This window comes from Pipra filicauda, unplaced genomic scaffold (genome assembly GCF_003945595.2).
Source record: "Pipra filicauda isolate LSUMZ 115617 unplaced genomic scaffold, ASM394559v2 scaffold938_size83336_pilon, whole genome shotgun sequence".
Classification (NCBI taxonomy): domain Eukaryota; kingdom Metazoa; phylum Chordata; class Aves; order Passeriformes; family Pipridae; genus Pipra; species Pipra filicauda.
Genome location: NW_024105129.1, coordinates 1 through 59,032, shown reverse-complemented (window position 1 = coordinate 59,032; position 59,032 = coordinate 1). Strand labels below are relative to the sequence as shown.

The 59,032-nt window shown below is 58.6% G+C and overlaps 4 protein-coding genes across 7 annotated transcripts in view; 3 read left to right on the top strand and 1 right to left on the bottom strand.

The window, feature by feature from the left end:
• NAGK (N-acetylglucosamine kinase) overlaps positions 1–669 on the top strand; it is a 3,958-nt gene extending 3,289 nt beyond the window's left edge. The window contains exon 11 of the mRNA XM_027714496.2: positions 620–669. Coding sequence (XP_027570297.2) covers positions 620–669 — 50 coding nt within the window. The remainder of the gene's footprint in view (positions 1–619) is intronic.
• Positions 670–1,664: 995 nt separating this feature from the next.
• PAIP2B (poly(A) binding protein interacting protein 2B) lies at positions 1,665–14,860 on the bottom strand. Of its 2 annotated transcripts, none has more exons than XM_027714484.2 (4): positions 14,827–14,860; positions 5,937–6,091; positions 2,724–2,900; positions 1,665–1,880 (listed from the first exon to the last, which is right to left on the bottom strand). In XM_027714484.2, the coding sequence occupies exons 2-4, from the start codon at positions 6,078–6,080 to the stop codon at positions 1,824–1,826; spliced, it is 378 nt and encodes a 125-aa protein (XP_027570285.1). In that variant the 5' UTR covers positions 6,081–6,091; positions 14,827–14,860; the 3' UTR covers positions 1,665–1,823. The 2 variants fall into 2 exon arrangements, with proteins under 2 accessions (XP_027570285.1, XP_039247237.1); XM_039391303.1 differs by lacking the exon at positions 14,827–14,860 and adding an exon at positions 9,875–10,156.
• Positions 14,861–21,722: 6,862 nt separating this feature from the next.
• ZNF638 (zinc finger protein 638) lies at positions 21,723–58,669 on the top strand. 2 transcript variants are annotated; one of them, XM_039391299.1, is made up of 23 exons: positions 21,723–21,845; positions 29,237–30,842; positions 36,115–36,176; positions 37,004–37,042; positions 38,149–38,453; positions 39,173–39,513; positions 39,872–40,018; positions 41,384–41,515; positions 42,771–42,829; positions 42,991–43,034; positions 43,671–43,742; positions 44,139–44,294; positions 45,469–45,521; positions 45,849–45,980; positions 46,125–46,253; positions 46,546–46,587; positions 47,638–47,778; positions 48,183–48,308; positions 51,221–51,270; positions 54,480–55,803; positions 56,360–56,413; positions 57,267–58,194; positions 58,356–58,669. In XM_039391299.1, exons 2-23 carry the CDS (start codon positions 29,439–29,441, stop codon positions 58,574–58,576), a joined length of 5,961 nt encoding a protein of 1,986 aa, XP_039247233.1. In that variant the 5' UTR covers positions 21,723–21,845; positions 29,237–29,438; the 3' UTR covers positions 58,577–58,669. The 2 variants fall into 2 exon arrangements, with proteins under 2 accessions (XP_039247233.1, XP_039247232.1); XM_039391298.1 differs by lacking the exon at positions 21,723–21,845 and having other exon boundaries at positions 29,359–30,842; positions 58,359–58,669.
• On the top strand, positions 21,872–25,906 carry LOC120325325. 2 transcript variants are annotated; one of them, XM_039391301.1, is made up of 2 exons: positions 21,872–24,804; positions 24,835–25,906. In XM_039391301.1, exons 1-2 carry the CDS (start codon positions 23,968–23,970, stop codon positions 24,925–24,927), a joined length of 930 nt encoding a protein of 309 aa, XP_039247235.1. In that variant the 5' UTR covers positions 21,872–23,967; the 3' UTR covers positions 24,928–25,906. The 2 variants fall into 2 exon arrangements, with proteins under 2 accessions (XP_039247235.1, XP_039247234.1); XM_039391300.1 differs by having other exon boundaries at positions 21,872–24,830; positions 24,861–25,906.
• Positions 58,670–59,032: the final 363 nt, after the last annotated feature.

The window sequence follows — 59,032 nt, the reverse complement described above, 5'->3', positions numbered from 1 at the left end:
TCATTGTCCTGGATCGGGAGCTCCTGCTTTCCGTGGATTTATAACCGTGACGAGCTCCCTTCTTCTCTGGACGGGGGGATTTCTGACCCCCAGGAGCTCCCACTTTCTATGGATAGGAATTCCCAACCCCAGAAAGCTCCTGGTTTCTCTGGACAGGGATTTCTGACCCCAGGAAGCTCCCGTTTTCCATGGATAGGGATTTCTGGCCTCAAGGACCTCCCACTTCCCCTGGATCGGGATTTCTGACCCTGGGAGGCTCCTGCTTTCCCCAGACATGGATTTCCAACCCCAGGAGGTTCCTGGTTTCTCTGCATAAGGATCTCTGGCCCCGAGCAGCTCCTGCTTTCTCATGGATTTCTGAGCTGGGAAGCTCTGACTTTCCCTGGATATGGATCTCTGACCTGGAGAAGCTCCTGTTTTCTCATGGATTTCCAACCCCAGGAAGTTCCTGATTTTTCTGGATGAGTATTTCTTGCCCTGGGATGCTCCTGTGTTCCCTGGACAGGGATTGCTGACCCCAAAGAGCTCCCACTTTTCATGGATAGGGATTTCTGACCCTGGGAACTTCCTGCTTTCTCAGGGATTTCTGACCTGGGAAGCTCCCACTTTTCCTGGATAGGGATTCCCTACCCCAAGGAGCTCCTGCTTTCTCTGGACAGGGATTTCTGACCCCCAGGAGCTCCCACTTGCCCTGGAAGGGGATTTCCAGCCCTGGCTCTCCGAAGGATCCCGTGAAGCCTATGATTTAGACCCCTGGAAGTGCCCAGGGCCGTGGTTTGGGAGCTGCAGCTCCCCTGGATGGGGAAGGAGGTTCCCAGGAGCTCAGCTGAGGGAGACCCGGATCCTGCTCCAGCAGCTGCTCCAGGGGCTCTGCCCTGAGGCAGCACCAGAGCCTTGGAAAAGGGACCAGCACCAGGCTCTGCCCATCCCCTCCCAAAAACATCCCTCCTGGGGGCTCCTCGGGGCTCAGGCTCATCCCAAAGGAGGCTCCCGCCCCTCCCCCAGGGAAGCTGCTCCACACCCCCCTCCCCTTGTGCCAAGAATGGATTTATATCCCTCCCGCCCCTCCCCCAGGGAAGCTGCTCCACACCCCCCTCCCCTTGTGCCAAGAATGGATTTATATCCCAGAGGAATTAGGATGAGGCTTCAGAGCCACGGCCTGCAGTGCTGGATGAGCTCAAGAGCTGGGGAGGGAATTCCCTCAGGGGGAGTTTGGGAGGAGCTGCCCTTCCCAGGGGTTGATGCCCGGGGGGGTCTGGGCCCCCCCTGAGCACCCCCAGAACTGCTGGAGCAGGAAGGACCCTCCTGCCAGCACGGGAATGTGGGAATGAGGGCTCAGCTTCCATCGTGGAGCCAGGGCAGCTCCTGCCCGGAGGAATTTCGGGATCACAGCCTGGTGCACTTCACCTGGAGTGAAGGAATCCTCTTTAAGGGAATGGGGGAAGGCGGGTGCAGCTCCCAGCCCGGGCTGGCTGCTGGCAGGGGATCCCTAAAAACCCTACTGGAACGAGCACACCCCATTTTCCCGGGATTTTCCCAGGATTTTCCCACTAGCAGGGCTGAAGCACACACAGGGATGGGCCTCTGGAGCAGGGGGAGGCTGGAATCCAGGACAGGCCCAAAGGGCCACACGTCCCAGGAAGCAAAAAACCGCCAAAAAAAGGTGATGGGACGATACAAAGTGTTAAAAAATAATAAAGGAGGAAAAGAACAGGTACTTGAAGCTGGAGCAGATCCCGGCGCCGAGTCCAGCCGGGCTGTCCCCCCTCTATCCCCTGGCATTCCCTGGAGCAGGGATTCAGTCTCTCTCCAGGCCTGGCCTGTCAGTACTTCACACCCGGCACAAACTCCTTGGCATCTGGATTCAAGTTGCTTTTGCTCTGGAAGAGAAGAGGGAACAGGGATCCATCAGTGCCCCGAGGCCGGGATTCCCCAGGGAGCTGCATTCCAGGGAGCTGCATTCCAGGGACCTGCACCCCAAATCCATGCACCCCAAATCCCTGCACCCCAAACCCCTGCACCCCAAGGATGTACCTGCACCCCAAACCCCTGCACCCCAAACCCCTACACCCCAAATCCTTGCACCCCAAGGATGGACCTGCAACCCAAACCCCTGCACTCTAAGGATGGACCTGCACCCCAAACCCCTACACCCCAAACCCCTGCACCCCAAACCCCTGCACCCCAAACCCCTGCACCCCAAATCCCTACACCCCAAATCCCTGCACCCCAAGGATGGACCTGCACCCCAAATCCCTGCACTCTAAGGATGGACCTGCACCCCAAACCCCTGCACCCCAAATCCCCACACCCCAAGGATGGACCTGCACCCCAAACCCCTGCACCCCAAATCCCTGCACCCCAAGGATGGACCTGCACCCCAAACCCCCACACCCCAAACCCCCGCACCCCGAGGATCCCTGGTGGCCCCACAGGCCCAGGATGAGCCGGACCATCCCCCAGCTCCAAGGTGTCTGCTCCCAGGCTGGGTTTTGGGGGAACACAGGGACAATCCGTGGGTTCAGTCTCCCTGTTTGTGCCGTGCATGTGGGAAAGCAGCAGCCCCATCCCGGGGAGCGACTCCACGGAACCACGGGATGGCTGGGGCTGGAAGGGACCTCAGAGCCCACCCAGTCCCAGCCCTGGGACACTTCCCACTGTCCCAGGTGGCTCCAAGCCCCCCCCAGCCTGGCCCTGGATGACCCAGGGGCACATCCCCTCACCAGAATGTCCTCGGAGCCGTGGCCGTCCCCCACCGAGAGCCCGTGGAGCTGCTGCTGCAGCTGCCCCACGCCCTGGGGCAGGTCCCGGGACGGGATGAACCAGTCCTGGTCCTCCTCCTCCAGCATCTCCTGGAAGCAGCGGTCGAGGAATTCCTGCTCCTGCAGCTCCTCCTCCACCTGCCCGGAGAGATTCCTTAGTCCCAGGGGGTGGAAGGGACATCCCGGGGGAAAGGACATCCCAGGGGGTGGAAAGGACATCCCGGGGGGAAAGGACATCCCGGGGTTTTTCCTGGGTTTTTCCATAGGCTGGGCCCACCTGGGGAGGGTCTGCAGTGTCTGCCAGGCTCCGGCACAGCTCATGGGATCATGGAATCACTTCGGATGGAAAAGCCCTCGGAGAGCACGGAGCTCCCCCAGCACTGCAGGGACACCCCCGGCCATGGCCCCGAGTGCCACATCCCCCCTCCCTGGGCAGCTGTGCCAGGGCTGCACAGCCCTTTCCAGGAGGAATTTCCCCAGTATCCAACCTGAGCCTCCCCTGGCTCAGCTGGAGCCGTTCCCTCTCCTCCTGTCCCTTGTTCCCTGGGAACAGAGCCCGACCCCCCCCAGCTCCACCCTCCTTCCATTTAGGGATTTTAGGGATCCAGAAGGTCCCCCCTAAGCCTCCTTTTCTCCAGGATTTCTCCCTTTCCTTGCTCCAAACTGGATGGCTGATGCCATCCCAGCTGGATTACTGGGCAGATCCTCTCTGCTCTGGAGCAATCCCAGAGCTCTCCCAGCCTTTCCTGCTCCCTGCAGCTTTGTCACACCTGCAGGTGGTGACAGAGGGTGGCACTTGGCTCCCACGAGGGCTCCAGGGATGACACCGCAGGAAACCTCCTCCTGAGGATCAGGAAAGCCCCTGGAGCTCCTGGAGGAGCAGGGGTGTGGGAGCAGAGGGAGCAGAGGGAGGCAGGAGAGGGGCAGGATGGGGCTGGGGGTCCGTCCTTCCTGAACCATCAGCGGGTCACACAGACCAGCCAATCCCATCTCCCAGGCTGGTTTTCTCTGGATTCTCATGGAGTCCAAGAGGGCTGAGTGAATCCATGATCCACAAAGTGCTCTGGAAAGCTCAAACCCTTCCATGTTCCAGGGCAGCAGGGCAGGGGGGGATTGTGCCCCTCTGCCCCTGTCTGAGGGGAGACCCCCCTGCAGAGCTGCTCCAGCCCTGGGAACAACAGCACAGGGACGTGGAGCTGCTGGAGAGAGTCCAGAGGAGGCCCCGGAGCTGCTGCCAGGGCTGGAGCCCCTCTGCTCTGGAGCCAGGCTGGGAGAGCTGGGGGGGTTCCCCTGGAGAAGAGAAGGCTCCAGGGAGAGCTGAGAGCCCCTGGCAGGGCCTGAAGGGGCTCCAGGAGAGCTGGAGAGGGACTGGGGACAAGGCAGGGAGGGACAGGCCAAGGAGGGGTGGTTTCCCCTTGGAAAAGTGGAGATTCAGATGGAATATTGGGAAGGAATTCCTGAAACTCCTCCCTGGCAGGAGCAGGTGCCATGAGGACACTGAACAGTGAGGAGCCCAGCAGTGCTGGCTCATCCCACAGGGACAAGGCCAGCGCCTGGCCCGGGATCTGCCCTTCCACGGCACAGACAGAGCCAGCCCAGGGCCGGGTGCCTCTCCCAGCCCTGCAGTCCAGGTGGATATTCCCTGTGCTCCCACCTGCCTCTGACACCTCTGCCTGCCCCAGCTCCCTGCTGTCAGCAGCTCCTGCTCCCACCCCTCCCTGTCTGCCCTCAGGACGCGGTTCCATGGGAAAGGAATGTCGGTGGCACAGGTTCGGGAGGAACGTGCCAGGCTGGGGGAGCACCTGGAGCTGCTGCCTGTGCCCTGCCTGGGGCCTGCACGGCCCAAAGCCCTGGGAGGAGGCAGGGAAGCCACGTGGCTCCAGAGAGCTCAGGGAGAGGGGAGAGCAAGGGATCCAGAGGGAGATCCAGCCCCAGATCCCAATCCCAGAGCAGCCCCAGAGCACTGGAATGTGAGGGTGGCAGAAGCACCATCACCACTGGCAGAGAGAGTTTCTCTGAGGACACCAGGAATGCTGATGGAATCTTCCTCTGGAGAGCAGGGGGTGGGAATTCCCTCTGCCCAGCCTGCCCACAGCTCCAGAGGGTCCTTCCCGGACACCCCGGGGGTGGGAATCGCGCTGGGCCACAGTCACAGGGACATTCCAGGGAGGGGACAAGTGTCCAGGAGCTCAGCTGGAGGGACAAGCTCCCTCCTCTCCCAGTCCAAGGTGTCCAAGTTCTCTCCAGCTGCTGGGATGGTGGCAGGAGAATCCCAGGAGCCTCCAGAGAGCCCTTCCCGCTGCCTCGGGCTGCCCTGGGATTCGGATGAGGACGAGGAGGACACTCTGGAGCTGCTCCCAGGTCGTTATTCCACAACCAAGAGCTGTTTGAGTCCTCCAGGAGCTCTCAGGAGCTTCGCTGTCCCTTATGGACACAACATCCCAAGGCTCCAGCTCCGGCTGCTCCAAGTGCCTCCGGGATGATTTCACTGAAATAAAGAGATTTCTCCCCAAACCGAGGCTGCAGGATCTCCCCGCTGGGATAACCAGGATGGGAACATTCCAAGGGCTCAGCAGGATGCTGGTCCTGTGCCTCCAGCTGAGCACGTGGCCAGGGAAGGCCTGGATCCCAAAAGCTTGGGAGCAGTGATGTCCCCAAGGGGATCAAAGGCACCGTGAGGGCTCCTTCCCAGCTCCATCCATCCCACGTCCTTCCAGGCAGGTCCAACACAAACAGGATGACTCTTCCCTGAGCCACCCTTCCCGGGCAGGGCTGGGACTGCCACAGGGCCACCAAAGGGCAGACACTCCATGTTCCCTGTGGATACACAGGGCTGGGAACTCCCCCACGTCTCACCTGCCTGGTGAAACCTTCCTCGTCCTCCATCCCCACATCCCTGTGTGTCCCTGGGGCTGGGAGTCTCACCTGCCTGTTGAAGTCCTCCATCCCCACATCCCTGTGTGTCCCTGGGGCTGGGAGTCTCACCTGCCTGTTGAAGTCCTCCATCCCCACATCCCTGTGTGTCCCTGGGGCTGGGAGTCTCACCTGCCTGTTGAAACCTTCCTCGTCCTCCATCCCCACATCCCTGTGTGTCCCTGGGGCTGGGAGTCTCACCTGCCTGTTGAAGTCCTCCATCCCCACATCCCTGTGTGTCCCTGGGGCTGGGAGTCTCACCTGCCTGTTGAAGTCCTCCTCGTTCTCCATCCACATGTACTCGGCGAAGGGGTTGTTCTCCTTCTCATCGTGCCCGTTCACCACCGGATCCTCCTTGGATTTGGGACTGGATGCCGTGGTGCTGGCGAGCTCGGAGCCATTCATCCTTACGGACTCTGGGGGGGGAAATGTGGGAATGAGGGAGCTGCTGAGGCCCCGTGTCCCCAGATCCACCCCAGCTCCCACAGGGACGCTGCCACCGCCTTCCAGCACAGGAGTGCTTGGGCTGGATGATCCTGGAGGTCTTTTCCAACCCTGATGATTCCATAACTTCAGCAATTTCAGATCCTGCTGCTTCCAGGCTGTCCCAGCAGGGTGCAGTTCCCAGCTCCTCCTCTCTCCCTGGCAGCAGCACCACACCCCCCTGGCAGCAGCATTTGGGGGGGATTTATTTTTTTTCAGCATTTATTTTTCGGGATTTTGAGCCACCAGGGACAGTTTGAATGTATTTGTCTGGGCTTAGACCAAGAGTTGATCCCACCAGGAGCTCCTGGAGATGCTGGGAACAAGGTCTGGGAAGGCACCGGCTCCCCAAATCCCATCCCTCCATCCCTCCAGCTATCCATCCATCCATCCATCCATCCCTCCATCCATCCATCCATCCATCCCTCCATCCCTCCATCCATCCATCCATCCATCCATCCCTCCATCCATCCATCCATCCCTCCATCCATCCATCCCTCCATCCATCCATCCCTCCATCCATCCATCCATCCATCCATCCCTCCATCCTTCCACCCATCCATCCATCCATCCATCCATCCATCCCTCCATCCTTCCACCCATCCATCCATCCATCCATCCATCCATCCCTCCATCCACCCATCCATCCATCCATCCATCCATCCATCCCTCCACCCATGAATCCATCCCTCCATCCCTCCATCCATCCATCCATCCATCCATCCATCCATCCCTCCATCCATGAATCCATCCATCCCTCCATCCATCCATCCATCCATCCATCCATCCATCCATCCATCCCTCCACCCATCCATCCCTCCATCCATCCACCCATCCATCCATCCCTCCATCCACCCATCCATCCATCCATCCCTTCATCCATCCATCCATCCCTCCACCCATCCATCCATCCCTCCATCCACCCATCCATCCATCCAGCCACCCTCCATCCATCATCCCTCCATCCATCCATCCACCCATCCATCCACCCATCCATCCATCCATCCATCCATCCATCCATCCATCCACCCATCCATCCCTCCATCCACCCATCCATCCATCCCTCCATCCACCCATCCCTCCATCCATCCATCCATCCCTCCATCCATCCATCCACCCATCCATCCATCCATCCCTCCATCCATCCATCCATCCACCCATCCATCCCTCCATCCACCCATCCCTCCATCCATCCACCCATCCATCCCTCCATCCCTCCATCCATCCACCCATCCATCCATCCATCCACCCATCCATCCATCCATCCATCCATCCATCCACCCATCCATCCATCCCTCCATCCCTCCATCCCTGGTCTGGGAGCAGGGCCAGGGAAGGACTCTCCCGTCTCGTTCCCCTCCCAGGTTTTTATGGCAGCACCAGGAAGCTCATCCCAGTTCCTGGGGGTTTTCCAGGTGAACAGGGAGCAGCCAAGGGGTCCAAAGCCCCATTCCCAGCAGACCCAGGGAGCCCCAGATCCCTCCTGGAAGCTGCTTCCCTGTGGATATCAGACCCAGTCCCTACCACACTATTCCCACCTCTCGGATTTGAGCCATCCCAAAGCTTCCCAGGCCATCCCCCACCTGCTGGAGCCAGAGCTTTCCAAGTGGGAACGAGGATGCTGGGAGATGCCAGCACGGATCCTGGGGGTCCCATTCCCAGGGGAATATCCCAGTGCTGTGCCGGGAGAAGCAGCGGGAAGGGGAGGCCCCTGATCCCCCTGCCCGGGCATCCCCCGGGAACATCCTGGGGGAAAGCACTCCCTGAACAAGAAAACTGGCCCCCAGATTTTCCAGGCTGGGCAGCCTGGTGGCAGCACAGGAGGGACGGGTGGGATGTGCCAACGGACCCAAACACGGAATCAAATCCCACCAAAGTGGGTTTCATCCCCACTTTTCCCAGCCGGGTCTCCAGGACGCAAAGTCTTGGTTTTCCCCTCTCAGCCAGAGCAGCCCTGGCCACGCAGAGCATTCCTGCCTGGAAAAGCACCTTCCCAGGGAGCGTTTTCCAGGCTCAGTGTCTGTCCTGGGCTCTGTGTTCCCTCTGTGAGTCACCAGAGCTGGACCTGCCAGGCTGGGGATGCTCCAAGGGCTCCCAGGGCTCCGGGAACTGGGGATACGTGACTCCACTCAAAAGCAAATAAATTCAAAACCTGGCTCTTTTATAACGAAGGTTTCTTGGATTTGTTTCTGTTTTCCTATGGAAAATTAAACAGATCAAAAAAAAAAAAAAAAAAAAAAAAAGAGCAGGACTGGTGGAGCTCAGAAAGCACAGCCAGAGCACACCGAGCACCTGGGCCTGCTCCAGAGCACGGAAAATCTCCTTCTTCCCCGACAGGACGGCCTCTGCCACAGAGCGTAGGTCATGAGATTATATGCCGCTGGGAGGTCAAGTGTACCCCTTGCGTTCTCCCATCAATTCCACAACGAGTGCCTCTGTCTTGTTAAATACTAACGATGCCGCTGCTCTTGATGTCCGCCTGTGGAAAATGGAAAAGGGACTGGACACCACGGGCTGGGAACAGAGCTCTGGGGCAGCTTTGGGTGCTGCTTTAGGGTCAGATGGTTCCCAGGATGGATTTCATGGCATCTGATCCCAGCCGGGCCTTCCTGGCGGTCCCGGCTCCTGGGAACAGTGACCGAGAGATCTGGGGGGAAACCCAGCACGTGGGAAGATCCCAAAGCAATTCCAGCATCCCAGAGCCCACGGCACCGGCACTGGGTGCAGGAAGGGCAGGGACTTGGTGATCCCACTCCGTGGGAGGTGGGGAAGGATTCCTGAGAGCAGCACCCAGGCCTGGGGTCAAGGAACCATGGAATGGTTTGGGTTGGAAAAGACCTGAAATCCCACCCAGAGCCCCCCCTGTCCATGGGTAGGGAAACCTTCCCCCAGCTCAGGTTGCTCCAACCTGGCCTTGGACACTTCCAGGGATCCAGGGGCAGCCACAGCTTCTCTGGGCAACCTGGGCCAGGGCCTGCCCACCCTCCCAGCCAGGAATTCCTGCCCAATAACCCACCTAACCCTGCCCTCTGGCAGGGAGGAGAAGGAACACAGGAGAAGAGAATACAGGGGAAGGGAACACAGGGGAAGGGAATACAGGAGAAGGGAATACAGGAGAAGAGAACACAGGGGAAGGGAACACATGAGAAGGGAACCCAGGAGAAGGGAACCCAGGAGAAGGAGCCCAGGAGAAGGAGCCCAGGAGAAGGGAATACAGGAGAAGGGAACCCAGGAGAAGGGAATACAGGAGAAGGGAACCCAGGAGAAGGGAACCCAGGAGAAGCCCAGCTGTGTCCTGGCTCAGGGCAGCACAGATGGTCCCCCTCTCCCTCCCAGGCCGAGGCCGCGATCCCGAGGCAGCGTTCCCGGGTTTGTGCCGGAGAGCCCGGCGGGCCAGGGCTCCCAGGGCTATAAATAGCTTTGGGAATCATTGTGTTTGCAGACAGGCTCGTGGCTCAGCAGGAAAACCCACCCGGGCGACCCAGGCCTGGGGAAAAGCCCACGCCGAGCCCTCCTCCGAGTTTTCCGCGGCTCCCCCTTCCCGACTGCCCTCCAAGGGCTCCGGAGCGAGGGGGGGCAGAGCTGGGGCTGCCCCTCCGAGCTCCTGCACTGCGGGATCGACAGCACCCGGCCTCCAACCCGGAGAGAGCCACAAAGGGAACCCCTTTCTCAGGCCACCCCTGAACTCCCCCGCAGCAGCAATTAGGGAAAAGCACCTCGTCAGCCTCCTCTCCCAAGGGATGGATTCTCCCGTTCCAGCTCTGCTCCACAGGTCCGGCTGGTCCAGCCACTCTCCCAGCGCTCCTTCCCTGACTCCCTGTCCCTCCCACGCCCTGGCATCCCGATCCAATCTCCCTTCTCCAATCTCCCTTCCTAGATAAAGTCTCTGCGCTCCAGAGGCCCAAACTGCACCTCTCATCCCGCTTTATCTCCCGGCCCTGTGGATTTTTCCACCGGCTGGGAGCGCTCCCAGCTGCCCCACACTGCCCTGGGACATTCCCTGCCCCCTGCCCTGGGACATTCCCTGCTCCCGNACATTCCCTGCCCCACACTGCCCTGGGACATTCCCTGCTCCCTGCCCTGAGGACCTTCCCTGACACCCTGCCACCTGAGACATTCAATGCTCCCAGACCTGGACCTTCCCGCCACCAATGCCCTTGTACATTCCTCTTCCCCCTGCCCTTAGACATCCCATGCTCCAGCCCTGGGCACATTCCATTGCCACAACACTGCCCTGGGAAATTCCCTGCCCCTGCCCCCTGGGACATTCCCTGATCCCACACTGCCCTGGGACATTCCCTGCCCCACACTGCCCTGGGACATTCCCTGCCCCACACTGCCCTGGGACATTCCCTGCTCCCAGCCCTGGGACATTCCCTGTTCCCAGCCGGATCCCTCCCGGAACAGCCTCCCTGGTCCTGGCTCTTCCCGCAGGCCGCAGCCCCGGCCCACACTCCACCACTGCCCCCCTGACTCCTCCAAGTACATTTCTTCCCCCTCCAGGCTTCTCCTTCCCATTCCACAGGTTTATTCCCGAGGTTTCATTCCCTGCTCCAGAGCCGAGCTGGGGAGTCCCCCCCTGCCCCCCCCCGAGCAGGGACCGCCGAGTGTCCCGGGATCCTCCGGACGCTCCCGGTGTTCCCTGGCCGGGCTGGGCCGGGCCCTGCCCGCGGCTGTGGAGTCTCCATTCCCAGCTCTCCCAGTTGCCGAGGAACCGCGGCCTACTTCCCTCCCAGCCGGGGGATAATCTCCTCCCGCACTATTTTAATCCACGGCCGCCACAACAACCCCGGCCCTGCTCCGGCTCCGAGCCTCCCCGGAACAGCCGGCGCTGCTCCTGAGCCCAGGCCAAGGAATGCTCAGGAGCCTCATTCCAAATTCAGCCCAAACAGCTCCTCCTCGAGCTGCTTCCAGGATCAGCCACGTCCTGCTCCCGACAGCTCACGGATCCTGCAGCCCTCCAGGATCCACAGCTTCTCCAGGAAACCTGGGCCAGGGCCTGCCCACCCTCCCAGCCAGCAATTCCTCCCCAATACCCCATTTGAATCTCCCCTTTTCCAGTGGGAAGCCATTCCCTGTGTGCTGTCCCTCCAGGCCTTGTCCCCAGTCCCTCTCCAGCTCTCCTGGAGCCCCTTCAGGCCCTGCCAGGGGCTCTCAGCTCTCCCTGGAGCCTTCTCTTCTCCAGGGGAACCCCCCCAGCTCTCCCAGCCTGGCTCCAGAGCAGAGGGGCTCCAGCCCTGGCAGCAGCTCCGGGGCCTCCTCTGGACTCTCTCCAGCAGCTCCCCAGCACAGAAAGGGTTAACCAGAGGACTTTCTTCCCAGTATCCCATCTAACCCTGTCCTCTGCCAGTGGGAAGCTGTTCTCCCTGGTCCTGGCACTCCAGACCCTTGGAAAAGCCCCTCTCTAGGAGAGAGCTGGACATTTTAAGGGACTGGGGCCAGGAGATGCCCTTCCCCCAGGGCAGGGCCAGCATTCCCTGCCTGGCTGCGGGCAGGGAGACAGAAACAGCCAGCAGTGGAATTCCAGGGCTGCACAGTGATCCCTGTGCCAGTGGTGCAATCCCAGTAATCCCTGTGCCAGTGGTGCAATCCCAGTGATCCCTGTGCCAGGGCTCTGGATCCATGGGAGCAGCTTTATCTCTGTGCCGGAGGCCCCGCTGGGACACAGGGACACACCTTCCCAGGGCTGGACACACATTCCCAGGGCTGGACACACCTTCCCAGGGCTGGACACACATTCCCAGGGCTGTACACACCTTCCCGGGGCTGGACACACATTCCCGGGGCTGGACACACATTCCCGGGGCTGGACACACATTCCTGGTCCTGGACACACATTCCTGGTCCTGGACACCTGCATTCCCTGGGAGAAGGGACGGGAAGCCAAGCATGGAGAGGTCACTGGGTGGATCTGATGCTGTCGGAGGTCCTTTCCCACCTGAACAATTCCACGATTCCCTGATCTGCCCCCGGGTTTGGCAGCTCAGCCGTGGCTGTGCCAGGGGGTCACCGACCCCGAATCCCACGGGAATGGGCCCTGTCCCCATGGGAGAGGCCAGGACAGGGCACCGGCTGGAGCCACCCGTCAGCTCCGGGATTTGGGTGCTGACAGCCCCATCCTGCAGGGAATGCTGACAGCCCCGTCCTGCAGGGAATGCTGACAGCCCCATCCTGCAGGGAATGCTGACAGCCCCGTCCTGTTTGGAATTATCACGGGAGGAGCGATGACAGCCACGTTTCCCGGCGGGAATGGGTGACCCGGGATGAGTCCCGAGGGTCTGGGACCATCATCCCAAGGGAAAACAAACAGCTGCTGCATGGACAGGGCCAGTCCTGCTCCTCCCCCAGCTGCTCCTTCCCCAGCCCCAGGGCAGGGAGTGACAGGACAAGGGGCTTTGCGGCAGAGAGGAGGGTTGGAGGGGATACTGGGGAGAAATTTCGGGATGGTTAAACCTCCCTGAGCTCTGGAGGTGCTGGAGAGAGTCCAGAGGAGGCCCCGGAGCTGCTGCCAGGGCTGGAGCCCCTCTGCTCTGGAGCCAGGCTGGGAGAGCTGGGGGGGTTCCCCTGGAGAAGAGAAGGCTCCAGGGAGAGCTGAGCGCCCCTGGCAGGGCCTGAAGGGGCTCCAGGAGAGCTGGAGAGGGACTGGGGACAAGGCAGGGAGGGACAGCACACAGGGAATGGCTTCCCACTGGAGAAGGGGAGATTTGAATGGGATATTGGCAAGGAAGTCTTTCCTTTGATGGTGGCAAGGGACTGGAATGAATTTCCCAGAGAAGCTGTGGCTGCCCCATCCTTGGAAGTGTCCAAGGCCAGGTTGGAGAAACCTGGAATAGTGGAAGGTGTCCCTGCCCATGGCAGGACATGATGGGACTTGCTGGGATATAAATCCCCTTCCCACCCAAACTATTCCATGATTCTGTGGAACACCTGGAATTTCCACAGCTCCCTCTCTCAGACCTTGCATGTCCCCCTGCCCTGGGCTGGGCTTTGTCCCTGTCCCAGTCCTGCAGGGACACTTGTGGATCTCACACACACCCCCTGGCTCTCCCTTTCCCAGCCTGGAAAAGTGCCATTCCCTCAATCCCGAGGGAAAACCCGCCGGATCCCTCGCACAGGGGCAGCACTGGGGGGGGTTCGGGACAATGTTCCAATGCACAATTTTATCCGGAGTTGCTGAGCCCCAAACACAGCCCTGAGGTTCCCTCAGCCTTCCCTGCAGCTCCCACAGCCCGGGATCCCAGGGGGACCTGGATCCAGAGGGACGTGGATCCCAGGGGGATGTGGATCCCAGGGGGATGTGGATCCAGAGGGACATGGATCCAGAGGGACGTGGATCCAGAGGGATGTGGATCCCAGGGAGATGTGGATCCCAGGGGGATGTGAATCCAGAGGGATGTGGATCCCAGGGGGATGTGGATCCAGAGGGATGTGGATCCCAGGGGGATGTGGATCCCAGGGGGATGTGGATCCAGAGGGACATGGATCCCAGGGGGATGTGGATCCAGAGGGACATGGATCCCAGGGGGATGTGGATCCAGAGGGACATGGATCCCAGGGGGATGTGGATCCAGAGGGACATGGATCCAGAGGGACATGGATCCCAGGGATGTGGATCCCAGGGGGATGTGGATCCAGAGGGACATGGATCCAGAGGGATGTGGATCCCAGGGGGATGTGGATCCAGAGGGACATGGATCCCAGGGGGATGTGGATCCTAGAGGGATGTGGATCCAGAGGGACATGGATCCCAGGGGGACATGGATCGCAGGGGGATGTGGATCCCACAGGGATGTGGATCCCAAGCAGCTGCTCCCAAAGGGCCGGAGCCGTGTCTGTCCCATCCCACCCAGGTTTCCCCTCTGGCTCCTGCAGGGATTCCCACCCTGTCCCGGCACGTGGGGCTGGAACCCGAGAGCCAGCAGGGAAAACATGTCCCGGGCAGAGCTGGGCCAGGCTGAGCCCCGGAACGTGTCCCAGAGCCCCCAAATCCCGGCTGCCAGGGACGGCCACCCCCTGTGCCCCCAGATCCCTCCACGGGCCGGGAACATCTGGAGAGCGTGGGAGCTCTGCCCGCCCCGTGGGAAGGGGGATCCCGGCCTGGGAACGGGGATCCCGGCCTGGGAACGGGGATGGTGCCGCGGGAGGGCTGGGAGCAGGGACAGGGGGAGCGGCCGATGTCCCCCCGCCCCACGGGTCCTGTCCCCGCTCCGGGGGTCACCGGGGACGGGGCTCGGCCCCCTCGCCCGGTCCGTACAGAGGGGAGGGGGGGATGTCTGGGGAGCCCGGGGAGGGTTTTGGGAGCCGGAGGAATGTTCTGGGAGCGCCGGGGCTGCTCTGGGGCTGCGGCTCCCGAGGGGCGGCCGGGAGGGCACGAGGGGCAGGGAACGCTCCGCTCCCGCCCGGGATCCAGCTGAGCTGGGCCGGGCCTGCGCCCCCCGGAGAGCCCCCGGTCCCTGGGGCCGTGTCCCCCCGGTCCCTCTGTCCCTGTCCCCCCCCGTGTCCCCCCCGGTCCCTCGGCCCGTGTCCCCCCCAGTTTCCCCGCCGGTCCCTGTGTCCGTGTCACCCCCCTGTGTCCCCCCTTGGCCTCTATGTCCGTGTCACCCCGGTCCCTGTGTCCGTGTCCCCCCATGTGCCCCCCCCCGTGTCCCCCCCGTGTTTCCCCCGTTACCTCGGCCCGGCCGGTCCCGCTCCGCGCCCTCCGCCGCCGCCGCCGCCGCCAGGCCCCGCCCCTCCCGCCGGGGACACGCCCCCCACCCCCATTGGCCGGACCCGCCGCCAGGCCCCGCCCCCCCGCGCCGTGGTTGGGCGGGAGGGGGACTGAGCGCATCGCTATTGGTCCACTACGCTGTCAATCGCGCGCTTAGCCCCGCCCGCCGAGCCGCGCTCCGGATTGGCTGACCCCGGTGGCTCTGATTGGCCGTTCGCACGCGTCCCCCACGTGGGTCAGACGGGCAGGGCGCGGGGGCGGGGCCGGGCGGCGGGGGCGGAGCCAGACGCGATGTAAATAACCACGGGGCCCCGCCCCCGCGCCGCGGGCGGTGATTGGCGGGCCCGACGACCAATGGGGAGAGGCGACACAAGCCGCGCGCGCCGCCCCTCGGGAGCGATGTCAGAGCGGCGCTGATTGGCCGGTTGATGTAAACACAGGGAGGGGGCGGGGCGGTCACGTGGCCGGCGCGGGGTGGAAGGGGGGGGCACCCAAACCTGGATTTTGGGGGGGGGGGGGGCGTTTGGGGAGGAGAAGGGAGCTGGCCCTGCACCCCCAGAACCTGGGGGGCACCCTGGAGGCCCGGCTGGCACCCCCAGTTTGGGGGCACCTCGGGGGGGGTACCGAGCCCCGCACCCCCAGTTTTGGGGGCATCTCGGGGGCGGGGGGGCACCCGGCCCTGCACCCCCATAGCGGAGCACTGGGGGGGCCTCGGAGCCGCACCCCAGGACTGGGGACACCCGGGAGGGCCCATCCTGCGCCCCCAGTTTCGGGGGCACCTCGGGGTGGGGGCTCCCAGCTCTGCACCCCCCTGTTGGAGGCACCGGGGGGGGCACCTGGCCCTGCAGCCCCAGAACGGGGGGATCTCCGGGGGTGCCATCCCCGCACCCACAGTGTTTGGGACACCCGGGGTGGGGGGGCCACCCATCCCTGCACCCCCAGAGCGGGGGCACCCCCGGGGGGAGGACTCAGAGCTGCACCCCAGGGTCGGGGGCACCTCGAGGGGGTGACTCAACCCTGCACCCCCAGAACGAGGGGACCGCCGGGGGGTCCCATCCCCGCACCCTCGTGCTCGGGGCCCCCCCAGCGCCGCCCCCGGGCCCCCCCGCGCCCCCCCCGCGGTGGCGGTGCCGGTGCCGTCCCGGGACAGGCGCCAGCCCCGAGCGGGGCCGCGCCGGGAGCGCCCGCGCCGCGACCCCCGCGATGCCTTCGGGCGGCGGCGGCTCCGCGACCCCCCGAGCGCGGGGCCCCCGGACCCCCCCGGGCCCCCGCCCGCTGCCCCCCGACCCGTTCGGACGGTGAGTGCCCGGCCCGGGGTCCCCGCAGCCCCCCCGGGACCCCGCACGGTTGGCTGGGGGGGGATCTGAGCCTTTGCCGGCCCCGGGTGCCGCCCCCCGACCCGGCTCTGGGGGTTCGGCGGAGCAGCCCCTCCCCCCGGTGTGGGGGTACCGGGGTACTGCGGGGGGGTCCCGCCTGCCCCGGGGGGGCTCTGGCAGGAGGGGGCCCGCGGGAGGGGGGGCACCCCCTTGGGATCCCCAAGGCAGAAAAGGGGGAGCCAAAATCTCCCCCCCCACCCCTCGGCGTGACCCCAAACCCCTTCCCCGCTCCGGGCTGGGATTTTGGGGGTGGGGGGCAGCAGCCTGGGGGGGTCCCCGTGCCCTGGGGGGTCCGCGGAGGCTCCATGGGCGGTTTGGGGGTCACCCGGGGGTGCTGCGGGGTCAGGGACCCCCCGAGCCTGCGGGTTTGACCCCCTCAGTGTGGGGGTCCCGCCGTGCCCGGCCCCCCGGGTTGGGGGGTGGTCCCCCCCGTGTCCCTGCCCGGGTGCCCCTGGGCGTGTCACGGCTTTTCCCAATGGATGGGGGGATTCCCGATGGAGCAAAACGCGCCCGGCGGGGCCGGGGGCGAGGGCGGGGGGGCCGGACCGAGGGCAGAGCCCCCCCTGTCCCCCAGCCCAGCATCTGCTGGTGGCACTGTCGCCAGGGCCCCCCGAGGGGAGCTATTTCCATGCCGTGCCCTCATCCCTCGGGAACCTGCCCCCGCCGGGCTCCCAAACAAGGGGCTGGGGTTGGGGGCACCGGCAGCACGAGGTGTCCCCGGGAGGCCAGCGGGGCGTCCCCAGGGCCGTGACGGGAGCAGGTGGCTCCGCGGAGGTGACAATCCCCTCCCCGGGTCGCTTGTGCCGCCCGTGGCACCTCGGGGACAAATGACCTGCCGGGCGGCTCCTTGTATGGCCGGGACGGGGGGGCACCGGACGGGACGGGAATAGCCCGGGGCGAAGGGGCTGAGCCCGGGAAACGTCGGGATGCCCCCCGGCTGCCGGGGGTCTGGGGGTGCCGGGGGGTCTGGGGGTGCCGCCGGCACGGGGGGCTCGGCAGTGCCGGGGATGGCCCTGGAGGGGCGGCCCGGGGTGTCCCCAGGGCTGGGGACGTTTGTCCTCGTGGCGGGGCCCTCCCGCGGCTCTCGGGTGGTTTGGGGGTACGAGAGGCCCCGGGCACGGTCAGGGCTGTGCCCCAAATCCATCCCAAATCCGGGGGGGGACGGGGCTGCGACGGGCCGGGGCAGCCCCGCAAGGTCACCCGGTCAGTCCGGGAATGTCACCGACACCCGGGCCCGGCCCGGCCCGGCCCCAGCGCCACCGGGAATGTCACCCAAGCACCGGGAATGTGAGACACAGACCGGGAATGTCACACACGGGCTCGCTTGGCACCGCGTGTGCTCCCGGCCACGGGGACAGAGGGACACGGGGCTGGGTGTCCCCTGCTCTGTCCCCAACAGGGACACGGGGCTCCCAGTACCACGGCTCCCAGTCCTCCCAGTACCACGGCTCCCAGTCCTCCCAGTGCCTCAGCTGGGGCTCCATCCCTGCTCCCTGCACAGCCGGGGGCTGTGGGGGGCGGCTCTTGGGGTCTGGGGGGGCTCTTGGGGCCCGGGGGGACCGTCGGGGTCTGTCCCCGCCCCGGCGCCGCTGTCACGCAGCCCCAGCCCCGCGGGGACCCCCGGGCTGGTGGCCCCATCTGGAGCCGGGGGGTGTCCCACTCTGGTGACAGCGGTGAGAGCAGAGACCCCCGGGGCCGCCCCAGGGTCACCTCAGGCTGATGAGTTAATGAGTTAATGAGTTAATTGGGGACAGCAGCTGCCAAGAGCCCCCTGGAGCATCCAGTGCCACCATTAACCCAGGGCCACCACATGTCCCCAAGTGCCACATCCACAGGGTGTTAAATCCCCCCGGGGATGGGGACTCCCCCCTGCCCTGGGCAGCTGTGCCAGGGTTGCACAGCCCTTTCCAGGGGGAATTTCCCCAATATCCAACCTGACCCTCCCCTGGCACAGCTGGAGGCCGTTCCCTCTCCTCCTGTCCCTTGTTCCCTGGGAGCAGAGCCCGACCCCCCCCGGCTCCCCCCTCCTGTCAGGGGGTTGCAGAGCCAGAAGGTCCCCCCTGAGCCTCCTTTTCTCCAGGCTGAGCCCCCCCAGCTCCCTCAGCTGCTCCAGCTGCTCCAGCCCCTTCCCAGCTCCTGCCCTGGACTCTCTCCAGCCCTTCAGTGTCCCTTCCCTCCTCCATTCCTGCCCCTCCGAGCCACCCTCCTGTTCCAGCAGCCCCGGGGCTCCTCCCTGTGCTCAGCCCCTCGTGGAGCCCACCCCCGTCTCCCCAGGCCTCGCCCCCTTCCCCACTGCCTGAACGGAGCTTTAAACGTCCCTCCCGAGATTTTTGGGAGCTCAGCGTCCCGAGGGCAGCAGGAGACGGGGGAGGGCAGAGCTGGGTCTGCAGGGGGGGCGTGCAGGGACTGCAGAGGGGCTGCAGGAGGGACATGTCCCATGTCCCCTGATCCCCCTGGGACGTGGCCCAGGGAACGTGGATCCAACGGCTCCCAGGGAGCACAGGCTCCTCTCCTGGGAAGCCCGGAATGTGGATAAGGAGGAAATGGTGGGATCGGGGCAGGTGTCATCCCACACTCAGCTCAAGGAGCCAGGGGGGATCCAGAGCTCCTGCACCCCCCCCCCCCCCCAGCTGTCCCGGGGGTCCCCCAGGGATGCACCTGCCATTCCAGGTGCTGGGATGGCCGGAGCACACCTGGGGGACTTGTGGTGGCAAAGCTCCCAAATTCATGGAGCTGTGACACAACCTCTGTCTGGGCTCTGCTCCCACCCCTCCACCCCCAGCCCGGGCTCCCACCCCTTTTTTGGGATAGGACACACCTTTCCTACAGGTGTAATCCCAAATCCCTCGCCCAGGACGTTTCAGGAGCTGCCCAAGTCCTTCACTGGTGCTGCATCAGCCCCATCCCGACTCCAGAACCCACATCCAGCCCCATCCCGACTCCAGAACCCACATCCAGACCCATCCCAGCTCCAGGATTCACATCCAGCCCCATCCCAACTCCAGAACCCACATCCAGCCCCATCCTGACTCCAGAACCCACATCCAGCCCCATCCTGACTCCAGGACTCACATCCCGCTCCTCAGCTTTGACTGTCTTGGCCTGGGGGTTTGGGAATCACCTGGAAGTGGATCCCAGATCCCAAAAATCCCCCCTTCTCACTTTCTGGCTGCACCCCCACCTCCCAGCTCCCCCAGATCCCTGGGGGATACAGCGGGATTTGGGGGCAGCCCCAGGGCTGGGGCAGAGCTGAGCCCTCGGGGGTCTCCTGGAGCTGTTCTGGCAGCAGCTTTGGGATTTGCTCTCCTGTCCAGCTCTTTTGGGACCTTGGTTTGACCCAGCACATCCCAGGACCCAAACGGGTCCTGCGGGGGCCCAACCCCATCCCGGCATCCCTGGGATCCTGTGGGACACCAGGACACCTGGAACAGCTCAGGGATCCCGTGGGACACCAGGACACCTGGAACAGCTCAGGTTGCACAGGCAGCCCCAGTATTGGCATTCCCAAGGGGCTCAGAGCTCCAACGGTCCCATTTCCCAGAGCCTCACCCCAAAGGCTGCTCCCAAAAGTGGCGAAACAGCCACAATTCCTGGAATTTGGTGAGAATTGGATTCTGAAGTGTAGGGAACACGGGTTCCCGCTCCAGAAGGATCCTTCCTGCCCCTCGCTGGGCGTGGGGGGAGTGAGGAATGTCTGATGTTTGCACCGCTTTGGATATTTTCAGGAATTAATGTGGAAGTTTTAAAGGTGTTTGGCGCCTGCTTTGGGGATTTTCAGGAATTAACGTGGAAGTTTTAGAGGTGTTTTCTGTCTCCTTGGAGCCTGTGACTCCCAAGGTGCTCTGTGGGACAGAGCATGAGGGAATCTGGAGGGACAGGAGCTCCTGAGGGGGCAGAGGGGTTTGGTCCAGGTCAGGTGCAGCCCCACAGGCTGTGGAAAGGCTGGATTTGGGACCCCTGACTCAGTGTATCCCCAGGAGAACAACTCCTTGGAGGTACCAGGTGCTCCTGCTGCTGCTCCAGAGCAAATCCCAGCCTGGTTTGGGTGGGGAGGGACCTTGAATCCCACCCAGTGCCACAGGCAGGGACACCTTCCACTATCCCAGGTTGCTCCCAGCCCCGTCCAGCGTGGCCTGGGACGCTCCCAGGGATGGGCAGGTCCATCCCAAGCACCTCACCAGTCCCGGGCTGGTTTTCCCTGGAAAAACTGGGGCTCCCCCTGTGTCTCCCGAAGCCCAGGACACCCCGAAGGGGATCCACGTGTGGGTGAGGCTGGAGAAGCACCAGGTGGGAACCACCTGAGAGGAACATTCCAGAAGCTGCCGGTGGTGCCGAGGGGGGCTCAGGGGATGGGAAAGAGCTGGGTCCCTCCCGCCCCTGGTTCCCAGGCAGTGCCACTGCTGTGCCAGCCGTGGGATCCGCTCCCTGGAGTGCAGCAGGCCAGCAATGACACTGGAGACAGGCCCGGAGCCTTTATTTCAGAGCTGGAACCCCACAGATCAACCCCCAGCTACCAAACCTTCCACGATTCATCCATTTCAGCGAGCAAAGGAACAAGTGGTCATCGGCCACAAGTTACACAGTTCTCTCATTAATTAGTGTTCCATCTGCTGTCAGTCAACGACCCTCTCGCTCCCCGTGGTAATTAGTGCTGGGCTCAATCTTCCCCTTCTTTTGGGTTTGTGGGTTTTTGGTTGGGGGTCAGGATCTGCCCCTGCCAGAATTACCTTCTTTACCCTTTTGGAGCTGATTTCAGCACAACTGCTGAGTTCTTTAATAATTTCTTCCTGATCTTGGGAGTTCTGCCAGATGTCCCATAAACCAAATTCTTTGCATCCTCTATCCATGAGCATCCTTTTTCCCCCCAAGCCTTGTTAACCTCCCCCGAGATCCAAGATCACCAAGCCCTAAACTTTAACAAGTAATTTGTATTTTTAACACCTGGGCATCCCTTAGAGCTTGTTGGCTGCTCTGCGATTCACGGATTAAATCTCCCTTCTTGTTCATTAGGCTTGAAAGTTACAAAGACCGTCTTTTCTTAAGAAGACTTTTACGCATTCCACGTTTTGCAGCCATCAGGCAGGACCCGGTTTCGTGACCCCCGGTCTCGTTCCCTGTAACCGTCGGGGCAAATTGTTCTTATTTTTGACTCTTGAGATGTCGCCATCGGGACCGCGAGCAGCAGGATGAGCGACTGAGGAGATAAAAACGCGGAGGGCTTTAGGAATTACTGCAGCGGGACCGCGAAAGAGCGGCAATAGGCAATAAAATCGCTCTAACACAGCGGCCGCGGCCGCCCCACTGAGGGGCCGCTGCCGCCCGCGCCGCTTATATAGGGCGGGCCGGCTCCCAGCGTGCCCCGCGGCGAGAGTAGCCCCGCCCCTCTGCGCACGGCGCGCACGCGCAGTCCCTCCCGCTGAAGCCGGGGGGGCGGGGCGCGCCCCCTCCGCGCCGCGCGCAGCCGCAGTACGCAGAGCGCGCCGTGTCCCTCCGCGCGCCGCCCCCGGCGCCGCTCCCGGCGCCTTTAACGCCCTTCCCGCCGCTCTTTCCCGGTGTCCCGGCGGCGGGGGACACGGAGCGAGCCGCGGCTGCGCCCGGGACGAGGTAGGAGGCGGGCGCCGGCTGCCCCCCCACCCCCCGGCGCGGCGGGGCCGGAGGGGGACGCGCGTAATGGCGGCCGGGGCGGGGGGGGGCGAGGGGCCCTCACGGGGGACCCCGGGCGGGGGGGGTTATCCTTCGTCTTTTATCCTCTATCCGTCAACTTTTATCCTTCATCCCTCAGCCTTTATCTTCATCCCTTATCCTTTCCGTCCATCCCTCATCTCCATCCCTGAGGGATGATCCCCCGGCAGGCGGATAAACGCTCCCTGTGCCCCGCCAGGGACCCGCCGCCTCTCACACCCGCCGCGGGCTTCGCTCTCGCTTTTTTTACCTTAAAATCTCGCATTCACGCGTTTTTAAGGCTCCCCTGTCCCTCATTTCGCCCCCCGTCCCCGGGTGTTCCCCGCACGCCCCGTGCCTCGCTCAGACCCCAGCCCAGCCCATCACGGGCCTCCCGGGCCCCGAATTCTCCGGTTGTTCTCAGACAAAATTCTCCGGTTGTCTCCAAACAAAGCGGTCTGGCCGCTGGCAATTGCTGTTCGGGTTGAACTCGGCCGCTGCTGGAGCAACACCCGGCTCGGGTCGGGTTTTGCCCCCCGAGCGCGCCTCGCGCTCCTGCTTTGGGGTTAAAATCGGGGCTTTTCGCCCTTTTGCGCTTTGGGACGGTGACGGTCGAGCCGAATTTCGGGTGTTACAACCACGAACAACCAAAAATAATCCAAAGAGGAATTGAATTCTTTACCCCCCCAGGCCGAGTGTTGTGTCTGTCTCATCACGTGCCTTGCAGGAGCCTCCTCGATTGGGGGATTTAACCTTTTTTTTTTTTTTTTCCCCCAATTTAAACTCGTGCTCCTTCGCTGCTTTTACTGTTATTATTAATTTAAGGCAGAAATGTAATATGGCTTGTTGTTTGTTTGTTTGTTTTTTCTAAGTTGCCTTTTTATAGGACTCCTCCTTACCCGATTAAAATCTGTTGTGGTTATTTTATGAACCCCCCCGAGCCCCCAGGAGCCCCAGCCCAGCCGTCCCTCCCGGTCCCCAGCCCCGAGCTGCTGTTTAAATGTTGTTATTTTGGGGTTTGCTGCTCTCCCCGGTGGGGAGGGTGGACCTGACATGAGGTCATTCTTCTCCCTGGGAGCAGCCGCTCTCCAAGGACCGGGAGGATCCTGAGTTTCGTTTCTTTTCCCCGATTTGTGATAATCACAATGTGCCCAAAGGATCCTGAGTTTCGTTTCTTTTCCCCGATTTGTGATAATCACAATGTGCCCAAAGGGTCCCTCTGGCTCCAGGGTGTGGGGCGGAAGGGACGAGCCCGGCCTCCTCTTCCCCAGATTCTGATGGAACTGAGGATGTTTATCCAAGGGTGGGGTTCCCGATGCTGACAAAACCTGCCGGATTCCTTCTCTTCCCTCCTTTTCTTCCCCAAAGTCCTCGGACTTGGGTTTTGGGGCTGAGCTCAGCTGCCTGACAGGGAGCTCGGCCGGGTCTGAGGAACAACACAGGGACCTTTGTTTTCCTTTTGTGCTTCACGTTTGAAGGTAAATAGAACGTTTTCCTATTTCTCTGCCACCGAGTTAAATACCCTGCGTGGAATTTGGCCTTTTCTCAGGGAGTTTTAGGCAGAAATATTGGTGTTTGCTGTGTCTGTGAGGCTTTTGTGTCCACACAGAGCTGGTGCTTGTGTATAAACATGTTTATGAAACAGGGCAGGGTTTGTGCTGCTCAAAAGTCTGACGTGGAAAGGGAAATTTGAAGATGTCCGGTGGATTCCTGGTGCCAAAGTGCCCCTTTCTGTGTCCTGGCCCAGGAATTCCTCGCTGGAAGGCTCGTGCAGGTGGTGCTTTGAGTGTTTGTTCTAAACCTGCTGCTGGGCAGGCTGGGCTGGAGCAGTTTTGGGGGTCGTTCAGTGGATCCCGTGGCCGATGGTGGTGTTCCAGCGGCCCTGGCTCTGGCAGGGATGGAGTTCCCTCTTCCTGGGAGCTGTGCTTGGCATCTGTGGCTAAACCAGGCGGGTCTGGGCTGAGCTGAGCTTGGCCAAGGTCAGGCCTTCCCTGCAGCCTGGGCTGGGAAGGGCAGGGCTGGAGCCTGGAGGGGCTGGAGGGATGTTCCAGACCTGGCTGGAGGGATGTTCCACACCTGCAGTGTCCTGCTCCACGGTGAAACCGGGGCAGAGGAGGGAGGGCAGGGGCAGTTTGGCTCCCAGGGTGCTGTCCTGTGCAGTGGGAGGGGAGGAACAAGGGCCTTGGCTTGGCCTTTGTCTCCTTCCCCTGGCACATTGTCCTTATCTTCTCCGGGAGTTCTCTTCCCTAAGTGCTTCCTTTCCCTTCCCGTGCTTTTTTGGGGCCCAACAACCCCTGGTCCATTCCGGGGTCGGTGTTCAGCTGCCTGTTGCTGGGCTCTGCCTGTTGCTGGGCTCTGCCTGTTGCTGGGCTCTGCCTGTTGCTGGGCTCTGCCTGTTGCTGGGCTCTGGAATTCCAGCTCAGTTTTGCTGTTTGCTTTGCCCTGGGAAGCCCAGGATCCCGGGAGCGTGTGGAGCCTGGGCTGGGCTGTGGCCTGTGTTCCTGCCATCCAGGTGCTCCAGCACCATTCCCTGGGGGCAAACAGCCCTCCTGCCTCTCTCCTCCTGCTCCAGGACAGGTCCTGCCCTGCTGCAGACTCCCCTCTGTGTCCTGGTGTGTCCAGAGCATTCCCGGTGCTGGGAGCCGGGAGCCTGGGCTTGGTCTTGGCTCTTGGAATTCAGATCCCAGCTCAGATCCTGCTGGATCTGGAGATGGCAGCAGGAATGTGCCCGGAGGCAGCTCCTGGGTGGCCCAGGTGTGGGAGGATTTGGGAGCAGCTTTCACCTCTGTTATCCTGGGAATCTTTGCCTGAGCGGGCAGGGGATGCTGCTGGAATGACAGAGCACCCGGAGGAGGGGCTGCCCTGGCTCTGCCAAAATCAGGGAGGGCCAGGCTGGATCTGGACCTGGGCTGGGCTCACCTGGGCTGGGCTCACCTGGGCTGGGCTCACCTGGGCTGAGCTCAGCACCCTCAGAGGAGCTGGAGTGTCCCTGGATCGAGGGATACCATGGATGGACAGTGGATAAAGCAGAGCGAGGCACGTCCTGCTGAAGGTGGGTGCCCCTGCAGGGTCTGTGTCTGTGCTGGCAGGGGCAGCACCCTGGTGGCACCTGAGGAAGCTCCCGAGGGACAGTCCCAGAGCTCCGGGTGGTGCCAGCATGGAACACCCCAGTGGGCAGTGCCCGGGATGGCGGGGCCGTCCCGGAGGGTGGATCACTGCTCCAGGTGCAGGAGGATGGCTGGGAATGCCTTGCCACTTCCTGAGCCTGATGGAGGCGTGTCCAGGCTGCCGTGGCAGGAGCTGGATGAGGAATGATCCGACCAGGAGTCCCCCCTGAGGGACCACGGGCTCTGCCAGGGGCTGGGGCAGGTGGAGCCCCTCAGCTCCCACCAGACGCCATCGCTGTGCCGGGAACAGCAAGGAAGAGGAGAATCCAGGTCCCTCCTGAGGCTGGTTTGGCTGTCAGAGGAACACCGAGGAACCTGCAGAAGAGATCTGGTTGTTGGGCTGTGGCGAGGGGAGGTGCCCTGGCCCCATCCCTGGGGATATGGTCAGTCCTGGAGCAGCTCACGGGACAGGCACAGCGGCTCCCCCAGCCTGGGGGGTGCAGGGCCATCTTTATTTATCTGCTCTGCAGTTAGCACAGAGCCAGAAAATTCCGTGCTATTTATAGGGACAAAACAGAAAATTCTCCTTCCAGTGGCTCACCGACTTTCTCCTCTGATAAACCTTCCAGGGGACTCCAGAAATCCACCTCCGCCCTGTCCTGAGGTGCCAGAGCCAGGCTGGCACTGCCCCGGGGGGATGTTGGGGTTGGTGTCCCGGTTGTGCCGGGGCTGGCAGGTGTTTGGTGCTCACAGTGACCATGGACACGGCTCCAGGGGGTCGGGATCCTTCCTTCTGCCCTGCAGCACGCAGAGCTTGGACTCCACGAGGCCCTGGGGGGGCTGGGGACAGGGACAGGGACGGGAGTGGGCGAGGGGGCTGCTGGGCTGGGTGTGAGCAGCCCCTCTGCTCCAGCCCGGCTGGGCACTGGGAGGAACTGGGACACCTCGGCAGTGCCGGGGGTGCTCTCATCCCTCCCTCCCTCCACACCAGCTCCCTGCTCTTCCCCTAAGGATTCCTCCAAGGCCAGGCTGGACGGGGCTCACAGCACCCTGCTCTGGGAATACCAGAGGTGTCCCTGGGTGGGATGGGTGTGCTCTGAGGTCTCTCCCACCCAGACCATCCCATGGCTCCACTGGCACTGCAGCCCCAGCTCGGGGCTCGGTCCCTGCTCTGGGAATGCCGGGGGTGTCCCTGTCCCAGCAGTGCCCCGGCTCAGGCACCCCCCAAACAAAGCTGCTCTGAGAGGAAGGTGAGCCTCCCCCCGACACCCCTGGCCATTGTTTCCTTGCTCTTGGCATTTCCTTAGGCAGCATTTCCTGCTGTCGTTTCCAGCCTTTCCTTCAGAAAGGTCACTCCGGCCCCCCAGCTGACAGTGGCTTCCTTGCACGCTGCTCTGGATCCCTTTCCCCACCCACGGCGTGGGGGAGCCCAGCTCTAGTTCCTTCTCCGTCTGAAGAACCATTTCCGGCGTCTTGGTGGACGGGAAAGGGAACTCCAGCGACAGGGTTTGTCAGGCCCCGAGCCTGGAGGGGAGAGGTGCCCTGCCCTCCCCCCACGTGGCTCCATGGCAGGCACAGAGACGGCACACCGGCGTGGAGAGGAGGCAAGAGAGAGTTTATTGTTGGGAAGGGGTTTATAAGGCTTTTAGGAGGGTCAAAGGGGAACCAATCCCAAGTTCAGGGTCACACAGAAAAAACCATCAGGTAAAGGGGCAACAGCCAATAGGAAGGGGTTAACCAAGGACCAATGGGACACCTCAGGACACCTTTCCCAGGACATTCCTGCATGGGAGATAACAGTTGCTGTGGGGGGTGTTGGGAAGAAGGAAACACCACAAAGAGCCATCCATCCTAAGACATGTTCAAACAAGTTTCTCATCAGACTTAGTGCTACACGCTGCTGCTGTGCAGTGTGTCCTAGGATCCCTCACTGGTCTGGGTGGGAAAGGACCTTAAATCCCATCCAGTGCCCTGGCCAGGCACACCTTCCATAGCCCAGGTTGCTCCAAGCCCATTCCAGCCTGGATCACCCTCCCTGGCCAGGCTGGCGAGGTGTGAGCTGAGGTGTGTTGGGATGAGCTGTGGCAGTGGTTCCAGATCCTGGGGTGGGATCATCCCTGCTCCCAGCACACAGGTGACCCACTGACCTGCTTCACCTGGAGGTGCCTTACTGGTAAAACTTCATCCCGCTGGAATTCTGGTTCGTTCTCTCCTCTGGGAGATTCCCGACCTGTTGGTTGTGTTTAAAATTTGCTCTCCTCAAATATTCGTGGTTGTTCTGGCGATGGGTGGCTTTGATAGTGTTCCCTCTCCAGCTGCTTCCCCCGGGAATGGGCCAGGAGGGATTTTTTTGCCCTCCAGTGCCGAGAGTTCCATAGAAACCCCACACTGAAAGGCAGGAGATGGCTCGGGGTGTTTGTTCGTGTCTGCTTGGAAACTGTCTTGGGCAAACTTGGCCCCACATGCAGCTGCCATTGAAGTCCCATTGAACTTGTGGAGGGAGGAGGGATATTGGGCCAGGAGCCCTGGTTGAGAGGCCGGAGTTTTGGGATTGCTGTCTGGTGGGAATCTGGTTATTATGACTCCCTGTGTGTAACATGACTGATGTTTGTCCTTGGCCTGAGCGGTTTGTACTGAGTCCAAACGAAGTGATTGCTGCTGGAAGGTAACACAGATAGGAACGAGCTCCAGGAACGGAGCTGGAAAACCCTCTCCAGCGCCCGTGTGGGGGTCACTCCCTCCCTGTAGGGTTTGTTCCTCGTGGTCCTCAGGCTTCAGCACTTCAGTCCTTCCAGGTGACGCCTCGGGAGAGTCGCCCCTGCCTGCCGACAGCTGCTGTGTGGAGTCACCTCCCCGAGCCTGGAAGAGCAGCCCTGGGACGGGGCTGGTGGGACGAGAACCTCGGCGCTGCAGGAACCCGGAGCGGCGGGAGCAGCGGGAGCAGCGGGAGCCGGGAACGCTGCCGGGAACACTCCGTGCCCCCCCCGTGTGTCACTGCAGCAGCCAGAGCAGCCCCCGGGCAGTTCTGGGCACCGCAGAGCGACCGGGCCGAGGGAGGGCTCTGGGGGTGCCTCTGCCTGTGCTGTTGTGCCGTTTGGGTTCTCCTGGGCTGGGCCGGGGCAGAGGGAACCTTTTAATCCCAGCAGCTGCTCCTGCAGGGCCGTGTTTTGGGCTGGGGTGAGGATGCTGCTGAGAACACGCTGAGTTTTGGCTGTTGTTGTGCTCGCCCTAAACCGAGGACTCCCGGTGTCCCCTGCTCGGCCAGCGAGGAGCTGCACCAGAACTTTGCCACAATTCTGTTGTTTTACTCTTCTTGTCTCAATCTTCATCCCTGGAAGTGTCCGAAGCCGGGTCGGACGAGGCTTGGAACAGCCTGGTCTGGTGGAAGGTGTCCCTGCCCATGGCAGGGGCTGGAATCAGATGGTCTTTAAGGTCCCTTCCAAACCACTCTGTGATTCTATTTCCAGAACTCTGGTGTTTAATTTTACTCTCCCTCTATTTGTACCTGCTTTTCCTGCCTTACAGGACTGAACTCTCGGTGGTTTGCCCCAAAATAAGACCCAGTTCCCACGGCCATGGTGCTTTTCTGTGTGTCTAGATGATTTTTTTGTTTCTGTACGATTTTACAGCTCTCTGTTTCGAGTCCTTTCGATTTAAGCTCTTGCTTTTAACATCTGGGAAATGGAAATTTTCTATCCACAGAACCCAAGTATTGTCACACCCCGTGAATTCTTGCAGGGTGTAGTTGTTACCCATGAGAGTGTCATGGGAGTGTCCTCCTGGAAGCGGCTCCACAGCGACCTGTCACCGAGTTGTAACCGCTTTGAGTTCTCCATGTAATGGTTTCACTTCCAGTCCATCCCATCCCTCGTCAGCCTTTGGAGAGGGGCTTCACCCTCTGCCTCATTGCTTATACAGTGACCTGTAAACAGCCCCAAACTCTGTTGTGCTGGGGCAGTGAAGTGCCAGGTTTGAACCGGTGCTGTTCCGAGTGTCCTCTCTGGTTGTGTGACCTGTGACGTTGAGCTCATTGGCTGAAGCTCGTTGACTTAATTGCCTGTTCTCTATATTAAGGTTTTACGCAGTGAAAGAAAATGTTTTTGTTTGACGGAATTTTGAGCTCTTTAACTGTCCCGCAGCCCCCGTTTTGTGCCTTGGGTTGCTTTTCTCGCCCGCTGCGAGCAGGTGACCAGACGAACCATCTAATCCTTGTCTTTTAACTTGCAGCTTTGTGTTGTTCTTGGAAAGTTTCGCACCACTTGTGAATTCCCTGAACCTTGGCCTTGCCGGCCCCCTTGTGTTGGGCCCTCCTCCCTTTCAGCTTGCCCAAATTAAGACCCACTTGGCTCTGCAGTCGTGGTCCTCGGTGTCCGGCGGCGGCGCGGCCCCTGCCCACGCTGGGTTCCGCCAGGCATTGCCCAAAGACGCAATGTTTAGCCCCAGAGGAACCTTGCCCCCCCGGCCCAGGGGACCCAACCCCTCGGGCAGCAAGCCTCCGGGATCCTTCGGGGGAGGAGGGGCGGCGGGGCCGCAGAGGAAACCGGCGCCGGGAGCCCCCCAGGCAGCGCCCCAGAGACCCCCGGGCCAGGACTCGCTGCAGTGGACGGGCTCCCAGAGGATCAACGTGCGGGTCACGCTGCACAGGGCGGATCCCAGGAAGGTCAAGGAGAAGAACAGCCTGCACCAGGAGCAGAAGGGAGACCCTCGCCCCAACCGCTGGGACAGCGGCCCGTGCCCGGCCGGGACGGCCGCACCAAAGCCGCCCGCGCCGGTGCCGGTGCTGGAGCAGAACTCGAGCGCCCAGAACCGCTACACGCCCGAGAGCGCCTCCAGCATTTTAGCGAGCTTCGGGCTGTCCAACGAGGACCTGGAGGAGCTCAGCCGCTACCCCGACGACCAGCTGACCCCGGAGAACATGCCGCGGATCCTGCGCGAGATCCGCATCCGCAAGATGGGCCAGCCCGTGCCCGGCCTGCGCGCCCCGGCCCGCGGGGACGAGCGGGGGGCCGAGCCGGGCGGCGCGGCCGTCAAGGGCAAGGTCATCGACTACGGGCACGCCAGCAAGTACGGCTACACCGAGGACCCGCTGGAGGTGTGCCCCTACGGCCCCGAGGGGCTCCCGGAGCCGGCCCTGGAGGCCTGCGCGTACAACGCCGAGGGCCCGGGCGCGGACGGCAGGGAGGACGTGCCGCGGGAGCAGAGCGTGCCGGTGCCCGTCCCGCCGCCCGCCGTGCCCTGCAACCCCGTCTTCCCGGCCGACGACCTGATGAAGCTGCCCGGCTTCCAGGGCGACTCCTCCGGCGCCCCGCCGTTCTTCCCGGCCGAGCCCCCGGCCAAGGTGTCGGGGCTGTGCCCGGCGCCCGCCGCGCTGCCCGTGGTGACGCCCGTGTCGCAGGCGCCGATGCCGCCGGTGCTGCCGCCCATGATGCCGGCCCTGCTGCCCACGCCGCTGGCGCAGCCCCTGCTGCCGCCCGTGATGCCGCCGCTGGTGCAGCCGCCCGTGTCCCAGCACGTCCTGCCGCCCATGACGCCGCCGCCCTTCTCCGCCGGGCTCCTGGCCGCCATCAGCCAGCACGAGCAGAAGCAGCGCGACTCCGGCAGCGGCTCCGGCGCCTCCGGGAGGTCCGGAGGGGGCCACAAAGGCTTCCACTCCGAGGGGCCCATCAAGTCCCCGTTCGGGGTGGTGAAGGCGTCCTGGCTGCCCGTGTTCTCCGACTCCCAGAAGAGCAAGCGCCTGCCCACCCCGTCCATGATGAACGACTACTATGCGACGTCGCCGCGAATATTCCCACATTTGTGTTCTCTGTGTAACCTTGAATGCACTCAGATGAAGGTGAGTGTCTTTCCCAGATTATCCCCTAAGCGTGTGCCCGGCACCTCTCCTGCCGCCCCGTTCCGGGGGCAGGCTGTTTGCCCGGGAGCTCTGGATTGGGGTGCTGGTCGCCAGCCCGAGTGCTGATGTGCTGGAAATGGCTGTAACGCCGTGTTCCTGTCCCAGCTGCACTTCACAGCTGTTTTACACGTTGGTTTTTAATTCTGTTTAATACCACAAATGGTTTCTGCCTTTGCAGCGGGTTTCAAACAACAGCAACACAAACCCTTGGCAGTGGAGGGAAACGTTAACCTCACCAGGGGGACTAAAATCGTGTCGCGGGGTGGGGAGACGTTCATGTGTTCACCCTCCCTCCTCCAAACTCTGCCTTCAAACAAACCAGCCCATTTAGAACCCGAAATCTCATCTTCCAGACGTGCTCTGTGTGAATGTTCCAGAGGCTGGAGCCTGGCTCGGGGGGACACACAAAATGCCTCCATTCATCCGGCCCAGCTTCCAGCTCTGAAGGGAGTCACAGTCCAGCCTTGAAGGGAGAATAAAAGGGAAAACTGGTGGATACTGGGAGATAAAAAACATCCTGGAAGCTGTGGCTTTTCCTGGAAAGCCCAGCGTTCGATATATCAAAAATAAGGGAGGGGGTAACAAAAAACATTGAATAATTCATTAATAATTTTTTCACGTGTTTATATTGCACACAGTATTTGAGCAACGTGGGGGAGAGGCTGTGGGGGGGAGGGACTTTTTGTAATTTGGCAAAATCCCGGAGGTTTTGGGCCCTGTTTCTGCTGTGAATTGAAAAACTGACTGACTGAAGGTGGGTTAGGGAAGAATAAACAGAAATTCCCAAGGTCTTTCCCCCGGGAAGCACTGAGGGCCAGGGAGATGGGCAGCTTGGAAGTGGGAGAGGAAGTCTGATTTAAAATAAAAATGGGTGAAATTGAACAAATCTGGGGGGGGGGGTGTTAATGAAGGGGAAAAGGGAATTAAAAAATCGAAGGGAAAAATAAAGGGAAGAAGAGAAGCACCTTGGGAAAGCGGGGTCTGTGTAAACGGGAATTCTCCAGTCTCTCGCTCACGGGAGCCTGGGAAAATGAAGCAAATGTTGTTACTAAAAATACTTGTTGACAAATTAGCTGGGAGGTTTTGGGGGTGGATTAAAGGTTATGAGTTCTTGTCCTGGTGGCCCTGCAGCACAGGATGTGTTCCCAGACATCCTGATCCGACTGCAGCCCCCCAGCCTCTGCTCCTGTCCCGCCTCCTTTGGCTCCGGCCTGGATTAGCTCCCTCCAGGGCAGTGTTCGGGGTCTGAGCACCTCAGGCCTCACGGGACCGGCCCTGCTGGCACAACAGTGGAGCCAAAGAACCAGAAGAGTCGAAGTTTTACTGCAGAAAAGAGAAGTTTGTTGAAGAAACGCTCACCTTGTGGGTGGCGACGTGCAGCGAAGGAACAGTCCCTGTCTCAGCTGAGACACCTGCAGAGCTGCTCCAGCCCTGGGAACAGCAGCACGAGGACGTGGAGCTGCTGCAGAGAGTCCAGAGGAGGCCCTGGGGCTGGAGCCCCTCTGCTCTGGAGCCAGGCAGCAAAGGGCAGAGTGTGACCCCAGAGCAGCCGAGGACGGTGGAAGGTGCTGAGTGAAGAAAGGCTTCTCTTCACCCCGCTCCTGGAGGTGCTGAGAGTCTGAAGGGCGGGTTCCAGTCATGTTACAGGGGGGGTTCCCAGTTCAGGTTTCTCACAGTGAGGAGCTGCAGTTTTTCAGAGTTGCCTTTAGTCCCCTCTTGGGCTGAAGTCCAGACTCACCTCAGATTCAGCGGGGCTGAAGGAGAAGCTGCGTTGCCCATTGGAAGAGAATTCCAGCACATTCCCTGCCACTGGTTAGTAAAACCAGGGGTTTACACCTGGATGTGAGACATCCTCCCCTCCCTGTCCCTCCAGCCTGGCTCTGCCCTGAACGAGCCAGCACTGGAGCTGAGTGTTCTCTGGACTGAAAATCCCTTCTGTTGTTGCCCAAGTCGTCCTGTTGGCTGTCCCTGCAGCTCTGCCTTCATTATCTCCCCGAATCAAGGAGCTCTGATGAAATCCAAGCTGAAGATGGCCTGGGGGTGTCTGCAGTACCAAAACACAGAGGTTGGAGTGTCAGACAGAAAATGTATTTTCTCGCTCTTCTGTAACGAAGAAACCATCCTGAACCTCCCTCCTGCAGACTCTGATGTGGTTTTAAGGTGGTTTTTGGCTAATACACAGTTCAGAAGTCACAAGTTGTGGTATCTCCCATCTGCATCCGGAGTTGTGCTGGATCTGCCTGTGAAAAATAGATATTTTTTGACTTGGAACCCTTTTGGTAAGATGTGGATGACCCTGGGGTGCAGTGACTGATGGCAGGTCAACAGGCCCCTCACCTGCCCGACACATCGTGGGTTTGGGGTCAGTGGAGGTGCCCAGGGGCTGAAAGGTGGGTTTGGAGCAGCATCCCAAAGGGGACAGATCCCACCTTGTTCCTGCTGTGTAGGGAGGGACGTGGTCAGTGGTGGGTTTGGCAGTGCTGGGGAGGTCGGACTGGATGATCTCAGAGGGCTTTTCCCACCTCAGTGAGTCTGGGGAGGTCCCTGTGGCTCCCTCGGGGTTGTAGGAAAGGGAACCCTCACGCAAGGTCGGCTTTTTGAGCCTTAAAAAGGGGATTGGAGACATAAATTGGTGCTGCTTGACCTGGAAGGTGCTCTCAAAGATTGGTGTCTTCGTGTCCTGCAAGGTTTTCAGGGCAGAGTGTCCAGCTCTGCCCTTGGTCAGGTGGAATGTCACCTCCCCCTTGTCTCCTCTCAGCTGTTCCCAAACCCCTCAGTTTGTGAATATTCCACAGAGCAGCTCCATTCCCCACCTCAGCTCGTGTTGTGCTGGGATAACTAAGTGGGATTTCTCCGCCTCCAAAGACATCCCGTTTGGAATGCAGTGGACCTGCAGAGTTCCCAGCACAAAGGGATCCTGTTTCCTGTGCATTTATCACAAGCTTTGTCCTCCAAACCGGTGCAAAGGGACGGTGGCGGCGTCTTGGACCTGCAATCACGGGAAGTCACGGGGACTCCTTGTTTTCCACGGAGAACTGCACTGGGAATTCCTTTGCTGAGGGGAGTGTGAGACTGGAAACACTTTGCTCCCTCCCCTGCTGTGTCAGGACCGTGCTGGTGGTGATCCCTGAGGCAGAGGAGGGCGGGCTGGGATGAGGGAAGGGGGGCAGTTGGGTTGTGGAGCAGCTGCCGGAGGAGTCTGGATGGAAGTTCTTCCTCTTAGCAGGATGTGATGGGAAGGGATCCTGTCCTGGGGGGGAGGGATCCGTCTCTGGGGACTGAGGGATGCCCAGAGATCCCTGGGAGTGCCCAAGGCCAGGTTGGAAGGGGCTTGGGGCAGCCTGGGCTGGTGGAAGGTGTCCCTGCCCATGGCAGGGGTGGGATGAGATGGACTTTTCCAACCCAGACTTTTCTGGGATTTTGCGATGAGTCTGTAGACAGTGGAATATTCCTGAAGACTGAGAAGGGCCAGGAAGGAGTCGAAGAGGAGCAACATCCCTAAATCCAGACTCCTGTAGCTCTGGGATGCAGGAGGGCTTTGGCACAGCAAAGACTTGGCAAAGAGAAGAACGTTGTCCTTGTCTGCTGGGAGGAGAATCTCCCTTTGTAATCCCAGGAGCGGCATTGGATCAGCAGCTGGAGGCACTTGGAAACCAAATGCCCTCCCTGGGCCTCACTGGCACCGTGTCCCCTTCTCTGGCACCGTGGAAGTGGAATTCTGGGAGCCAAATTCCCTTTAATTTCTACCAGCTCGTTTGATTCAGCCCTTGTGTCCTGGCTAAACTGACTGGAAAAATGGGATCCTTTGAACAGGATTGCTTAGAGATGGCCTGGAATTAGGGAAAACCAGTGTGTGATGGTGAATTGCTGCTCCTGACTCGTGAGCTGGGTGCAGAGTGATCCCAAACAGGTTTGCTGCCTCGTTTGGGGCAGTTGGGCTGAGCAGAACGTTGGGAACACGGTGAGTGGATCCTCCAGTGCCTTTTGAGGTGGGTTGTCGGTGCCTGCAGGAAGCCACACCGAGTCTTGTGCTTCAAATGCAGTTTAGTTGCACTGAGCCCCCGGGTTTCTGGGAGTTTGGGAAGTCCTGGAGCACGTCTGAGCTGGTGGTGTGAGTGCCAGGAACGGCCATTCCCAGCCGGAGCCGGGCCCTTCCCAGGGATCCTTCCCCTCCCACCACGAGCTCTGTGGCAGAGCTTTGGCAGAGGAACAGGAGGGTCTGGTGCTGCCAGAGACACGTTGGAGCATCTTTTGTCTTCCAGACCAGCCTGTGCTTGGGAAAAGTGCCGTGGGATTTCACAGCTGGGAATTATTTACCCAGCCCGGCCTGCCAGCTGTGTTATACAGCTGTTGTTTTATGTTAATTATTACATGTCTGATTGTATTTTATACTCTTAGAGCAGCTGGAGGTTGGTTTTTTAGGAATGTTTAATGATTATCACCGATACATTACACCTTAGAGTTTCAGGCCACGGGATATCCCTTCTCCCCAGCAAACTGGCTCCTTTGCCTCCCAGCTCCCCACACTGGGGACTGTCTGTGCTCACAGTTAAACCTGAGCTTAAGGATTTGTAAGTAATATTAAGATATCTTTCAAGCTCGAGGGCTTGCACTGTCTCTACTGAACCCCTCAGTTTTCCTCAAGATAAAGCCCTTGCTGAGGTTCTTTAATGTAGAATAAAGCAGTGTGTGTGTGAGGAAGGTCCCGAGGCTCTGCAGTGACCTTCAGCCGTGACGTGATCGGGGGTGAATGTTCTGGGGCTCCAGGCGTGGCAAGCCAGGCTGGGCTGGGAATGAGATTTGACTTGGAGATGCCACCTCTGGGGTTCTGTGTTCTCTGGGTTTGCTGGGGGTGCTCATTGGTCTGACAGGCTGTGAAAGCCAATAATGGCTTTATTTCCTTTAATTTGCCCAGTTACTGGATCAGCCTTTCCTGATCCGTGTGGTGACAGCCCCCGGGGTGCTGGGGGGGTTAATTCCTCCATTTATTTCATGGAACACGATGCATTTTGTTCACCTTTGTGTTCTGTGACACCCTGTGGTGATGATGTCTTAGTGCTTTTAATATCCCAAGTGGGAATTTGACCTTAAGATCGTTCCTGAGGTAAAAATGTGGTGGAAGGCAAAACACACCAACCATCACTAGAGACTGTGGGCAGTGCTGACGTGTTCCACTCTGATCCAACCTCTCCGGGTGTCCTTCCCCCCCCAGGACTGGATCCTGCACCAGAACAACCCTTCCCACATCGAGAGCTGCCGCAAGCTCCGCCAGCAGTAAGGGATCTGCTTGGGAATGGCTTGGGAGGGACAATAAATCCCAGCAGCAGTGAGGGATCTGCTTGGGAATGGCTTGGGAGGGACAATAAATCCCAGCAGCAGTGAGGGATCTGCTTGGGAATGGCTTGGGAGGGACAATAAATCCCAGCAGCAGTGAGGGATCTGCTTGGGAATGGCTTGGGAGGGACAATAAATCCCAGCAGCAGTGAGGGATCTGCTTGGGAATGGCTTGGGAGGGACAATAAATCCCAGCAGCAGTGAGGGATCTGCTTGGGAATGGCTTGGGAGGGACAATAAATCCCAGCAGCAGTGAGGGATCTGCTTGGGATCCACTGGGAATGGCTTGGGAGGGACAATAAATCCCAGCAGCAGTGAGGGATCTGCTTGGGAATGGCTTGGGAGGGACAATAAATCCCAGCAGCAGTGAGGGATCTGCTTGGGAATGGCTTGGGAGGGACAATAAATCCCAGCAGGAGTAAGGGATCTGCTTGGGATCCACTGGGAATGGCTTGGGAGGGACAATAAATCCCAGCAGCAGTGAGGGATCTGCTTGGGATCTGCTGGAAGTGGCTTGGGAGGAATAATAAATCCCAGCAGGAATAAGGGATCTGCTTGGGATCCACTGGGAATGGCTTGGGAGGGGAGGGACAATAATTGCCCCCCAGTGCCACCCCTGCCGTGGGCAGGGACACCTTCCCCCAGCCCAGGGCTCCAGCCTGGCACCCTCCCAGGGCTGGGGCAGCCTGGTTTTAGGGTGAAAGGTGGGGTTTGTGCTGCAGGTGGGAAATTTGGCCTTTGCAGTGAGCCCTGTGTTCCCCCGGCAGGTACCCGGAATGGAACCCCGAGGCTCACTCCTCCAGCAGGTAAGTGCCTCTGCTTCTCCACAGTCCCACTTATTGGCTGGAATTAAGGCAGGTCCTTTCCCTGGTTTGCCCCCTGCAGCCTCTCTCACGGGGTTGTAGTTCTGGTGTACAATTAGGGGGGTGGTTCTGGGGGGTTTCTCCTAAGTTTGATAGAATCCCAGACAGGTTGGGCTGGGGGGACCATAAAGCCCATCTCATTCCACCAGGGAATTCCACTAGTCTTGGTCCAGTTAATCCCATTTGCAGCCTGGCCTCCGGAGATCCCTTGGGAATGACATCATCACAGGCTGAAAAAACCCTGGAATTCATCAACTCCCATCTCTGGCCTTTGCTGCCTGTGATGAATTCTTTTTAAAAACACACCCTGTGCATTAATTCCCTTTGAAGCTCGGCAGAGCTGGGCTGTTTTACTGCTTCAGCATTTGTACGTGTTTTGCCTCGTGTACAAATGGGGGGGATAGCACTGGAATTGGCCTTGGATTTTCCTGAGATTTTGGATAGCACTGGAATTGGCCTTGGGTTTTCCTAAGGTTTTGCATTAGTTAGTTTGACATCCTTCCTGGGAAGCTGAGTTCCAAAGCTGGATATGCAGGCCAGGCTGCTTTGCTTTTCTCTCTGTTACAAACCAGGAGAAATAAAGCAAATAAACTTCTGAAACTTCCATGAGGAGAATAATCCCAGAATCATGGAATGGTTTGGGTTGGAAGGGACCTTAAAGCCCACCCAGTGCCACTCCTGCCATGGGCAGGGACACCTTCCCCCAGCTCAGGTTGCTCCAGCCTGGCCTTGGACACTCCCAGGGATCCAGGGGCAGCCACAGCTTCTCTGGGCAACCTGTGCCAGGGCCTCCCCACCCTCCCAGCCAGGAATTCCTTCCCAATATCCCATCTATCCCTGCCCTCTGGCACTGGGAAGCCATTCCCTGTGTGCTGTCCCTCCCTGCCTTGTCCCCAGTCCCTCTCCAGCTCTCCTGGAGCCCCTTCTGGCCCTGCCAGGGGCTCTCAGCTCTCCCTGGAGCCTTCTCTTCTCCAGGGGACCCCCCCAGCTCTCCCAGTGCATTCCTCTTTCCCGCCTCGCCCCAGCTCTCTGTTCCCTCGTTCCCACAGGACTGCTGGGGACAGGAAGGAGAACCAGACCCCGAAGCACCGCTCCAGCTCGTCCAGCCCCAGCCGGCGGCGGTACCGCCCGGGGGGCTCCGGGTACCCCCTGCGGCGCTTCCGCTCCCGCTCCCGCAGCCCCGGGCGCTTCCGCCGGCCCCGCAGCCGCAGCCCCCCCCGGTACCTGCGCCGGCCCAGCCCCCGGCACCGCTCCCGCTCCCCCCAGCGCTCCCGGGGCTCCCTGAGGCCCGGCTCCCGCTCCCACCGCTCCTCCAGCTCCGAGCGCTCCTCCCGCAGGTCCAGCCGCTCCGAAGGTACGATGGGGATGGCATGGCATGGCATGGGATGGGCATGGGGATGCACTGCCAGAGCAGGACCTCCTGGCACTTCGGGAGCACCCAGCTGGTTTCCAGAGGTTTCCCTGGAAAATCCCAACCCGGGCTGCCTTCTCTGTGTGCTTCCAGAGCCTTGAGAGGTTCTGTGGGACAGAGGCCCAGGTGGGAAGCTGTGAAGGGACAGGCAGGTTCCAGGAGCTTTGATGAGGGGAAAACACAAACCCTGGAAGAGGAGGAGGGGGAGAAGCAACGAATAACCAAAATGTGAATTCTCCACAGAAAGCCAGCAGACAGGAAATTATTGTTGTAGCAGCTCGTTAAAGAATAATTAAAACCAACAAAGAGCAAGAGAAGGAGGCAGAATTTAGCAGAAGGCACCAAGATAGTAAGTACTGCTGGGCCTCAGTGTGAGAGAGGAGCAGAGGCTTCAAAAATCCCTCTTCTCCATTCCCTGACATAGAAAATTAAACGATATTTTGCATTTTCTTGTGTCCGGCCCTGGGGATTTTTGTAGATGTTGTTTTGGAGCGTCACATCCTGAGGTTTGTTAATATTTACTGTGAGGGTTCTCTAAGCTCAGGCAGTCTCAGGGTTGGCTCAGGAGTGGGTGGTGAAGCTGAAACTGTAGGAAAGAACAGGAGTGTCTGTAAATTGTGTTTAGGGATAACTCCAACCCCCCTGGTTTCCCTCCCTCACAGACAGAAAGGCAGCACTCGAGGCCGTCATGAAAACCCTGGGGCCGGAGTTCCTGGCAGAGTTCAAGAAGCACAAATCACTTCAGGCAGCTGTGCAGGGATCCTTGGGATCGGGAAGATCCTCGTCCACTCATGGCCCCCCGGGGAAGGTGTCTGGGAGTGTGAAGAAGCCACTGAAGACAAGTGCTGCTCCAAAGGCTCCCAAGAAGGACGGGTCTGCCGCGCCCGGGCCGAGCTCTGCCTCGGCCAAAACGGAGGAATCAGCCCAAAACAAGGAGGGGGAAGAGGATGAGGAAGATGAATCCGCAGGGAGCAGCAAACCTCAGTCTGCTTCTTACAACAGGGTGAGTGAGTTCCTGCGGGTTTTCTCTGCTTTTTAAGGGCTTGGTTGGTGTTTCCCTTCGGGGGTCATTGGCAGGGTGACCCGTTCCATGCGACACTGAGGTCTGCTGGCTGCAGGGAAGGGTGGGATCCTGGAATCATGGAATGGTTTGGGGTGGGAGAGACCTTAAAGCCCATCCAGTCCCACCCCCTGCCACGTGTAGGGACACCTCCCACTGTCCCAGGCTGCTCCAAGCCCCATCCAGCCTGGCCTTGGACACTCCCAGGGATAGAGGCTGAGGCAGAACAGCAAAACAACGAGGCTGTGGCGAAACCCCTGACTTGGGAAGTGTCTGTTTTCCTCCCGTGTCCCGTGTGCAGCTGCTGAGGGAGGACCTGCTGAGCTGCGGGACCGTCCTGCAGATCTCGGACCTGCCCGACGACGGATTTTCGGATCAGGACATCAAAAAGCTGGTGCAGCCCTTCGGCAAAGTGAGCGACCTGATCGTGCTGCGCTCCAGGAACGAGGTGAGCGGGGCAGGCAACCAGCCAGGCAGGGGACACAGGGGGCACGGGGAACCCCAGGGCAACGAGGGACACGGGGGGCACGGGGAACCTCAGGGCAACGAGGGACACGGGGGGCACGGGGAACCTCAGGGCAATGTGGAACACGAGGGGCACGGGGAACCTCAGGGCAACGAGGGACACGGGGAACCTCAGGGCAACGAGGGACACGAGGAGCACGAGGGGCACGGGGAACCTCAGGGCAACATGGAAAATGAGGGGCATGAGGGACATGGGGAACCTCAGGGCAACACGGCACTAATGACAAACTGCTGAGAAGCCTTAAGATCACACGTGTAATCTGGAAATAGCTGGAACTGGGAAACTGATACAAATTCAGACCCTGCATTTTTTCATTTTATTTTATATGTATGTGTATATTTATATATATATGTGTATGATTTATACATATAACTTATAGATTCTTAATATATAATATGTTGCATATTATATATATACTATATGATATAATACATATAATATATAATGTATTATGTTGTATATTATGCTATGTAATAGATATAATATATAATATATCACGTCTTTATCTATTTACATATATTTAATTTTACCTATAAATTATGCATTAGACATTATATATAATATTATAATGTGTTATAGATTACACAGAATGTATACTTTGATATCTATAATGTATATTATGTATAATATTTAATTTTACCTATAAATTATGCATTGTACATTATATATAATATAATACATTATAGATTACATAGAATGTATACTTTGATATCTATAACGTGTAATATTTAATTTTACCTGTCAATTATGCATTAGACATTATATATAATAACATAATACGTTATAGGTTACACAGAATGTGTACTTTAATATCTAAAATGTATGTTATGTATAATATTTAATTTTACCTGTAAATTATGCATTAGACATTATATATAATATTATAATGTGTTATAGATTACATAGAATGTATACTTTGATATCTATAATGTATATTATGTATAATATCTAATTTTACCTATAAATTATGCATTAGACATTATGTATAATAACATAATACATTATAGGTTACATAGGATGTATACTTTGATATCTCTAACGTATATTATGTATAATTATAACTTATTTCTCTGTCATTTTTCAATTACTCTGTTTTATTCCCCTGGGCCGTGGCAGCTGGAGGCACTGGGGTGGTTCTGGTGTCACACTGACATCCAGCCTTGCCCGTCAGATCCCGCCCGGATCGAGCACCCCCAGCTCCAGGAGCACAGGCTGGCTGGGGAGGGATCCCCGGGAGCTGTGCCTTGGGCCTGGGCCCAGCCAGAGCAGGAATTCCCTGTGTTCCAGGCCTACCTGGAGATGAACTACAAGGAGGCCGTGATCGCCGCCGTCAAGTTCGGGGAGACGCAGCCGGTGCTGCTCAACGGGAAGCGCATCCGGATCAGCGTGGCCGAGAAACCCCGGGCACCCCCCGGCCAGGTGGGAGCCTCATATCCTAATCCAGGCTGGAGTTCTGCTCCAGACACCCCGGGCACCCCCCGGCCAGGTGGGAGCTCACACCCCAGGATGGGCTGGAGTTCTGCTCCAGGACCAGATGGGAGCTCACACCCCAAACTGGGCTGGAGTTCTGCTCCAGACACCCCGGGCACCCCCCGGCCAGGTGGGAGCCTCATATCCTAATCCGGGCTGGAGTTCTGCTCCAGACACCCCGGGCACCCCCCGGCCAGGTGGGAGCCTCATATCCTAATCCAGGCTGGAGTTCTGCTCCAGACACCCCGGGCACCCCCCGGCCAGGTGGGAGCTCACACCCCAGGATGGGCTGGAGTTCTGCTCCAGGACCAGATGGGAGCTCACACCCCAAACTGGGCTGGAGTTCTGCTCCAGACACCCCGGGCACCCCCCGGCCAGGTGGGAGCCTCATATCCTAATCCGGGCTGGAGTTCTGCTCCAGACACCCCGGGCACCCCCTGGCCAGGTGGGAGCTCACACCCCAAACTAGGCTGGAGTTCTGCTCCAGGACCAGATGAGATTTCACACCCCAAACTAGGCTGGAGTTCTGCTCCAGGACCAGGTGGGAGCCTCACACCCCAAACTGGGCTGGAATTCTGCTCCAGAAACCCTGGGCACCCCCGGCCAGGTGGGAGCTCACACCCCAATCCAGGCTGGAGTTCTGCTCCAGGACCAGATGGGAGCTCACACCCCAGGATGGGCTGGAGTTCTGCTCCAGACACCCCGGGAAACACAGGGAGGGGGTCAATGGCTTCAGCTGCAGAAACAGCAGCTTAAAAAGTCCATGGGAAGTGCTCTTCTCCATCCCAGAATTCCCCTTCTTTGGTAAAAATGGATATGCACGTGCACTCCCTCGTTCCAGATTTGCCTTTTCCTTGCTTAGATTTGGGATGCAAATGTGTGAATGCTGATGGAGATCTGTGAATAGTAACAGTTTAGCAAGCAGTGAAAGATGCCAGCTGTATTTATATATATGTTAAATACTATTAATTATTAATACTGATTTTAAAAATAATCCTGTTTATATATGTGTGTACGTCTACACAGACAGATTTATAAAAAGTATAGACCATATGTGAAAAATAGCAGCTGGACACTGAAGAGCACAACATATACTTTATATCTACTTAACAACTGTTGATAATTATTAATGATTTTTATGTGGCCACACATATTTACAAATAAAGTCCAAGTGCTGCAGTCGCTGTTTTTCTTTCCATTCCAGGTCAAAAAGACCATTAAAAAACGAGTTCTGACTGTTAAAAAAACTTCAGCAAGTACCAAGTGAGTGTTGCCTTTGCATAAATTAGAGTTAATGCTAGTGGCTGGGAACCAAATGGGCTCATATCTGTTTGTGGGGCTTTTTCCTGGGTTTGAGCTTTTTAAAGCTGTTTTAATATTTGCTAATTGTCTTTAAGACTGATTATTTTTTATTCTCCTAATAGAAAAGTTCCGACCACCAGCACCAAGACCCCCAAACCCCCGACAGGTGAGACTGGGGGGAGGTTGTCTGTTGTCTTTATTAATTGATTTATTGGCTTGATTGATTTATTTTATCGCCTTTCCTGAGCAAGTCTCACTTAGGGAGCAGCCATGATTTCTGTGGGAAATGGTGGTTTTTACAGATTTATTGATTCATTCCTCAGCATCTCTGTGGGGCTGAACTGCTGGGTTAGGTTTTGGGTGGGTTTTTTGGTCCCATCAGTTGAATTGCTGCAGATTAAGCTGATTTTTGTGTGTATATTGTACATATGTGTGTATATTATTGTATGTGTAATATTCTGTTTTATTGTTATATTTTATTTCTATTATACTTTATTATTACAATCCCTTTCCATCTTTTATGGTATTATTATATTATTGCATGTATAATGTGTTTTTCTTCACAGTAATATAATATCAATATTACTATAATATAGTAATATAATATCAATATTACTATAATATTGATAAGCAATATTTGTCTCAACAATTAATTCATTATTAGCATGCATGTGTCATATTGCTGTGCTATTTTACTGTAGTATGTGTATAATATTTGTTGCATGTATAATACTTTATATTGGTTTTAAGTTACATATAATCAGCATTTCTCCTGACACCTGGTTTTGGGGTGTTTTTGCAGGTAAAAAGGAAAAGCTCAAGAAATCAGCAGTGCCAGGGGAACGAAAGGTGAAGAAAACTCCAAGTGCTGCAGGTGAGAGGAGGGAGGACTTTCCCTCTCCCTGGGGGAGCAGGGGGTGCTTTTCCCTTCCCAGCACGGCCATTCCAGGCTGGGAGCCCAGGTTTCCTCACCTCTCCTGGCCTGGCCCGCTGGTGGATCATCCCACAGGATCATCCCACACCCTCCTTGCAGGGATTGTCAGGGCTGTTGGTAGGTCGGGAAGAGCCAAAAAGCAGGGCAGTGGGGGAGTTGGGGGCAGAGCTTTCCCTGGGTGTCCGTTTGCTGGCCGTGTTTGAGGAGGAGCAGGGATTTATTGTTGGGGATTTATTGTCTGAGTATGGGACAGAAGATGCAGCTCGTTGTGCTGCTGCAGATGGATTCATTGGCCTGTAGAAACAAAACCTGCCTTTTCCTGCTGGTCCCTGCCAGAACCAGCTGAGGATGGAGATCCTGAGCCCTCGGCAGAGCCCGGGGTGGGAGCTGAGGGAGCGGAGCCGTCGGATCCAAAGAGTGCCACGGAAGAGGATGGAATCCCAGAGCCTGCAGTGCCCATGGAGAGCCAGCCCAGTCCCTCACCTGTGCCAGGTAACCTGGGTCTGTCCTGCCCTGTTCCATGGGGGATGTGCAGTTGGACAGGGAGGTGTTTTATGGATTTATTCATCAGGGAGCCCGTCCCAGCCCCCTCAGGCACCGGCGCTGGGTGTGCCTGGGGTTGATAAACCTTTAATTAAACCAGGTAAACTGCAAGGTTGTCTTAAACCTCTCTGCTCTTGGGGGCTCCGGGAGCTGCTTTCCAGCCAGGCAATGGAAAGGACACGGGATTCCAGGAAATAAAATCTGTGAGAGCAGGTGCAGGGGCTGGACCAGAGCCCGGGAGTTCATCGGGGCGGTGAAGGGGCTGAAAGCCCCCAAAGTGGCTGCAGCCCCCTGAGATTTCTGTGTTTCAGCAGCCAGGACAGTCCTGGCAGGAGTTGTCAGTGTGACTTGGCCACTTGCACTGCCCCCGTGGATCCAGGCTCTCAGGGTGCTCTGTTTGCAGCTCCTCCTCTGATTCAATCCCGTTGGATCAGTCGCTCCTGTTCTCCACGTGTTCTGTAACTCATCCAGAGCAGACTGGCTGTTAAACCTGGCTCAAGTGGGGACTAATTCTCAGTTACTGTGCCTCAGAGAGTACTGATAAGGAAAGGTCACAGAATCCTGGAATCATGGAATGGTTTGGGCTGGGAGGGACCTTAAATCCCATCCAGTTCCACCCCTGCCATGGGCAGGGACACCTCCCACTGTCCCAGGTTGCTCCAAGCCCCGTCCAACCTGGCCTTGGACACTTCCAGGGATCCAGGGGCAGCCACAGCTTCTCTGGGAAATTCATTCCAGTCCCTTGCCATGCTCACAGGGAAGAATTCCTTCCCAATATCCCACCCAAATCTCCATTTTCCCAATTTGAAGTCATTGCCCCTTGTCCTGTCCCTCCATCCCTTGTCCCCAGTCCCTCTCCAGCTCTCTTGGAGCCCCTTTAAGCACTGGAAGGGGGTCTAAGGTGTCCCTGGAGCCTTCTCTTCTCCAGGCTGGACATTCCCACCTTGGACCTGTTCTTTCTGGGAGCATTTCCGTAGCACTGTCTGTGTCTCACCAGTTTGTCACTGTTAAACATTTAATATTGATTTTTCACAAGGGGTAAAATGCGATGCAGGAAGTTCTTAAAGCTCTGAGGTGTTTAAAGAAACCTGAACCACTGAACTGCTCCTTCCCTGTTTTCCAGAGCCTCCAGGCACGGGCACGCCGGGCGAGGAATCCACAGATCCAGCCGGGAAGGTCAGTGTGAGGGTGGGAATTGTGGGAACACACCTGGAGCCGTTTCCAGGTGTTGCTGTAGTGTCTGAAAACGTCCAGTTTAACCCCCTTCCTGTTTGTTTCTGGTGAGAACACACTCCCAGACTGGTTTGGGTGCGGAGGGACCCTAAATCCCATCTAATCCCACCCCCCTCCAGGGACACCTTCCAGCAGCCCAGGTTGCTCCAAGTCCCATCCAGCCTGGCCTGGGACACCTCCAGGGCTGGGGCAGCCCCACTCTGGGCAGCCAGCTGGGATTTAGGGTGGAAGGAGTGGCAGTGCCATACAAAGTGCCTCTGTGTCTTGCAGGACCTCGAGGACCTGTGTGTGGTCCTGGTTTCCAACCTGCCCGACAAGGGATATTCCGTGGAGGAAGTTTCCAACCTGGCAAAGCCCTTTGGAGGCCTGAAGGATATGCTGATTCTGTCCTCTCACAAGAAGGTATTTCCATGGGATTTGGTGGTGTTTCTGCCTGGAGGAGCAGCAGTGGAGTCTGTAAGGAGTGCAAATGAGGTGCAGGAAGCGGCCGTGGGAGACGCCTTTGATAAATTCCAGTTTTCCTTTACATGTTTGTTCTTCTCTCAGGCATATCTGGAAATCAACAGGAAAGCTGCAGATTCCATGGTGAAATTCTACACCTGCTTCCCCATGTCCCTGGATGGAAAGCAGCTCTCCATCAGCATGGTGCCTCAGTACCAGACTGTCAGGGATGAAGTGAGTGAGGGAATCCAGGGAAGCTCCCGCTCAGCTGGGGACACTTCCCTTCAGAGCAGGATGCTCTTGTTGAAGATGGATTTTAAACACTGTCTGGTGTTTAAAACAAGGGGTTTGTGCCACTGCAAACTGATGCTGTTGAATGTCCTTGGGGTGCTGGTCTGGTGTGAGAGGAGCAGAGGGGCAGGGAGGTGTTGGTTTGAGTAATAAAGCTCAAATTAATCATTTGTGGGGAGTCAGTGACTGTATTTCACAGCTCAGATCTTACCTTTTCTCTTTCTTCTTTTTAAAGGAAGCCATATTTACTGCCCTGATTAAAGATTCTGACCCTCAGGTGAGTTACTCCCAACCTCTCCTCCACATACTCTCAAATCCCTTAATTTAATTGGCATTAGTGTCCTTCCTACTGAAATGCTGGGAACTGAACTGTTGTCTCAGTTTCCTCTTGAGTTCAATGTTCCCTGGGAGCTGGGAATGAACATACACAGCATTTCTGTGCAGTGCAGGTACAGCTGAGTTAAATTGTATTTTTATTTCTGCTGGGAAAAGCATTCCCAGGCTGTTCCTGCTGGAGGGTCATTCCTTGGGGATGGAGGGTCCGTCCTTGGGGGTGGAGGGTCAGTCCCTGGGGGTGGAGGGTCAGTCCTTGGGGGTGGAGGGTCAGTCCTGGGGTGGAGGGTCAGTCCCTGGGGGATGGAGGTCAGTCCCGGGGAGGAGTCCTTGGGGGTGGAGGGTCAGTCCTTGGGGGCGGGATGGAGGGTCAGGCCCTGGGGATGGAGGGTCAGTCCTTGGGGATGGAGGGTCAGTCCTTGGGGGTGGAGAGTCAGTCCCTGGGGATGGAGGGTCAGTCCCTGGGGATGGAGGGTCAGTCCCTGGGGGTGGAGGGTCAGGCCCTGGGGATGGAGGGTCAGTCCTTGGGGGTGGAGGGTCAGTCCTTGGGGGTGGAGGGTCAGTCCTTGGGGATGGAGCTGTGGGAATGTTGGCACAGGAGCCCCCAGGAGTGACTCCAAGAACAGCAGTGACAGAAGGCTTTGGTTAAAGCCAGCAATAAACCACTTCCCAAAGGCTTGAATTCCCCATTGGGAATGTTCCTGGGGAGATCTGCTCCCTCCTTATGGTTCTCCTGGGTACAGACAAAACTGCTCCAGTTTGTTGGGAATTGGTGTTTGCAAAACACACCCAACTTCCAAATATAAAAGGTCAGACTTCTTTGGGATTTCAGGAGTCTGCTGGTGCCTTTATGTCCCTTTGATCCTCCCAAAATCCTGGGATTTATTCGATGTTTCTGGGCACTGCCTGGGGAATGAGGTGTCTCTGAGGCTCTGCTGCCCCATGAAGTGTGTGCCAAGGTTAAAGCAGGTTTTGCCATCCCTTTTTTTTTTAGGTGAACACTGAATCCATCCATAACCAGTTTGTGCACCTGGGGAATTTGCCAGATGATGGATACAGGGAGCTGGAAGTGGTTTGTGTGGGGCTTCGCTTCGGGAAGGTCGACCATTATGTTGTGCTGAAGAACAAAAACAAGGTAAGCACATTAAATAAATTCTGCAAAGGACCTTTTGGGGAGGGGAAAAAAATTAGGGTTTTCGTGGGGGAAACCTGGGAAAAAACTGAATTTCTGAGGAGGAGTGAAAATGCCAGAATTGCTTAAACTTTTGTTTTGGCACATTTCAAAGGCAGTGACTCACTCTGCTCTTTTATTCAGCTTTCACATTTTCATGTGTAAATCTAAAAATCCAACCAAAAGCTGAGGTGTTTTCAGCTTCAGGCCACGGGTTGGGACTTTTTAAAGGTGACTTTACAAAACCCTCGTGGCTGAAAGGTGAGGGGTGGGAGGTCCCAGCAGGGAAGGTGCTTTGCTGGCTCTGCTCAGGAGCAGGGAAGGGGAGGAATCTCAGCTGTTTGCAGGCTGTGCTCTGCTCCCTCCAGGCCATCCTGCAGCTGGACACCCCCAGGTCAGCCCGCTCCATGCACAGCTTCCTGCAGCAGTACCCCTACAGCATGGGGGAGCACACCCTCAGCTGCTCCCTGTCCCCACGGGGGGACCCTGCCCAGGTAACTCCTGCTCTCTCTGCCCCGGGCTCGGGGGGGGAACAGCCTGGGAACAGGGAGCTGGGATGGAACAGCCTGGGAACAGGGAGCTGGGGATGGAACAGGGAGCTGGGATGGAACAGGGAGCTGGGGATGGAACAGGGAGCTGGGGTGGAACAGCCTGGGAACAGGGAGCTGGGATGGAACAGGGAGCTGGGATGGAACAGCCTGGGAACAGGGAGCTGGGGTGGAACAGCCTGGGAACAGGGAGCTGGGGTGGAACAGCCTGGGAACAGGGAGCTGGGGTGGAACAGCCTGGGAACAGGGAGCTGGGATGGAACAGCCTGGGAACAGGGAGCTGGGATGGAACAGGGAGCTGGGGATGGAACAGCCTGGGAACAGGGAGCTGGGGATGGAACAGCCTGGGAACAGGGAGCTGGGATGGAACAGCCTGGGAACAGGGAGCTGGGATGGAACAGGGAGCTGGGGATGGAACAGCCTGGGAACAGGGAGCTGGGGTGGAACAGCCTGGGAACAGGGAGCTGGGGATGGAACAGGGAGCTGGGATGGAACAGCCTGGGAACAGGGAGCTGGGGATGGAACAGCCTGGGAACAGGGAGCTGGGGTGGAACAGGGAGCTGGGGATGGAACAGGGAGCTGGGGTGGAACAGGGAGCTGGGATGGAACAGCCTGGGAACAGGGAGCTGGGATGGAACAGGGAGCTGGGGTGGAACAGCCTGGGAACAGGGAGCTGGGGTGGAACAGGGAGCTGGGATGGAACAGGGAGCTGGGGATGGAACAGCCTGGGAACAGGGAGCTGGGGTGGAACAGGGAGCTGGGATGGAACAGCCTGGGAACAGGGAGCTGGGATGGAACAGGGAGCTGGGATGGAACAAGGAGCTGGGATGGATCAGCCTGTGCCCAGGGAGCTGGGATGGATCAGCCTGTGCCCAGGGAGCTGGGATGGATCAGCCTGTGCCCAGGGAGCTGGGATGGATCAGCCTGTGCCCAGGGAGCTGGGCTGGCACTGCCACTGCTCCCTCAGGATCTGCTGCTGGGGATGGGACTGTCCAGCAGCTGGGACTGGCTCAGCCAGTCTGTGCTCTGGGATGGAATCCTGCAATGGTTTGGGTGGGAAGGGGCTTTAGAGCCCACCCAGTGCCACCCCCTGCCATGGGCAGGGACACCTTCCACTGTCCCAGGTTGCTCCAGCCTGGCCTTGGACACTCCCAGGGATCCAGGGGCAGCCACAGCTTCTCTGCCCAAACTGTGCCAGAACCTCCCCACCCTCCCAGCCAGGAATTCCTTCCCAATATCCCATCTATCCCTGCCCTCTGGCAGTGGGAAGCCATTCCCTGTGTCCTGTCCCTCCCTGCCTTGTCCCCAGTCCCTCTCCAGCTCTCCTGGAGCCCCTTCAGGCCCTGCCAGGGGCTCTCAGCTCTCCCTGGAGCCTTCTCTTCTCCAGGGGAACCCCCCCAGCTCTCCCAGTGCATTCCTCTTTCCCGCCTTGCCCCAGCTCTCCGTGTTGGATTTCTGGAATTTTGCTGATAGTGTCTGAATTTAATAGTGCTGAAATGCCAAAAATAGGCAGGAAGTGTTGGAGCAGGAAGGGGGATGTGCCCCTGGAGCACAGGATCATTCCCTGCTGGCAGTGCCCCTGTCACAGCTTTTGCCCAGGTGTCACAGCCAGCCTGTGCTTTGGGGTTGAACTCAGGGCTTTAGTTTTGTCTGGAACTGAGGGGGAGACAAAAATGCCTGAGAAGAGGGAAAACTGATTTTTTTCCCAGCTGTTTTCCTTCACTGCATTTGGAGTCTGTTCCCTCTTGTCCATCTTCTCCATCCCCTGCCAAAGTCTGGGCTGTGTGCCTGGGAACCCAAAGGAACATGAGGTTAATTCCTCTGGAAACCTTTCAGTCAGATCCTGGAGGAAAACCCAGGTAGTTGTTAATTCCTTAGAACATACTCTTGTTACTTTGGGCACTTCTCTCTGGGATAAACGTTCACAGAAAACTGAAGGCCTCGGAATCACATCCATAAATAAAAGTGAATTCTGCTGTTCCTGATCCTGATTGTCTGCAGTGAGTTCGGGAAGTGCCTTTGGAAAGGAGATGGAGATCTCAGCACTGAGGCTTAAAGGGGTTTTTTATCGTGGTGCCTTTTTCAGGAGATATTACTTCATTTAACAGCCAATCCAGGAGTTTTTTCTGTAGGGACACACAGTCATCCTGCAGGGAATGGCTGGATTTAAGGGATAGGGACTGGCCTGGGGGTCTTGTAGGTACTTGCTCAACTTGGGGTGTAATTTGTTAGAGAAGGTGTGTGGCTGTTTGCTTAATAATATTAATAATATCAGTAATAAAAAGGAAGAGAAGGGGAAGAAGGAGGAGGAGAAGGGGAAGATGGACAAGGGGAAGAAGAAAGAGGAGAAGGGGAAGAAGGAGAAGAAAGGGAAGAAGGAGAAGAAAGAGGAGAAAGAGAAGAAGGAGAAGAAAGGGAAGAAGGAGAAGAAGAAGGGGGGAAAGGAGGAGGAGAAGGGGAAGGAGAAGAAGAGGAAGAAGGAGGAGGAGAAGGGGAAGAAGAAAAGGAGAAGAACATGTTCCCCCTGAGCTCTGCAGCCATTCCCATCCTCACAGTACAGGAAGGAAGGTGCTGTGTGGGCAGAGGAGTGTTGGACATCCCTCTCCTCCAGGTGTACCCCGGACCCAGAGCCAGTTCTGCTCCAGCCACGGCTCTGAAGGGACACAAACCCTCAGTGCTGTGCCACGGGCTCTGTCTGCACAGTGCTGGGCCATCCCCTCCAGGGGCAGCTCAGGGGATCCCTGCCCTGGGCTGGAGAACAGTTCCCTGTGCTTTGATCTCCCACATTTGGGGTGGTGGGCTCTGGAATGTGGAGCCTCTGGAAGTGCTGAACACTGACCCTGGGTTTTGCCTTTCAGGCCGAAGCTGGGAAGAGAGACCCGAAGAGAGAGGAAGGGAGCAGAGCAAGGTATGGCCTGCAGGTGTTGGGGGGTTGTGTCTCCCTTTCCTTGGAATGCCCTGTCCATGATCTGGGGGTGCTGAGCCTCTCTCCAGCCCAGCTCCATGGAAAATCCTGCTGGGAGCTCCCCCAGCCGTGTCCTGCTGCTCCTCCCTCCGTGTGCTCTGTGCATCCCTGCAGAGCCACAGTGTTGGATTGCATTCCCAACCCATGGAAAACAGGAGGAAATCCTCTTTGGTCACTGTTTTACTGCTCTGGCCAGGGTTTCCCCCGGGCCTGGCAGCTGTGTCTGGCTCCACGTGTTGGTGAGAGAATCTGGGGGGTATTTAACCCCCGAGGGTTTCTTTCATCCTGCAGCTCCTCCCTCTGTCACAGCCCCTGGCTCTGTTCTTTCTGTTTCCAAATGCTAAAAATGCACTGAAACTTCCTTGTTTAACTTATTAACGTGAACTTCACACTGTGATCCAGGTCCTGAAGTGATTTATAGAAATGTTTGTCTGCTCTAGAACACCAGGACCCAGAAACGGGGTTGGTTTGTGCCATTTCAAGCTGTTCTGTGGATGCTGGTTGTAGTAAACTTTCTGTTTGTGGAGTAACTGTTTGTTGGTTGTAGTTCTGATCATGATTTGTTTTATAAATGGATAGAGCATTACAAGTTTTTGTTAACAAATATGACTTAAATCACTTTCTGTCACTCAAACCCGTATTTCTGGAAAAGTTTTGTTGTTAAAAACCCCCCAAAAGCGTGTGATGATGGTCCTAAATTCCAAGTCATGCCATTATACTCTCTCTCTATATATACACTGCTCTATATTTTCAGACATCATTCCTTTCAGAAGTCGAGTTGTCATTCCTTATTCTGTGAAACTCCTCCATTTTGGGAACATTTAGTTCCCAAACCGTCTCTTCCTCTCAGCTTTGCAGCCACACAGGGAACCTTTTTGGTTCCAGCCAGGTGGGCTTTAACTAGTGCAGTTAATTCCTGATGATCAGGCGACTCTTCCCTGAATCCCAGCCCCTGCTGTGGCTGCTGAACACGTGGAAAGCTGCCCTTTTCCCCTGCAAATTCCCTACTGCACACGTTCTCCTTGGCTTCTCCCTCTGAGCCTTTGGGGCTCCGTTGCTTTAGTTCATTTCATAAGAAGCAGAAAACATCTTAAATATTGTTATGGACCCGAAGCCCTTCCCTGTGTTTCTGGAGAGGGAGGGGTTAGTGAAATTCGGGGAGCAGAAGGGGCTGAAGAACCTCTGGAAGTTCCCCTGAGCTGGGAATTCCTCACACTTGGTTTGAGCACTGATGTGCTTTCCTGGCTGCCTTTGTTTGGGATTAGTTGTCCTGGGCTGGGACAGCTGGGGGTTCTTCCCCAGGCTGTGACTCCTGGCTCATCCCACTGCTCCCTGTACTCCTGGTTGGCTGGGTGTGCAGCAGGACATGGCCCAGGCTCTGTGCTGGGACTGGGTGTGCAGCAGGACATGGCCCAGGCTCTGTGCTGGGACTGGGTGTGCAGCAGGACATGGCCCAGGCTCTGTGCTGGGACTGGGTGTGGAGCAGGACATGGCCCAGGCTCTGTGCTGGGACTGGGTGTGCAGCAGGACATGGCCCAGGCTCTGTGCTGGGACTGGGTGTGCAGCAGGACATGGCCCAGGCTCTGCTGGGGCAGGGGCTGGATTCACCCCTCACATCCCTGGGCAGGCAGTGCCTGGCAGTGATCCATTGGTCCTGGATGCTTCCTGGGGGTCCCTCCTGTCCCTCTGCCCATCCCTCTCTGCCCCTCAGCCTGGTCTGAGCCCACGGGTGGGTTTTGGGCCCCCCAGGGCCTTGGGAAGGCCCAGGGTGGGCTTTGTCTCCCCTCAGGATTCGGGGGGCGATGCCTCGCTGTGACAATCCAGCTGTGCTGAGCCCTGTGCTTGGGGTGTCATCCTTGCTCCCAGACACTGCTCCATCCCTCCAGGAGTGCCTCAGCAGAGGCTGTGAGGGCAGGGCAGGGCTGGACCTTTATTTAATTCAAGTCTGACCCTGGGCCTGGATCTGCACTTGGGGCTCTGCTCCACAGGCAGGGGAGACTTCAGCAAATCCCAGTGGAAGATGCTCAGACAGAAGAGGAAAATCCGTGGGCACAAGCAGAAATGTTTCATTGCTGTCAGAATCCCTTCTGTGTCCTGGCTGAGGGGGCCCAGCCCATGGAGAGCAGAGGAGGGACTGAGGGCAGGAGTGTCCCCAGCCCTGCTGCCCCTGGTGACAGGCAGGGCTTTTCCATCTCCAGTGTTACACTGGTGCTGGGAAGGGTCTGGGAGCAGAATTCCCATCCCTTCTCCTCTCTCCGTACATTTTGTCTCCATACCCTCCCTTGGAGCTGGTGTTTGCACCAGCTGAATGGATTTACCTGTTCTTGCAGAATCTTCCTCTTCTCACTGAATCTTCCTGTTGCTCCGTGTTTGTCTCTTGTCTCCTTATCCCCCAGCTTGGCCACTTCCAGGCTTAACCCTTCCCTGAGCTGAGTCCATTCTGTCCAGCTCCATGCCTTGCTGGGGGGTCTGACTGAGCTGGGAGGTGCTGGATGCTCCTCTGCTGGAGCTCTGTGGGATAACAGGCATCTCTAACTCCAGTGTCTCCCCGTGGGGGAGTCTTTCCTTCAGAGAACACAAACACCCGTCATGTCTCTGGGAGTCCTCTGAGGAGCTCCCTGCTCTGGGTTGGCACCCTGGGCTGTGTCACCCGGGGCTGGCAGTGGGTTATCCAGGGAGAGCAGAGCCCAAAGGAGCCTCTGTGCCTCTTGTGCGGGGTCAGCGTGGTTTAAACCCAGAGCAACCCCTCCCTTCCCAAAAACTGAGCCCAGCCCCAAACCTGCTGCTCCTGGCAGAGCTCTCTGGGCTGCTGACTGCCCCGTCTGGAGACAGAGCCAAACTGCTGATTCCTCAGTCCAGGGGCACTGGAGCTTTGTTTTCACTGTGCATTCACTCTCCCACTCCGGGATGTAAATTTTGGGGGGCCATGTGAGCCCTGAGGTCCCGGGGCACTCCTGGCACGGGGCCTGCCCACAGTCCTGCCCACAGCCTGCCCTCGAGGTGCTGAGGTGAGTTCTCAGCACCATCACATTCCTCACCTCACGTTTGGCAGCACCAGCCCAGTTCCCAGGAAAGGCCCCGCCAGGAGGGTTCTGTGAGTGTGGAATTCTCAACATGGTTTGATTTCTTCTGTTTCTTTTAAATGCATTTAGCGCTGGCTCGAAAAAATCTCCCGAGGGATCAGGAGTGGTGCCAAGAGCAGCTGCTGATCCGCCAGGAGAGCCCAGGGGGGCAAAGAGAGGAGCCACTCCCGCCTCCAGTGGCACGGAGGAGATCCCAGCGGGACAGACGGAGCCCCCCGAGCCCCAGCCGGGAGGAGCAGCGAGGGAGTCACCTGGGAGCCTGGCCCGGGCGGCTGTGGAGGACGTGGATACTGGGATTGGTGTTCCCGTGAAACCTGCTGGCACCAAAACACCTGGAGAGAGGTCGGAGGAGAAGCCGCTGCCGCCTTCCAGTGCGGGGACGGAAGAGGCTCCTAAAGGTCCTCCTGAACCAAAGCTGCTGGAGAAGGGAAGCAAGGAGGGGGATGAAGAGTCGTCTGCCCCTGCCATGGAAGCACTGGGATCGTCCAGCAGGGCTGAGGGGGATCCAGCAGGGCGTGGGGTGATCCCAGCAGCCGGGGAGGCAGCGGGGGCCAGCCCTGGAGCAGTGTCCCCCAGGGATGAGGGGGCTCCCATGGACACAGTGTCACCTGCTGTCACCCAGCCAGCCAACGAGCTGGCTGCTCCTGGGAAGAGCCCTGTTCCTGAGGCTGGGAAAAGCAACCCTGAAACGTCTGGAGCTCCGGTGGCCGAGAGGAGACCTGTCCCTAAAACCAGGGAGGCCCCAGGGAAGAGACTGGATGTGGCTGGAGCAGAGGAGGGTGTGCTCAAAGCTGGACACGCTGCGGAGGAGAACCCCGGGAAGCTCTTGGGCAAGGCTGGGGCAGAGCTGGAGAAGCAGCTTGGAAAAGCAGCAGCCAAGGCTGGGGCTGCTCTGGAAGATGCTCCGAGTGCCGTCGGTGGGAGCAACGCGGGAAGTTCGGTCAAAAGCCACCAAAACAAAGGGACGGGAGCGGCAAACCCCGACAGAAGCCACCCGGGAGCTCCACTGAACCCCTTTTTGTCCCTCAAGGAGCCCGCTGTGGGTAAAACCCTCCTGAGGGCAGTGGTGTCTATCCCGGATATCTTCAAGGCCAGGGCCCCAGCGAAGAGCAGCGAGCCCTCCCCGGGCAAAGGGGGGGAGCAGAACCCCCCCAGAGCCGAGGGCCAGGCAGGGGGGGACAAGAAAACCCCCTCCAAAGCAGCCCAGCCCGCAGCAGGGAGCGCCCAGGGGAGAGGGAGCGGCAGCTCCGGAGTGGATGGACAGGGAGGCAGTGGGAGGAGCTCATCCCAGCAGGAGAAGGACTCCCAGGTGGAATCTAGGGCTGGTTCAAAACAGAGCCAAGAGGGAGAGAGTGGAACCCCCGGCACGGAGGAGGACCCCGGCAGCACTCAGGTGAGAGGCAGGAAGGTCCCCGTGCCGGCACTGACTCCGGGCTTCTCCCAGCCTGGGACAGTGGCTCCATGTTCCCCTTCCCTTTTCCATAAATCCACACGAGCTGACGGGCGGCCGGTTCCTTTTACCTGCCGTGTGTGCAGCACGAGGGTGGAACTGGTGGGAAAGTCCTGCGGAGGTGTTGTGGAAGTGAGTCGTGGCTGTATCCTAACTGTGTGTCCTCGGAGTGGTTCCGCATGGGAGCTGAGCTGTGTGTCCTCCGGGGAGCTGGGGTTTGCTGTACCCAGTCCTGCTCGGGCACTGGGAGCTGGGGTTTGCTGTGCCCAGTCCTGCTCGGGCACTGGGAGCTGGGAAGAGGCTCCTGAGGTGTCACCCGTGGTCGGTGGCCGGTCCCTGGAGCAGCAGCTCTGCCGAGCCCGGAGCAGGAGCAGCCCTGGGGACATCCCAGAGCAGCTCCTCAGGGCCAGGACTAGCCGTGTCTGGTGGTGGGTTTGGTCTCCTGGGAGCGGGGCAGGGGCTGACCCCGTTCCATGGGAGTTCCACTCTCGTTTTGCAGGGTCCTGGTGGGGACAGGACCAGTGGCGCTGGCAGCAGTGGGAAGCAGAAGGAGGTAAGGATGGAACCATGGGGGGATCGAAGGTGCAGAGGGTATTGATGTTCCGGGCCAGGCTGGACAGGGCTTGGAGCAACCTGGGCTGGGGGAAGGTTTCCCTACCCATGGACAGGGGGGGCTCTGGGTGGGATTTCAGGTCTTTTCCAACCCAAACCATTCCATGGTTCCTTGACCCCAGGCCTGGGTGCTGCTCTCAGGAATCCTTCCCCACCTCCCACGGAGTGGGATCACCAAGTCCCTGCCCTTCCTGCACCCAGTGCTGGTGCCGTGGGCTCTGGGATGCTGGAATTGCTTTGGGATCTTCCCACGTGCTGGGTTTCCCCCCAGATCTCTCAGTGCCGGTGCCGTGGGCTCTGGGATGCTGGAATTGCTTTGGGATCTTCCCATGTGCTGGGTTTCCCCCCAGATCTCTCGGTCACTGTTCCCAGGAGCCGGGACCGCCAGGAAGGCCCGGCTGGGATCAGATGCCATGAAATCCTTCCCTGGGAACCATCTGGCCCTAAAGCAGCACCCAAAGCTGCCCCAGACCTGTTCCCAGCCCGTGGTGTCCAGTCCCTTTTCCACAGGTGGCCAACGCTGCCAGGCTGCTCTTCCCAGCCCGGGCAGTGTGGGATGCTGTCAATTGATCCACTGGGATTTCGCAAAGTGCTTTGGTTTCCTGAGTTAAATCCGAGTGAAATCCAATGAATTAGCACAAGACTCCTCCCCCGTGGGACTGAGGGCCTGGACAGTTTTCCCTGCCCTCCAATGAAGTTGGTTTTTCCCCCTGCAGGCAGGCTGTGGCTGTTTCTCCCGAGGCTGTGGGCGGGGGTGAAGTTGACTGTTACCTTCTCCCTTTGACACTTCCCAGGAAGAAGAGCTGTTCCCGTTTAACCTGGACGAGTTTGTCACCGTGGACGAGGTGATGGAGGAGGTGGAGTCTCCGGTCGTGCCGCGGCGAAACCCCCCCAGGGGCAAGAGGAAAGAGGGGGCCAAGCCCAGCCCGTCGGAGCCCGCGTCCAAGAGGAGGAAAGGGAAGAGCTCCGGGGCCAAGGGGGAGCCGTCCTTCGTCACCCTGGACGAGATCGGGGAGGAGGAGGACGCGCCCGCCCCGCCGGGGGACCCCCAGGGGCTGCTGGTGGTGGACGAGGTGCTGGAGGAGGAGGAGCTGTCGGAGGCGGTGAAGGACCCGCAGGCCCTGCTCACCCTGGACGAGATCTCGGAGCAGGAGGAGCCGGGGGCCCACAGGGACCTCCCCCAGCCCGCGTTCAAGGAGCGGGACCTGAAGGCCGAGCCCCTGGTGACGGTGGATGAGATCGGGGAGGTGGAGGAGCTGCCCCTGAACGAGCCCGCCGAGCTGGGCGGCGAGGAGGGCAAGGGCGGCGCCGCCGACTTCGCGTCCTCGCAGGTGCCCGACGACCCCACGGCCCTGGTGACCGTGGATGAGATCCAGGAGGACAACGAGGACAACCCCCTGGTGACCCTGGACGAGGTGAACGAGGAGGAGGACGATTTCCTGGCGGATTTCAACCACCTCAAAGAGGAGCTGAACTTCGTCACGGTCGACGAAGTCGGGGACGAGGAGGAGGAGGAGGAAAACGCTTCCCCGGGGAAGAGTGCACACAAGGAGGAGGATGAGGAAGACATCGTTGCTGTGGCAGGACCAGAAGAAGAGGAAATCGCTGCCAGTGCAGGACCAGAGGAGGAGGACATTGTTGCTGTTGCAGGACCAGAAGAAATAGGAATTTTGGGGGATCCGAATCCAGAAGAGGAAATCTCTGCAGTCTCCAAGCCAAAAGGTGAGGGACCTCAAGGCCAGGTTGGAGGGGGCTTGGAGCCCCCTGGGCTGGTGGGAGGTGTCCCTGCCCATGGCAGGGGTGGGATCGATGGGCTTTGGGTCCCTTCCAACCCAAACCATTGCAGGATTCCCTTCCATTCCAACGTGCATTTCTGTCTCCAGCAGCTCAGCTGGGATCAGGAGGGGCAGAACCAGAGCCCAAGCAGAAGAAAGCGACTGTTCTGGGTGTCCCCAAGTTGCAGAGCACTCCCAAAGGGAAACCCAGAGGAACCACCCCAAACTCTCCAGGCTTTCCTGGTAGGAAGGACTTTCCTGTCTGTTTAAAACTCCTTCCGTGTCCTACAGCCACACTGAGCCTCGAAGTCAGGGCCCAGAATCCATGATTTTTGTCCTTTGCTCCTCCAAATCCGTGTTTAACCAGTTGAAAGCTCAACAGGGAAAGTACTTTTTTCCTAAAATTTACAAATACAGGCAAATTTATTGATGGTCAGCACAGGGCAGTGGGATACCTCCTGAGCGTTCCCATCCTGGGACGAGTTTTATTCCCAACTTTCCGTGCCTAGGAAGGAGGGAACTGCTGACACAGCTTTGAAATGGGGGTGTAGAGATGTATTCCCTTTTTTTTTTTAATAAGATCCTCCTCTAAATTCCTTTTCCATAAAACACTGGAACCGGAAAAGGAGTTGCTGGGAACATCTGGCTCCTGGTCTGATGGCTTGGGGGACATTCCCTGGAAGGATGGGGCTGGTGGGACACTGCAGAGCCACACCTGGCCCAGGAGTTGGAGATAAAACACTTCAAAGGCCAAAAGATGCCGAGGAAGTTGCAGGGACCTTCGG

Coding starts and splice junctions, on each gene's coding strand:
- PAIP2B (XM_027714484.2), bottom strand. CDS start 6,080: ATGAATGGCTCCGAGCTCGCCAGCACCACGGCATCCAGTCCCAAATCC. Junction 2,901..5,936: donor AGGAGGACTTCAACAGGCAG/GTGAGACTCCCA, acceptor CTCTCCGGGCAG/GTGGAGGAGGAGCTGCAGGA. Junction 1,881..2,723: donor ACGGCTCCGAGGACATTCTG/GTGAGGGGATGT, acceptor CTTCTCTTCCAG/AGCAAAAGCAACTTGAATCC.
- LOC120325325 (XM_039391301.1), top strand. CDS start 23,968: ATGTTCCACACCTGCAGTGTCCTGCTCCACGGTGAAACCGGGGCAGAG. Junction 24,805..24,834: donor GAGGGCCAGGCTGGATCTGG/ACCTGGGCTGGG, acceptor TGGGCTGGGCTC/ACCTGGGCTGGGCTCACCTG.
- ZNF638 (XM_039391299.1), top strand. CDS start 29,439: ATGTTTAGCCCCAGAGGAACCTTGCCCCCCCGGCCCAGGGGACCCAAC. Junction 43,743..44,138: donor GAAAACTCCAAGTGCTGCAG/GTGAGAGGAGGG, acceptor GGTCCCTGCCAG/AACCAGCTGAGGATGGAGAT. Junction 47,779..48,182: donor TGCTGAAGAACAAAAACAAG/GTAAGCACATTA, acceptor TGCTCCCTCCAG/GCCATCCTGCAGCTGGACAC.